The sequence below is a fragment of the Hemitrygon akajei genome, unplaced genomic scaffold (assembly GCF_048418815.1).
Source record: "Hemitrygon akajei unplaced genomic scaffold, sHemAka1.3 Scf000090, whole genome shotgun sequence".
Lineage (NCBI taxonomy): Eukaryota > Metazoa > Chordata > Chondrichthyes > Myliobatiformes > Dasyatidae > Hemitrygon > Hemitrygon akajei.
In genome coordinates, this window is record NW_027331976.1 from 2,249,441 (window position 1) to 2,321,529 (window position 72,089).

General features: G+C 43.8%; 1 long non-coding RNA gene across 1 annotated transcript; it reads left to right on the forward strand.

Moving 5' to 3' along the window:
• Nucleotides 1-10,730: 10,730 nt before the first annotated feature.
• LOC140722839 (uncharacterized) lies at nucleotides 10,731-38,063 on the forward strand. Its single transcript, XR_012097758.1, has 3 exons — nucleotides 10,731-11,282; nucleotides 13,373-13,814; nucleotides 35,574-38,063. It is a non-coding gene; the product is annotated as an uncharacterized lncRNA (long non-coding RNA).
• Nucleotides 38,064-72,089: the final 34,026 nt, after the last annotated feature.

Here is a 72,089-nt window from a genome sequence, read left to right on the forward strand (position 1 = left end):
AGAATTAACCAGAGGGATGTTCCTATTGGAACTGTAATGGCCACAGAGGCAGAGTGAATCATTTGGAATGTTTTGCAGAGAAACTGAATATTCAGCCCCACAAACTGCATCGCATCTCTCTGACCCTCTCTCACACGACCCGTCCCACCCCACCTCTCCCTGTACCACCTCACCACCTCATTCAGGAACCCAGCTCACTTCTGTGGGTGAATTTGCATTTGTGGCTTTCAATACGTGATACCTGCGTGTGTGAAATGAACAGTCCATTGTTCTCAATCTGTGTGTTTTCTGTTGCTTTGATTTCCTGTTGTTTGCCTCCCACCCTTCAGAAAGAGTGGAGTGACATTAACAATTTTCCATTCCTCCAAAACCAGTCCAGAATCTAGTGATTGTTGAAAGATCACTATTAATACCCCCACAATCATTTCAGCCACCTCTTTCAGAACCCTGGGGTGCTGACTTATCGACTTTCAGACCTTTCACATATCCAATCACCTTCTCCTTAGTAATGGCCACTGAACTCATTTCTACCCCGACACTCGAATTTCTGGCAGACTGATGGTGTCTTTCACAGTGAAGACTAACAAAAACACTTATTAAGTTTGTCCACCTTTTTTATTCCGCATTACAACCTCTCCAGTGTCATTTTCCACTCTTGTCTCTACTGCACTCTTCGATTATCTGAAAAAGCTTTTGGTTTCTTCTTTTATATTATTTCATCAATTCTCCTTATTCCTTTTTTTATTGCCTTCACTTGGTTTTTAGAGTCCACTAATTATTGCTTTATTCTGTGCCCTCTCTTTTGATTTTATGCTGTCTTTGACTTCCCTTTTCAGCCACAGTTGCCTCATCCTCCATTTACAATATTTCTTTATCTTTGGTATTTATCTATCCTGCAACTTCCAAATTACTCCCAGAAACTCCAGCTATTGCTGCTCTGCCATCATCTCTGCTAATGTCTCCTTCCCATCAATTTTGGCCAACTCCTCTCTTGTGCCTCTGTAGTTCCCTTTACTCCACTGTAATACTGATACATCTGATTTTAGCTTCTCCCTCTCAGACTGCAGGGTGAACTCTATCATATCATGATCACCGCGTCATTACACAACACCAAATCCAGACCTGTCTTTTCCTTTGTGGGCTCAACCCAAACTGCTTTAAAAAGCCATCTTGTAGACATTCTACAAATTCTTTCTTTTGGGATCCAGCACCAACATGATTTTCCCAATCTACCTGTAAATTAAAACCCCCATGGCTATCATTACATTACCCTTTTTACATGCCCTTTCTATCTCCTGGTATAATTTGTAGCCCACACTCTTGTTGCTGCTCTGAGTCCTGTATATAATTCCCATCATGGTCTTGTTACCCTTGCAGTTTCTTACCTTTACCCCCAATGACTCTGCATCTTCCTAATCGTATGCCAACTCTCTCTCAGCATTCAATTTCCACGCCACTCCCTCTGCTTCTCCTCCTGTCCATTCGATACAACATGTATCCTTGCAAGATGAGCTCTCAACCGATCTCCGACTCAGCGATGTCCACCATGTCATACCTGCCAATGTCTGGGTTATGATATTGTTGAAATTGTTCATTCAGTGAGAGCATTCAAAGATAACATTTTCAGTACTGTATTCATTACCCTTTTCAATTTTACCTCTATGTTGCCGTAGGTTAAATTTATATCGTTTTCTAAGCTTTCTGTCTTTTTATTTGTTCTGGAGACTTTTGTAACCTCTCCTGCACTCCCCTTCCCTTTTACTTCATCCTCACTCTTCCAATGTTGAAATGTTGATCCTAATATTTAGTTTAAAGGCAAACTTAACCAAATCCCACTGACTACAATTTTCACTGGTCATCTGCCCAAGTTCCACCACCATGTTGGTTTTGGTACCAGAGGTGAGAATACACTAGACCTGGTTTACACTAACATACCAGGAGCATATAAAGCTGTTCCCCTGCCCCACACTGGGCTCTCAGATCACTTGTCTGTTATGCTAATTCCAGCATACAAACCACTGATCAAACTAGCCAAACCAGTTCTGAGGGAGCAATCTCAGCATTACAGGACTGCTTTGAAACACAAACTGGAGAATGTTCAGAAAGGCTGCTACCTATGTCAACCACGTAACATCGAGGAATGTGTGGATTCTGTGACCAGATACACAGAGGAGTGTACTGAGAATGTTACCATCACAAAACACATCCGTGTGGGGCAAGTCAGAATCCATGGCTCACTGCAGAGGGCCATGCACAGCTGAGGGATCGTGATGCTGTCTTTAGATCAGAGGGACCAGGATGCCTCACTCCCCGACAGGCTGAATGTCTTTTACGCCCGGTTTGATGCACAGAACAAAGTGCTGGTTAGAGAGACACCCAGGGGAAGAGACCCTCCATCTGGCTGAAGCTGAGGTGAGGAAGACCCTGGCCAGTATTAACCCACACAAAGCTGATAATATACCAGGTCGGGTTCTGAATGACTGTGCATCCCAGCTAACTGAGGTGCTGACGGATATATTCCACATCTCTCTGGAGCAGTCCATTGCCCCTCAGTTTTCAAGATGGCAACCACCATTCCAGGGCCAAAGAAGGTGACAGTAATCTGTCTAAATTACTATCATCTGGTGGCATTAACATCAACCATTATGAAATGCTTTGACCGGCTGGTCATGGAGCACATTAAAGCCTCTCTCCCGCCTACATTGCCCCCTTTCCGGTTCACTTTCTGGTTCGGATTGAATTGATCCAATGATGATGCATTAGCCTCTGCCATCCACTCTGTCCTGTCCCACCTGGAAAATGGGGTCTCACATTTATACACCAGTTTGGCATTTAACACCATCGTACCCTAGAAACCGCCCTCTCTGGGTGTCAACACGTCCCTCTGTAACTGGATCCTGGACTCTGAATGAAAGGCCACAGTCAGTCTGTGTGGACAGTAAAGTCTCCAGTCCCATTACACTGAGCACTGGCGCTCCCCAGGTCTGTATGCTCAGCCCGCTGCTGACACATGACTGTGTCACGGGATTCAGCTCAAACCCTGTCAACAGCGGTTGCGGCCTCAGCAACAACGATGATGAGTTGGAGTACAGAGAGGAAGTGGAGAGGGTGGTGGACTGGTGTGAGAACAACAACCCCAGTCTGAACGGGAGGTAAGGGGACTAGGAAGGGTTCCCCTGTGGCCATTCCCCTCAGTAATAAGTACACCTCTTTGGATCCTACTTGGGGGGTCATCCACTGGGGGTTGGGCAACACCAGTCTGGTTTGTGGATGATACCAAGACTGGTGAAATTGTGGATAGTGTGGAAGACGTGCAGAGAATACAGTGTGATATAGATCAGTTGCAGATATGGGCTGAGAAATGGCAGAAGGAGCTTAACCCAGATACATGTGAGGTGTTGCACCTTGACAGGGAAAATGCAAGGAGACAGTTCATTGTTAAGGGCAACATCATTAGCAGTGTTGCTGAGCAGAGAGATCTTTGGACTCAAGTTCATAGCTCCTGGAAAGTGGCTACACAGTTCAATAAGGTGGTTAAGAAGGCTTATGGAATGCTTGCTCTTATTAGTCGAGACATTGAGTTCCAAAGTCAAGAGGTTATTTTGCAACTTTATAAAACTCTGGTTGGGTCACATCTGGACTGTTGCAAACCGTTCTGGTCACATCACTACAGGACAGATGTTGAGGCTTTGGAGAGGGTACAGAAGAGGTTTGCCAGGATGCTCCCCGGTTCAGAGGGCATGAGAGGTTGGATAAACTTTGGTTGTCGTCTCTGGAGCGGAGGAGGCTGAGGGGACATCTGATAGAGGCTTATAATATTATGAGAGGCACAGATAAATTGGACAGAGAGTATCTGTTTCCCAGGGTTGAAATGTCTCATACAGGTATGCATTGAAGGTGAGAGGAGTTAGGTTCTAAGGGGATATGAGGGGTAAGTTTTTTACTCAGAGAGTGATGGATGCCTGGTGTGGTGGTAGAGTCAAATACACGAGAGGCTTTTAAGAGATGTTTAGATAGACACATGGATGTGTGGAAGATGTTGGGATATGGACATTCTGTAGGTTGGAGGGATTAGTCTGTCTGATTTGCTTTGTGGCTGGATCGGCACAACATTATGGGCTGAAGGAGCTGTTCCTGTGCTTTACTGTTCTGTTTTACGTCTGTGTCCTTGAGTGGCCAGTTCGAGTCCTGACCTTCACTCGATCAAACACCTCTGGCAAGATGACAATAAAGCTGTCTACTGCCACTCCCCAACTAATCTGGCACAGCTTGAGCAAATATGCAGGGGTTAATGGGCAAATCTCGCTCCATTACGTTGAGCAAAGCGAATAAAGACTAATCTAAAAAGATTATTGGCTGTAATAGCTGTGAGAGGTGGTTCAGTTAAGTACTGAGCAAACGCGATGAATATTTAGACTAATGATGTTTCAGTTTTTGAATTTTTAGTTTCACCATACTTCATATTTTCCTTTGTTTTTTTGGCTCCATTGTGAAAAAAGGAGCACGTGATTCACAAATAAAAATCTTCAGTTAAATTAATCAATATCCCTGGTTGCAATTCACATTAAGGTGAACAAGGTGTTGGGATCAGTTTAGTATTGAGGTGAGTGAAGTTATCCTCACTGGATCAGCAGCCTGATGATTGAAGGGTAATAACTGTGCTTGACCTGGTGGTGTGAGACCCAAGGCTCCTGTACCTCCTGCCCAATGGAAGCAGTGAGAGGCGAGCATGGTCTGGATGGGAGTCACTGGTGATGGATGCAGCTTTCTTGTGTCAATGACCTTCTAGATGTGCTCAATGGTGGGGAGGACTGTTTCTGTGTTGTCTGACTCTGTGACTCACACTCTTTCTCCCTCCCCCCCTCACCTCAACTGTCTTTCACTTCCTTCCTCTCCGCTTTCCCCACCCCCAACACCTCACATTGTGCTAATGCCTCTTGCTTCAACCTGTGACCTTTCACCAAATGTGACCTGTGTCTATGATGTGACAACCCCTCTGTTCTCAGTCTGTTTGCATCCAGTGGCAAACAGGAGAACAGAACAGGGCAGAATTAACCAGAGGGATGTTCCTGTTGGAACTGTAATGGCCACAGAAGCAGAGTGAATAATTTGTAATGTTTTGCAGGGAAACTGAATATTCAGTCCCACAAACTACATGGGCATCTCTCTGACCCTCTCTCACCTCACCTCACCCCCCCCCCCCCACCTTTCTGTCTCACTCTCCGTATCAGCTCAGCACCCTATTCCAGGAACTCTCAGTTCTGTTAGTGGGTGAATTTGCATCTGTGGCTTTCAACATGTGATACCTGTGTGAGTGAAATGAACAGTCCATTGTTCTCAATCTGTGTGTTTTTTGTTGCCTTTGATTTCCTGTTGTTTGCCTCCCACCCTTCAGAAAGAGTGGAGTGACATTTACAATTTTCCATTCCTCCCAAACCATCCCAGAATCTAGTGATTGTTGAAAGATCACTACTAATGCCTCCACAATCATTTCAGCCACCTCTTTCAGAACCCTGGGGTGTAGTCCGTCCGGTCCAGGTGACTTATCGACTTTCAGACCTTTCACCAACCCAAGCACCTTCTCCTTAGTAATAGCAACTACACTGACTTCTGCACCCTGACACTCGAATTTCTGGCAGACTGATGGTGTCTTTCACAATGAAGGCAAATACAAAATACTTATTAAGTTTTTCCACCTTTCTTAATACTGCATTATGACCTCTCCAGTGTCATTTTCTACTTATCTCTAATTTACTTTTTGCATACTTGAAAAACCTTTTGTTTTCTTCTTTTAAATTACTGGCTAATTAACCTTCACATTTCGTCTTTTCTCGTTATTGCTTTTTTTTATTGCCTTCATTTAGTTTTTAAAACCCTCCAGCTTCCCAGTAATTATTGATTTACTGAATGCCCTTGCTTTCGATCTTATGCTGTTAATGACTTCCCTTTTCAGCCACAGTTGCCTCATCTTCCCTTTGCAATATTTCTTCATCTTTGGTATTTATCTGTCCTGCATTTCCAATTTACTCCCAGAAACTCCAGCCATTGCTACTCTGCCATCATCCCTACTAATGTCCGCTTCCAATCAACTTTGGCCAACTCCTCTCTCATGCCTCTGTAGTTCCCTTTACTCCACTGTAATACTGATACATCTGATTTTAGCTTCTCCCTCTCAAACTGCAGGGTGAATTCCATCATATCATGATCTCTGTCTCATTACACAACACCAAATTAAGACGCCTTTTCCCTGGTGGGCTCAACCACGAGCTGCTTTAAAAAGTCATCTCATAGGCATTCTACAAATTCCTTCTTTTGGTATCCAGCACCAGCATGATTTTCCCAATCTACCTGCAAATTGAAATCCCCATGGTTAGATAGATAGATAGATAGATAGATAGATACTTTATTCATCCCCATGGGGAAATTCAACATTTTTTCCAATGTCCCATACACTTGTTGTAGCAAAAACTCCTTACATACAATACTTAACTCAGTAATATGATATGCATCTAAATCACTAACTCAAAAAGCATTAATAATAGCTTTAAAAAAAATTACATTGTCCTTTTTACATGCCCTTCCTATCTCCTGTTGCAATTTGTAGTCTGCATCCTAGTTACTGTTCTGAGGCCTGTGTAAATTGAATTGGAATTGACCTTACAACTTACAACCTTCATATACAGGAGTAAAAGTCTTATGTAGGGCTCTCAGTACCAGTAACTGTGGTGTTAACTGTTCAGGCTAACAAAATGGCTTCTTTGTATTGTTATAATGAAATGGCTTCTCTGTAATGTTACTTAATGCTGTAACGGGTTTCTGTATCTGGAATGTTTGGGTTATAACTGTAGCTAAGGGGGGAACTAGCCAATGGAGAATTGTTATACTATCTTGTATCTGTGAGCTGAGCAGGAGTTCACGGTCTTTTTTCGGGAGGCGAGCGAGGAGGATGACATGTGAGGAGCGGACAGCGGTTCCAGGACAGCGGATACTGGACGTCAGCGGTTCGGACGGTGGCCGAAGGCTCGGAAGGTCGTTGTGGATGGAACCGGAGGCGTGAGCTCCAACGTATTAAAAGATTATGTGCACAAACTGATAAACTTACTGATTTGGTGTTTTTAGGTTATCTGTTTCTACTAACCCATCACTAGGAAATAACTATAAAGTTGTAATTATTTACTCGCCTTTGGTGTATTGTCTGATATTTGTGTTGCGAGTGTGTATGGGGGGGGCATTACACTGAAGTATTTTACTATTGGTGGGGCGATTGCGGTTCACCCTCGGTGAATGGGGGTAAATTGGGGGCACAGATGCTACACTTGCAAGCAGAACTAGAGCCACAACTGTGCCTACACCTCCTCCCTCAGTACCTTTCAGGGCCCCAAACTGTCCTTCCAGGTGAGCTGAGTCTGTTGGGGCATCTACTGTATCCGGTGCTCCTGGTGTGGCCTCCTGTATATCAGAGAGCCCCAATGAAAATTGGGAGACCGCTTCGTCGAGCACCTACACTCTGTCGGAAAATAAAAGCAGGATTTCCCAGTGACCACCCATTTCAATTCTGCTTCCCATTCCCATTCCAACATGTCAGTCCATGGTCTCCTCTACTGTCGTGATGAGGCCACACTCAGGTTGGGGGAGCAACATCTGTCTGGGAGCATCAAATCATTTGGCATGAACATCGATTTCTTGAGCTTCTGGTAATTGCCCCCACCCCCCATCACCATTCCCTTTTCCCTCTTTCACCTCATCTCCTCACCTGCCCATCACCTGCCTCAGGTGCTCCTACCCCTTCCCTTTCTCCCATGGTCTTCTACCCTCTATCAGATTCCCCTTCTCCAGCCCTTTAATTCTTTCATGAAACTTCCACGTTCTTTACTTCACCTCCTCCCCCTCTCCCAGTTTCACCTATCACCTGCCACTTTGTACTTCCTCCTCCACTCCCCCCACCTTCTTAATCGGACTTCTCTTCTTTCTCTTCTGTCCTGATGAAGGGTCTCAGCCTGAAACGTCGACTGTTTACTCTTTCCCACAGACGCTGCCTGACCTGCTGAATTCCTCCAGCATTTTGTGTGTGTTGCTTTGGATTTCCAGCATCTGCAGATTGTCTCGTGTCTGTGAGTCTTCTCCTGCTCCTATTTCTATGTTCTGACATTATTCGTTGTACAAGATGTTGGTGAGGCCAGATTTGGAATACTATGCTCAGGTTTAGTCACACTGTGACAGGAACAATGTCATGAAGCTGGACGGAGTGCAGAGGAGATTTACCAGGATGTTGCCAGGACTCGTGGGACTGAGTTATGGACAGAGGGTGAGCAGGTTGGGACTTTTTGTTTTGTCCCCATTGGAGTGTAGAAGAATGAGTGATCATCTTATAGAGGTGCAGACAATCATGAGGGACATACACTCAGTGGTGGAGGGGTCTCGGGAGGTAATTCTAGAGCAGAAGGTCATGGTGGACAGTGTTGTAGAGATTAATTCAGGATAATAGGGGCAGGGATGGGACAGCAGTGATATCTCAGTGGGGAGTGAGACCAGAGGAAATGTTCACCCTCCCAGTCTCAGCTCCATCTCTCACCTCAGCCTGGTTTCCATCTGTTGTTCAATGTTCCCCTGTGGCTCCTCACCAGACGTTGCCTCTGTCTCTGACACGGAGAGTCCATCGCTCTCAGTCTGACACCTTCCTGTAACAGACCCGTCATCAGTGGACTCTGACCATTGGGACTCTGCCCACCTCAGACTCATCCCTCACCCTCGGGAGCTCCCTCTCAACACACCGTCCCTCACCCTCGGGAGCTCCCTCTCAACACACTATTCCTCACCCAGGGGAGCTCCCTCTCAACACAGCGTCCCTCACCCTCGGGAGCTCCCTCTCAACACACCGTCCCTCACCCTCAGGAGCCCATCACTCTGACTACCCCACTACCTCAGAAGCTCCCTCAAGTCAGTCCCTTAGACCCAGCCATCTCTCACCCTATGGAGATCCCTCAAGTCAGATGGTCCCTTGATCTCAGGAGCTCCCTCACCTCGATCCCTCCCACTACCTCAGATCTTTCAGCCCATCCCTGGAGCTGCTACAGCAGACCGTCCTCTTACCTCATGCGTTTCCTCAGTCCAACTCCTGTGAGTGTTCCCTCACCTCAGATCCATCTCTACCTCAGGAGCTACTCAGACCAACACTCAATGTAAGAAGTCCCATGGTCTGAGACCCTCTTCAGCTTCACCCTCACCAAGACCCTCCTCACCCTGAGACACTCCTCACTAACACCATCCTCACTGTGACCATCCCCACCCTCAGAACCTCCCTCACGACCCTCCACACCCCAAGAACCTCCCTCATCAAGACCCTCACCCCCAACTCTTCCCTCACCGAGACCCTCCTCACTCTCATACCCTCTCTAACGAAGAACATTCCTCACCCTCAGTCCCTCCTACAGAGACACTGCTTATTCTCATTCCCTCCCTGAAAACCTCATCACTACCAGACCCTCCCTTCACTGAATCATCGTCAGCTACTACCTTACCTCCCCCACAGACCCCCCCCCCTCGCCCTCAGTCACTCCAAACACACTCGGACACCCTCACTGAGACCCTCCTCACCGACCTTTCCTCACCGAGACCCTCCTCACTCTCATACCCTCTCTAACCAAGAACATTCCTCACCCTCAGTCCCTCCTAGAGACACTGCTTATCCTCATTCCCTCCCTGAAAACCTCATCACTACCAGACCCTCCCTCATTGAATCATCCTCAGCTACTACCTTCTCTCCCCCACAGACCCCCCTCGCCCTCAGTCACTCGAAACACACTCGGACACCCTCACCGAGACAATCCTCACCTTCTGACCCTCCTCGCCCTCAGTCACTCCAAACACACTCGGACACCCTCACCGAGACACTCCCTTACCCACAGACCCTCCTCACCATCAGTCACTCCAAACACACTCAGACACCCTCACCGAGACCCTCCTCGCCCTCAGTCACTCCAAACACACTCGGACACCCTCACCGAGACACTCCCTCACCCACAGACCCTCCTCGCCCTCAGTCACTCCAAACACACTCGGACACCCTCACCGAGACACTCCCTTACCCACAGACCCTCCTCACCGTCAGTCACTCCAAACACACTCAGACACCCTCACCGAGACCCTCCCTTACCCACAGAGCCTCCTCACCGTCAGTCACTCCAAACACACTCAGACACCCTCACCGAGACCCTCCCTCATCCTCAGACCCTCCTCGCCCTCAGTCACTCCAAACACACTCGGACACCCTCACCGAGACACTCCCTTACCCACAGACCCTCCTCACCGTCAGTCACTCCAAACACACTCAGACACCCTCACCGAGACACTCCCTTACCCACAGACCCTCCTCACCCTCAGTCACTCCAAACACACTCAGACACCCTCACCGAGACCCTCCCTCATCCTCAGACCCCCCCCCTCCCCCCATTCAGACACTCCGACACCTTCAGGCGGAGCTCGAGCCTCGGGCAGATTAATCGACCAATGACGGAGGGAGGGAGGTGGGGCTCTGAGGATTGGTGGACTGACCAACCAATAACGAATCGAGGAAGGTAGGGCTCGCGCTGCGGGAAATGAACCGACCAGAGGCGGAGGGAGGAGCTCGCGAGCAGACGGTTCACCTGCCCAATGACGTAACTCGGGGTGGGCGGGGTTACCTGGGCAGTGACGTAAGGGGAACTGCGCGCGATGGTGCACGGTCACCTGATTGGCTTTTTCGGAGCAAATTCCAGAAAATTGTCTTTTTTCAATTTGTTTGGCTTCGGAAAATTCATTTGGCTTTCCCCCGGCTTTTTCACTTGTTAACATTATCTGCACGGAAATTACCAGCCATCCTGTTTCTAAAACATTTTCCATTGAGAAAGATGTTTTTTGGTCAGTTTTCACTCCTGATGAAGGGTTTCGGCCCGAAACGTCATTATTTCCTCCTCCCATAGATGCTGTCTGGCCTGGTGAGTTCTGTCAGCATTTCGTGTTTTTATTTATTTCCAGCATCTGCAGATTCACTCGTGTTGCCTTCGGTCAGTTACATTCGGCAACATTTCTGCCGCCAAACCGGCAACACGGCCGGTCACGTGAGTCCGGCTCCAGTTTGTCTCGGATCTCCGAAGCGTCCGGATGTGATTTATAATCATACAAATCGACTTTCTATACGGAATAACGTTTTGTGGTGAAACTGTGACGCCTTCGGCTGTTTTTACAAATCATTTATCATCAACACATGTCGTCAAAGAAATGGAAAGCTTGTTACGAGAGCAACCGTAAGTACAACAGCAAATGGGAAGAAAAACTTGTCTGGGTACAAAAGGCTGCTGATGTTCCAGTAAAACTCTTAAATTTGTGCAAAAAGGTTCAATTTTAGAACAAGACCAAGTAGAATGTAAAAAAGTACCAATTTCTTGGTTACATCGGAAACACTGATCAGATAAATTTGGGTTTAATTTATTTATTTTTTGTGGTGTAATATATAATTGATGTAAAAAAATCATATTGCACTAATCTTAACCGGACATTTATTGTATTTGTCATACTGTCAAGATATAGTCTTGACCAATTTGTTTCTTCAATTTTAATATTCAAGTTTCCCATTTTTGTCTTGACTTATGGATTCCTTGTTTAATTGCCAGTTTTTGAATCAAACTATACATACAAGAAATAAATTTTTTAGCTTTTCCTTTTTGAATTAAAGTTTCTATTTCATTACATTTCGGCAATAACTTTGTTTGACCCAATTTTTCGCTTAAATAAGCCCTTCATTGGAAGTAACAAAAAACAGTGTTGTTTGATATTTTATATTTATTCTTTAATTGATCAAATGACATTAATATACCTCCTTCAAAACAGTCTCCTATATATCTAATCCCTTTTTGAAACCAATTGTATAAAAGTTGATTATCCATTGTAAAAGGAATAAGTCTATTTTGAATTAAAGATCTCTTTGCTAATAAAGAATTCCTTATTTCATCATCAACATTTATTTTATTCCATAAATCAATAAAATGTTTTCATATATGAGATTCTTTCTTTTCCCGTATCCATTTAGATTCCCATTTATATAGAAAATCTTCTGGTATTTTCTCCTATTTTATCTAGTTGTATTCTAATCCACGCCGGTTTATCTTTATCAAAAAAGATGTAATAAATCTAAGTTGATTTGCTTTATAATAATTCTTAAAATTTGGAAGTTGTAACCCTCCTAGATCAAATTTCCATGTCAATTTTTCCAATGATATTCTTGACATCTTACCATTCCAAAGGAACTTCCTCAAATATTTATTTAACTCTTGAAAAAACTTCTGAGGTAGTTTTATTGGTAGTGATTGAAATAAATATTGTAGTCTAGGGAATATATTCATTTATTCAGCATTTACTCTACCTACTAGTGTTATTGGTAATATCATCATTGGTAATAGAGTTAGCAACCTTTGAAATCATGAAAAATCGGAGAAACACCAGCGGAGAACTCCAGACGCAGCTTAATGTAACAAAGACTCCTAGGCAAGGTAATGATAAAGTTAAGGCAGTAGAGCTGCAAATTGCTGTCAGCATGACCTGCCATTGTGCGATATGTACAGTTGACCACCTCAGTGAAATCATGATAGCACATGGGCATGGGAGTACACTAGAGCACATAGAGTTACATAAAACTAAATGTGCATGCTGAATCAAAATCATCATTTCGCCTGCACTGACAACTGATCTTATTGATGACTTTCAGAACAAGAAATATGCCATTATCATAGATGAATCTACAGACATTTCAACACAAAAACACTTGTGTATTTTAGTTTGATTTTTAAGTGACAGGACAAAGGAAATTGTAACTGGGTTTCTAGGTTTAATTCCAGTGCAAGAGGCTACAGGGGAAAACATTCAATTTGATTGACATTGAAATCAAAAGATGTGGCCAGAGTCTTGCAAATTGCTTTGGTTCTGCATCCGATGGTGCATCAAACATGGTTGGGTGCAACAATTCTGTGTGGTCTAGACTAAACGATGTGTCCTTTCGGTGTAAACCCTTCATCTGCTCGGTGGCTTCTGCGTGGAAAAGTTCTGTTTAATATTTTGATGAGCTGGGAAGAGCTAAAGGCTAAAGTTGATTTTGGTTTCAAATTCTTAACAGCATGTAATAAGATCCTACAGCAGAACAACAGCACTGAGGCCCATCTAGAAATAAAAAATGTCTAAGAAAGATGTATGTCTATTCTAGAAGAAGCTCTCAGTCAAGTTACATGTAGACTTCCATCAGCGAGAGATACATTTGAAAGTTTATCAAAATTGAGCCCTGTGATAATTTTAAATCAAGACTCAAGGCCCATGTTTTCCGAGTTACTCTTTATACACCTTGCAGGAAACAACGTCAGCTATTGAAGAACAACACAGAAAAATGCCTTTTGTCGACTGGAAAGAAGAAGCTCCATTTAAGAAAGACGGACTCCCTACAGACACTGAACAGTTTTGGATTGGTGTACTTCACCATCAGGCATTTAAAGAGGTTGCCACCTTTGCCCTTACTTGCCTAACAACCCCTGTCAGCAATGCTGTAGTTGTGAGGATATTTTCTCTTGTATCCTCTGTTAAAATAAAGGCAAGAAACAGAATGCAGCTGAATCTTCTTGATGCTACGGTGAGAATCAGGGCAGAATTACTGCTTTCAGGCCAGTGTTGCAAAGACTTCACTGCATCTCCAGAAATGCTAAAAAACTTCACATCGGACAAGGTTTATGCTGCACGTTCCACTCATTCCTGTGAAGAGAATAGTAATGACCTGGATCTGGAGCTTTTCATGTGATGTGAGTATGAGAAACATTGAAATTTGGCATTTTTCTATTATTGTTTGGCCTTAAATTAATATTTCAGTCTGGCAACCCTGCGCAGGCGAATTGACCAATGACAAGGCAGGAGGGGCGGCTCGCCGGGCGGGGAGATTAACTGAACTGTGAACTAAGCCCAGTGTCCAACACTGACACATTGCTGGTGTGGGGGGATTTATCCTGTGAACTGTCCCTCTCTCACTCTCTCTGTCCATTATAACCATATAACGATATAACAATTATAGAACGGAAACAGGCCATCTCGGCCTTTCTAGTCTGTGCTGAAAGCTTCCTCTCACCTAGTCCCACGACCTGCACTCAGCCCATAACCCTCCATTCCTTTCTTATCCATATACCCATCCAATTTTTTTTAAATGAGAAAATCGAACCTGCCTGTATCACTTCTACTGGAAGGTCGTTCCACACAGTTACCACTCTCTGAGTAAAGAAGTTCCCTCTCGTGTTACCCCTGAACTTTTGCCCCTTAACTTGTAACTCATGTCCTCTTGTTTGAATCCTCCCTACTCTCGATGCTGAAAGCCTATCCACGTCAACTCTATCTATCCTCATAATTTTAAATACCTCTATAAAGACCCCCTCAATCTTTTATGCTCCAAAGAATAAAGACCTAACTTGTTCAACCTTTCTCTGTAACTTAGGTGCTGAAACCCAGGTAACATTCTAGTAAATCTCGTCTATACTCTCTCTATTTTTTTGACATCTTTCCTATAATTCGGTGACCAGAACTGTACACAATACTCCAACTTTGGCCTCACCAATGCCTTGTACAATTTTAACATTACATCCCAACTCCTAGACTCAATGCTCTGATTTATAAAGGCCAGCATACCAAAAGCTTTCTTCACCACCCTATCCACATGAGATTCCACCTTCAGGGAACTATGCACCATTATTCCTAGATCACTCTGTTCTACTGCATTCCTCAATGCCCTACCATTTACCATGTATGTCCTATATTGATTAGTCCTACCAAAATGTAGCATCTCACACTTATCAGCATTAAACTCCATCTGCAATCTTTTCGCCCACTCTTCTAACTGGCCTAAATCTCTCTGCAAGCTTTGAAAACCTACTTCATTATCCAGAATGCCACCTGTATTAGTATCATCTGCAAATTTACTAATCCAATTTACCACCCCATCATCCAGATCATTACTGAATATGACAAACAACATTAGAAACATAGAAAATAGGTGCAGGAGTAGGCCATTCGGCCCTTCGGTCCTGCACCGTCATTCAGTATGATCATGGCTGATCATCCAACTCAGAACCTTGTATCTGCTTTCTCTCCATACCCCCTGATCCCTTTAGCCACAAAGGCCATATCTTAACTCCCTATTAAATATAGCCAATGACTGTCCTCAACTGTTTCCTGTGGCAGAGAATTCCACAGATTCACCACTCTCTGTGTGAAGAAGTTTTCCCTCATCTCGGTCCTAAAAGGCTTCCCCTTTATCCTTAAACTGTGACCCCCCTCGTTCTGGACTTCCCCAACATTGGAAACAATCTTCCTGCATCTAGCCTGTCCAATCTCTTTAAAATTTTATATGTTTCAATAAGATCCCCCCTCAATCTTCTAAATTCCAGTGAGTATAAGCCTAGTCAATCCAGTCTTTCTTCATATGAAAGTCCTGCCATCCCAGGAATCAATCTGGTGAACCTTCTTTGTACTCCCTCTATGGCAAGAATGTCTTTCCTCAGATTAGGGAACCAAAACTGCACACAATACTCTAGGTGCGGTCTCACCAAGGCCTTGTACAACTGCAGTAGAACCTCCCTGCTCCTGTACTCAAATCCTTTTGCTGTGAATGCCAACATACCATTTGCCTTTTTCACCGCCTGCTGTACCTGCATGCCCACCTTCAATGACTGGTGTACAATGACACCCAGGTCTCATTGCTCTTCCCCTTTTCCTAATCGGCCACCATTCAGATAGATATCTGTTTTCCTGTTCTTACAACCAAAGTGGATAACCTCACATTTATCCACATTAAATTGCATCTACCATGAATTTGCCCACTCACCTAACCTATCCAAGTCATCCTGCATCCTCTTAGCATCCTCCTCACAGCTAACACCACCGCCCAGCTTTGTGTCATCCACAAACTTGGAGATGCTGCATTTAATTCCCTCGTCTAAATCATTAATATATATATTGTAAACAACTGGGGTCCCAGCACTGAGCCTTGCGGTACCCCACTAGTCACTGCCTGCCATTTTGAAAAGGTCCAGTTTATTCCCACTCTTTGCTTCCTGTTTGCCAACCAATTCTCTATCCACATCAATACCATACCCCCAGTACCGTGTGCTTTAAGTTTGCACACTAATCTCCTGCGTGGGACCTTGTCAAAAGCCTTTTGAAAATCCAAATATACCATATCCACTGGTTCTCCCCTATCCACTCTATTAGTTGCATCCTCAAAAAATTCTATAAGATTCGTCAGACATGATTTTCCTTTCACAACTCCATGCTGACTTTGTCCGATGATTTCACCTCTTTCCAAATGTGCTGTTATCACATCTTTGATAACCAACTCTAGCATTTTCCCCACCATCGATGTCAGGCTAACCAGTCTATAATTCCCTGGTTTCTCTCTCCCTCCTTTTTTAAAATATGGGGTTACATTAGCCACCCTCCAATCCTCAGAAACTAATCCAGAATCTAAGGAGTTTTGAAAAATTATCACTAATGCATCTACTATTTATTGGGCTACTTCCTTAAGCACTCTGGGATGCAGACCATCTGGCCCTGGGGATTTATCTGCCTTTAATCCCTTCAATTTACCTAACACCACTTCCCTACTAACATGTATTTCCCTCAGTTCCTCCATCTCACTAGACCCTCGGCCCCCTACTATTTCCGAAAGATTATTTATATCCTCCTCAGTGAAGACAGAACCAAAGTAGCTATTCAATTGTTCTGCCATGTCCTTGTTCCCCATGATCAATTCACCTGTTTCTGACTGTAAGGGACCTACATTTGTCTTAACAAATCTTCTTTTCACATATCTATAAAAGCTTTTCTGGTCAGTTTTTATGATCCCTGCCAGCTTTCTCTCATAATCTTTTTTCCCTTTCCTAATTAAGCCCTTTGTCCTCCTCTGCTGAACTCTGAATTTATCCCAGTCCTCAGGTGTGCTGCTTTTTCTGGCTAATTATATGTTTCTTCTTTGGAATTGATACTATCCCTAATTTCCCTTGTCAGCATGGGTGCACTACCTTCACAGGTTTATTCTTTTGCCAAACTGGGATGAACACTTGTTGTAGTTCATCCATGCAATCTTTAAATGCTTGCCATTGCATATCCACCGTCAACCCTTGAAGTATCATTTGCCACTCTATCTTAGCTAATTCACATCTCATTTTTCACATCTCATACCTTCAAAGTTACCCTTCTTTAAGTTCAGAACCTGTGTTTCTGAATTAACTATGTCACTCTCCATCTTAATAAAGAATTCCACCATATGATGGTCACTCTTACCCATGGGGCCTCGCATGACAAGATTGCTAACTAATCCTTCCTCATTGCTCAATACCCAGTCTAGAATGGCCTGCTCTCTAATTGGTTCTTCGACATGTTGGTTCAGCAAACCATCCCGCATACATTCCAAGAAATCCTCTTCCTCAGCACCCTTACCAATTTGGTTCACCCAATCTATATGTAGATTGAAGTCACCCATTGAACTGCTGTTCCTTTATTGCACGCATTTCTAATTTACTATTTAATGGCATCCCCAACCTCACTACTACTGTTAGGTGGCTTGTACACAACTCCCACCAGTATTTTCTGCCCCTTAGTGTTATGCAGCTCTACCCATATCGATTCCACATCCTCCCGGCTAATGTCCTTCCTTTGTACTGCGTTAATCTCCTCTGTATCCAGCAACGCTATCCCATTTCCTTTGCTTTCCTGTCAATCCCTCCTGAATATTGAATATCCCTGGATGTTGAGCTCCCATCCTTGGTCACCCTGGAGCAATGTCTCTGTGATCCCAACAATATCATATTCATTAATAAATATCTGCACATTCAATTCATCCACCTTGTTACGAATGCTCCTCGCATTGACACACAAAGCCTTCAGGTTTGTTTTTACAACACTCTTAGCCCTTATACAATTATGTTGAAAAGTGGCCCTTTTTGATTTTTGCCCTGGATTTGCCTGCCTGCCACTTTTACTTTTCACCTTACTACTTTTTGCTTCTACCCTCATTTTCCACCCCTCTGTCTCTCTGCACTTGTTCCCATCCCACTGCCACATTAGTTTAAATCCTCCTGAACAGCAGTAGCAAACGCTACCCCGAGGACATTGGTTCCAGTCCAGCCCAGGTGCAGATCGTCCTGTTTGTACCGGTCCACCTCCCTCAGAACTGGTTCCAGTGCCCCAGAAATTTGAATCCCTGCCCCTTGCACCATTTTTCAAGCCACGTATTCGTCTGAAATATCCTCCTATTTCTACTCTGACTAGCACGTGGCACTGGCAGTAATCCAGAGATTACCTTTGTTGTCCTACTTTTTAGTTTATCTCCTAACTCCCTAAATTCACCTTGTAGGACCTCATCCCGTTTGTTACCTATGTGCACCTCGACCACTGGTTGTTGACCCTCCCACTCCAGAATGTCCTGCAGCTGCTCAGAGACCTCCTTGACCCTTGCACCAGGGAGGCAACATACCATCCTGGAGTCTTGTTTGCGGCCACAGAAACGCCTATCTATCACCCTTACAATTGAATCCCCTATCACAATAGCTCTCCCACTCCTTTTCCTTTCCTCCTGTGCCGCAGAGCCACCCATGGTGCCATGAACTCGGCTGCTGCTGCCTTCCCCAATGAGACATCTCCCCCAACAGTATCCAAAACAGTATATCTGTTTATGAGAGAGATGACCTCAGGGGACTCCTGCACTACCAGCCTACTGCTACGCTGTCTAGTGGCCACCCCTTCCCTTTTGCCTGTGTAGCCTTTACCTGCAGTGTGGCCAACTCACTAAATGTGCTATTCACGACTTTCTCAGTATTGCGGATGCTGCAGAATGAATCCAATCGCAGCTCCAGACGCTCAATGCGGTCTGCCAGAAACTGCAGCTGGTCACACTTCCTGCACACATAGTCGTCAGAGACACTGGAAGTATCCCTGATTTCCCACATGCTGCAGGAAGAACAAACCATGGGCCCAATCTCAGCTGTCATGACCCACCCAATACGTTGCCTCAGCTTTTGAAACGTTCTCCTTTCAAAGGAACTTAACCGGCCTTGCGTCACTTGGAGTGAAGCTTGTCCTCAGCCTCTGCTCGTCAAAGCCTCTTGAGACAAAGCGACTCTGTCTCCCACTACTCCGTCGCCTGCTCCATCTAACTGCTCCCTTTAAATTCTCCCGCTACCTCATTGTCCGACTTACGCTTGCGCAGTCGTACCCTCGTTAAACTGCCGAAGAAAATTGGACCCAACACTCCGGTAAACTCAGCCCAGTGTCCAACACTGACACATTGAAGGTGTGGGGGGAATTTATACTGTGAACTGTCCCTCTCTCACTGTCTCTTTCCATTATATTCCTGTGAATTCAGCCCAGTGTCCAACACTGACACATTGCTGGTGTGGGGGGATTTACCCTGTGAACTGTCCCTCTCTCACCCTCTCTGTCCATTATATTCCTGTGAACTCAGCCCAGTGTCCAACACTGACACATTGCTGGTGTGGGGGGATTTATCCTGTGAACTGTCCCTCTCTCACCCTCTCTGTCCATTATATTCCTGTGAACTCAGCCCAGTGTCCAAGACTGACACATTGCTGGTGTGGGGGGATTTATCCTGTGAACTGTCCCTCTCTCACCCTCTCTGTCCATTATATTCCTGTGAACTCAGCCCAGTGTCCAACACTGACACATTGCTGGTGTGGGGGGATTTATCCTGTGAACTGTCCCTCTCTCACCCTCTCTGTACATTATAACCATATAACAATTACAGAACCAGAACAGGCCATCTCGGCCTTTCTAGTCCATGTTGAACGCTTACTCTCACCTAGTCCCACCTACCTGCACTCAGCCCATAACCCTCCATTCCGTTCCTGTCCATATACCCATCCAATTTTACTTTAAATGACAAAATCAAACCTCCAGCTACCACTTCTTCTAGAAGCTTGTTCCACACAGCTACCACTCTCTTAGTAAACAAGTTCCCCCTTGTGTTACCCCTAAACGTTTGCCCCTTAACTCTCACCTCATGTCCTCATTTGAATCTCCCCTACTCTCAATGCTGAAAGCCTATCCACGTCAACTCTATCTATCCCCCCTCATAATTTTAAATACCTCTATCAAGTCCCCCCTCAACCTTCTATGCTCCAAAGAATAAAGACCTAACTTGTTCAACCTTTCTCTGTAACTTAGGTGCTGAAACCCAGGTAACATTCTAGTAAATCTCTTCTGTACTCTCTCTGTTCTGTTGACATCTTTCCTATAATTCGGTGACCAGAACTGTACACAGTACCGCAAATTTGGCCTTTCCAATGCCTTGTAGAATTTTAACATTACATCCCAACTCCCATACTCAATGCTCTGATTTATAAAGGCCAGCATAAGAAAAGCTTTCTTCACCATCCTATCCACATGAGATTCCACCTTCAGGGAACTATGCTCCATTATTCCTCGATCACTCTGTTCTATTGCATTCTTCAATGCCCTACCATTTACCATGTATGTCCTATTTTGATTAGTCCTACCAAAATGTAGTACCTCACACTTATCAGCACTAAACTCCATCTGCCATCTTTCAGCCCACTCTTCTAACTGGCCTAAATCTCTCTGCAAGCTTTGAAGATCTATTTTAATATCCACAACACCACCTATATTAGTATCATCTGCAAACTTACTAATCTAATTTACCACCCCACCATCTGGGTCATTAATGTATATGACAAACAACATTGGACCCAATATTCCGAAAATCTTAGCTCAGTGTCTGACATTGACACGTTGCTGGTGTGGGGGGATTTATCCTGTGAACTGTCCCTCTCTCACCCTCTCTGTCCATTATATTCCTGTGAACTCAGCCCAGTGTCCAACACTGACACATTGCTGGTGTGGGGGGGGGATTTATCCTGTGAATTGTCCCTCTCTCACCCTCTCTGTCCATTATATTCCTGTAAACTCAGCCCAGTGTCCAACACTGACACATTGCTGGTGTGGGGGGATTTATCCTGTGAACTGTCCCTCTCTCACCCTCTCTGTCCATTATATTCCTGTGAACTCAGCCAGTGTCCAACACTGACACATTGCTGGTGTGGGGGGATTTATCCTGTGAACTGTCCCTCTCTCACCCTCTCTGTCCATTATATTCCTGTGAACTCAGCCCAGTGTCCAACACTGACACATTGCTGGTGTGGGGGGATTTACCCTGTGAACTGTCTCTCTCTCACCCTCTCTGTCCATTATATTCCTGTGAACTCAGCCCAGTGTCCAACACTGACACATTGCTGGTGTGGGGGGATTTATCCTGTGAACTGTCCCTCTCTCACCCTCTCTGTCCATTATATTCCTGTAAACTCAGCCCAGTGTCCAACACTGACACATTGCTGGTGTGGGGGGATTTACCCTGTGGACGGTCCCTCTCTCACCCTCTCTGTCCATTATAACCATATAACAATTACAGAACCAGAACAGGCCATCTCGGCCTTTCTAGTCCATGTTGAACGCTTACTCTCACCTAGTCCCACCTACCTGCACTCAGCCCATAACCCTCCATTCCGTTCCTGTCCATATACCCATCCAATTTTACTTTAAATGACAAAATCGAACCTCCAGCTACCACTTCTTCTAGAAGCTTGTTCCACACAGCTACCACTCTCTTAGTAAACAAGTTCCCCCTTGTGTTACCCCTAAACGTTTGCCCCTTAACTCTCACCTCATGTCCTCGTTTGAATCTCCCCTACTCTCAATGCTGAAAGCCTATCCACATCAACTCTATCTATCTCCCCTCATAATTTTAAATACCTCTATCAAGTCCCCCCTCAACCTTCTATGCTCCAAAGAATAAAGACCTAACTTGTTCAACCTTTCTCTGTAACTTAGGTGCTGAAACCCAGGTAACATTCTAGTAAATCTCTTCTGTACTCTCTCTGTTCTGTTGACATCTTTCCTATAATTTGGTGACCAGAACTGTACACAGTACCGCAAATTTGGCCTTTCCAATGCCTTGTAGAATTTTAACATTACATCCCAACTCCCATACTCAATGCTCTGATTTATAAAGGCCAGCATAACAAAAGCTTTCTTCACCATCCTATCCACATGAGATTCCACCTTCATGGAACTATGCTCCATTATTCCTCAATCACTCTGTTCTATTGCATTCTTCAATGCCCTACCATTTACCATGTATGTCCTATTTTGATTAGTCCTACCAAAATGTAGTACCTCACACTTATCAGCACTAAACTCCATCTGCCATCTTTCAGCCCACTCTTCTAACTGGCCTAAATCTCTCTGCAAGCTTTGAAGATCTATTTTAATATCCACAACACCACCTATATTAGTATAATCTGCAAACTTACTAATCTAATTTACCACCCCACCATCTGGGTCATTAATGTATATGACAAACAACATTGGACCCAATATTCCGAAAAACTTAGCTCAGTGTCTAACATTGACACGTTGCTGGTGTGGGGGGATTTATCCTGTGAACTGTCCCTCTCTCACCCTCTCCGTCCATTATATTCCTGTGAACTCAGCCCAGTGTCCAACACTGACACATTGCTGGTGTGGGGGATTTATCCTGTGAACTGTCCCTCTCTCACCCTCTCTGTCCATTATATTCCTGTGAACTCAGCCCACTGTCCGACACTGACACATTGCTGGTGTGGGGGATTTATCTGTGAACTGTCCCTCTCTCACCCTCTCTGTCCATTATATTCCTCTAAACTCAGCCCAGTGTCCAACACTGACACATTGCTGGTGTGGGGGGGATTTATCCTGTGAACTGTCCCTCTCTCACTCTCTCTGTCCATTATATTCCTGTGAACTCAGCCCACTGTCCGACACTGACACATTGCTGGTGTGGGGGATTTATCCTGTGAACTGTCCCTCTCTGTCATTAATAACCATATAAAAATAACAGAACGGAAACAGGCCATCTCGGCCTTTCTAGTCCGTGCTGAATGATTACTCTCACCTAGTCCCACCTACCTGCACTCAGCCCATAACCCTCCATTCCTTTCCTATCCATATACCCATCCAATTTTTTTTTTAAATGAGAAGATCTAACCTGCCTCTACCACTTCTACTGGAAGCTCGCTCCACACAGCCACCACTCTCTGAGTAAACAAGTTCCCCCACGTGTTACCCCTAAACTTTTGCCCCTTAACTCGTAACTCACGTCCTCTTGTTTGAATCCTCCCTACTCTCAATGCTGAAAGCCTATCCACGTTAACTCTATCTATCCCCCTTATAATATACCTCTATCTTCTACGCTCCAAAGAATAAAGACCTAACTTGTTCAACCTTTCTCTGTGTATGACTTACCAGCAAAGATAGAGAGGTCCGCTGAAGTCTGATGGAACTATTTTCAAACGTTTTTTATTTATAAAGGGGCACAAACATATGGTTAATACAAGACATTCAGATCATATACATCGTCAAAACTCAATCTAAAGCACAGGTATAGTAATAATCAATCAGAAATAAGCTCTATCGTTGTCTAGGGGAATACTGAGTCCAATGGAATATAAAAGTCACTCATAAATCTGCAGGCTTTTCCGTTTGGGAACCGCTGGCATTTCACGTGTTGGAGAGAGAGAGTGGTGAGAAAGAAGGAACACTTGCCCGTCGTCTTTACGAAGAAAATCCCGGTTGTTGGTTACCAACGGTTTTCCTTTGGTTTCAGCCACAGACTCCCGATCCGGAATCTAACGCACGTGGCTTCCTTCAAAATGGCTTCCCGCTCCGACGGGAAGCGCTATCGTGTCTTCTTCGTGTGTCTCCTTGGTGCATCTGAGGCCCCGCCTTGGCAGCCCACCTTTTATCTGGACTGGCAGGGTTGTAGATGTCCATCAGGGTAGGGGGGCGAGGCAATCCTTCCCCCATCACCCAGCCCACATTGCCCTGAGGGTTTGCACGCAGTCCAGTCCCTTATTCCACAAAGGTGTCTCCCAAGACAATGGCCGTGTCCGTGGCTTTTGTCTGGCTGAGAGGCCAGACCACATTCCAAACCGTAAGGCTGCTCTCTCTCTCTTGCGATTCTCACAAAGGAGGGGGCTGGGGTCATAACACCTCCCCTCTTAAAAGTTTTTTACCAGCGGTTAAAAACAAGTTGGTACAGTCTTATAGGATTTTTGAATCTAACACAATACACAAGCTTTTCGTTTTAACTACAGAGCCATACATTTTACATTTAATTCAGCACCTAGATAAACAATCCGCTAGCACATTATCACTCCCCTTAATGTGCTGTATCTTAATATCGAATTCCTGCAGCATCAGACTCCAGCTTAATAACCTCCTGTTTTTATTTTTCATATTGTCCAGGAATACCAGCGGGTTGTGATCGGTATAGACCACTAGGGGTCTTTGCGCCGGACAAATGTACACTTCGAAATGTTGTATCGCCAACACAAGCGCTAACAATTCGTTTTCCAAAATAGGACATACATGGTAAATGGTAGGGCATTGAAGAATGCAATAGAACAGAGTGATTGAGGAATAATGGAGAAATGTGCTACCGGGTGCTCCACTCCATCCCCCGCTTGCTGCAATAGGACTGCTCCTGCAGCCTCATCGTTGGCGTCTGTGGTCAAGGAGAAGGGGGTTAACAAATCGGGCGCTTTTAACACAGGGTCATGGCACAATATGGCTTTTAACTTTTCAAAGGCATTCTGACAAGAATGACCCCACTCAAATTTTTCCTCCTTTCACAGTAGTTTTGTAAGGGGGAGCGCAATGTCCGCGAAATTTTTACAGAATTTCCGATAGTATCCCATCATGCCCAGAAACCTCCTCAGGGCCCTTTTATTGTAGGGTACAGGGACCTCGGAAATAGCCCGGACCTTTGCCTGCACAGGGGCCAACTGCCCGTCTCCCACCACATACCCCAGATAGGTGATCGTGGCATGACCAAACTCACTCTTGGCGAGGTTTACTGTAAGGTGGGCTGCCGACATTCGGGTAAACAAACTTTCTACAGCCTCCAGGTGCTCCTCCCAGGTGTCATTCCAAACTACCACATCGTCAAGATAAGCCTTGGTGTGGGTTAACCCCTTTATCACAGCGTCTATCATCCGCTGAAATGTCCCTGGGGCAATTTTCATCCCAAACGGCATAACGTTGTACTCGTACAACCCGGACGGGGTGACAAAGGCTGAAATCTCTCGAGCCCTGTCCGTTAAAGGAACGCATCAGTACCCCTTTAACAAGTCAATTTTTGTGATGTACCTTGCCTTCCCCCACTTGATCAATGCAATCATCCACCTGGGGGATAGGGTAAGCATCGGTCTGGGTAACCGCGTTGACCTTCCGGTAATCGGTACAGAATCTTATGGTACCGTCCGGCTTTGGGACAACCACGCAAGGAGAAGCCCACGCGGAAGGGGATTCGCGGATTATCCCAGCAGCTAGCATATGTTCAATCTCCTTTTCTACTAGCTGGCTCTTTTCAGAATTCATCCGATAAGGGGCCTGTTTTATAGGTCGGGTTGAGGTAACTATTACATCATGTTTCATCCCACTACACCTTCGGGGAACATCGGGACATAAGTCTGCATGCCGGTTAATGAGCTGTATTACCTGTTCCCGCCGTTCAGGCTTTAAGTGGCCAACTTTATCCGCAAGGCTCGCCAATACGATAGAGTTCTCCAATCTGGTGGGGACTATACCTATCTTGTCAAACCGTTCTGGTCCCTCCTTACCATCCCACTCTACCTCATCGGCTTTCATGGCCGCCCCGACCACCGCGGGGGTGGGTTCATGGTACCCTTTCATCATGTTCACGTGAACTAACTTGGTTGGCTTTCTCCGGTCAAGGGTTTCGATCACGTAATTCAGCGAGTCTATTTTCTTACGCACTGTATATGGTCCTTGAAACCTCGCCCTAAGGGGGTGGGTAACTACCGGGAATAGACCAAGACCCGGTCGCCCAAGTGAAACTCTCGTTCTCCGGTTATACCACTGACCCATTTTTTCCTGAGAGGCTTTAAGGTTTTCTTTTGCCAAGGCGCATACTTTATGCAGCCTTTCCCGGAATTTCAGCACATAGTCGATCACACTGACTTGGACGGTCGGGCTAGACCACTTTTCTTTCAGTAGTGTTAGGGGTCCCCTGGGCCTGTGACCGAAAACGAGCTCGAACGGACTGAACCCCAGGGAGCACTGGACTGTATCTCTTACGGCAAATAACAAAAGGGGTAAAGCCTCATCCCAGTCTCGAACGTTCTCCTGACAATAAGCTTTAAGCATGGTCTTTAGGGTAGCGTGGAACCTTTCCAACACTCCTTGTGACTCCGGGTGATACGCAGAGGCCATAATCTGCTTCACCCCGAGCTGGGTCATCATCTGCTGAAATGTGCTAGACGTGAATGTACTTCCCTGGTCTGATTGTATCTCCTTGGGTAGCCCCACGGTGGTAAAGAATTTGATAAGGGCCTTCACCACCGCAGAGGTCCTAATACTACCCAGAGGCACGGCCTCGGGAAATCGTGTAGCGGCACACATCAGGGACATGATATACTGCCGCCCACTCACACTTTTAGGTAAGGGTCCCACAAAATCCACAATGACTCGGGAGAAAGGCTCCTCACATGCGGGGATAGGTTGGAGGGGGGCCTTAGGGATAACTTGGTTCGGCTTACCCACCACTTGGCATGTATGACATCTTTTACAATACTCAGTAATATCTTTTCTCAGGTTTGGCCAATAGAACTCTCTCTGAACCCGCTCCACTGTCTTCTTTATTCCTAAATGCCCACCTAAAGGTCCCTTATGAGCTAAGTCAAGAATTTCGTCCCGATATACTTTCGGGACTACTATCTGATGTATCACCGCCCAGTCCTCATCGGCTGGCACCGCGGGGGGTCTCCACTTCTTCATCAACACCCCCTCCTTGAGATAATAACCCTCTGGCTCTGCCTCCAGTTCAGTCTCAGAGAGAACCGACTCTCTCAAGGCTACCAGCTCCTCGTCACCTTTCTGTTTCCGTACAAACTCTCTTCTTGCTAAGGACAGGTCTACCTCTTCCTGATTACTCTCTCTTTCCTCCCTACTCTCCAGTTTACCTTCCTCTGACTCTCGCTGGTACAGAGTCGGTAAAAACGTCTCGGCCAAATCAAAACTGGCCAGATTCAAACAGCTCTCGGTCTCAGCTGCCCTTTTCGACATGCTGCGAGTGACCGCGCATGCGGGATAGATTTTTTTATCTGAGGGAGGGTTCTCAACTCTCACGGGCTGGGTTGTCAGCTTCACGGCTGCACCCATCTTCCCACCCGCTAGGTCGTTACCCAGAAGGACGTCCACGCCTTCCCCCGGCAACTCCGGCAGGACCCCCAGTTCCACTGGTCCCGACACCAACTCACAATCTAGAAGGACCCTATGCAAAGGCACTACATCGGTCCGGTTTCCTATGCCTCTTAGGGCTACCTCCCCCGTCCGAGGTCTGAATTTTAACACATTACGGCTAATCAAGGATAGCACCGCCCCCGTGTCTCTCCAAATCCGTACGGGGATTGGGGGGTCCCCTTCCCTCAAAGACACGGTTCCTTCGGAACTAAATGTCTCCCGCCCCTCCTCTCTCTCCCCTTGAGCTCTTCGCTCTTGCCTTCGCCTGTCCAGCTCCAATTCATGGCTCCTTTGTTTCTCTTTCTCTTCATACTCTCTTTGCTTCTCAGCTGCTTCCAGCTGCTTTAACTGGAGCTCATGACCCCGTTTCACCTCTAATTCCTTTAGTTTGAACGCCTGCTCCCTTTCCTTTTTCTTCTCGGCTCGTTCCTTTTCCTTCTCAGCTGCTTCTAGCTGCTTTACTTTAAATTCATGTTCCAACCGTACTTTCTCCAACTCTAACTGATCTGTCCCACTCGCTAATCTCTTTTCGGGGATATTTTCCAAATCCTCAGCTGCAAACACCTTCTTCCCAACGTAATACAGATTTATGACCCTTCGCACTTCCTGCTTTTTCATTGATGACCTCACCTCTGTGAGGTCTAACTCCTTTGCCAGATTTACCAAGTCTAATTTGGTAGCCGCCCCTAGCGCCTCTACAGTCGGGTTTCTCATAAATTCATCCACATCCATCTTTGCTGGTTTCCTGTCTGGCTCCCTGCGTAACCAGATTTAAGTTTGGACTTACAGCCCGATTCACTGACCCTCCCCTTTGGTTTCAAATCCCGGGACGAGGCCCCACTTGTTACGTTCCCAGTAACGGGGTGACTTACCAGCAAAGATAGAGAGGTCCGCTGAAGTCTGATGATACTATTTTCAAACGTTTTTTATTTATAAAGGGGCACAAACATATGGTTAATACAAAACATTCAGATCATATACATCGTCACAACTCAATCTAAAGCACAGGTATAGTAATAATCAATCAGAAATAAGCTCTATCGTTGTCTAGGGGAATACTGAGTCCAATGGAATATAAAAGTCACTCATAAATCGCCAGGCTTTTCCGTTTGGGAACCGCTGGCATTTCACGTGTTGGAGAGAGAGAGTGGTGAGAAAGAAGGAACACTTGCCCGTCGTCTTTACGAAGAAAATCCCGGTTGTTGGTTACCAACGGTTTTCCTTTGGTTTCAGCCACAGACTCCCGATCCGGAATCTAACGCACGTGGCTTCCTTCAAAATGGCTTCCCGCTCCGACGGGAAGCGCTATCGTGTCTTCTTCGTGTGTCTCCTTGGTGCGTCTGAGGCCCCGCCTCGGCAGCCCACCTTTTATCTGGACTGGCAGGGTTGTAGATGTCAATAAGGGTGGGGGTGAGGCAATCCTTCCCCCATCACCCAGCCCACATTGCCCTGAGGGTTTGCACATGGTCCAGTCCCTTATTCCACAAAGGTGTCTCCCAAGACAATGGCCGTGTCCGTGGCTTTTGTCTGGCTGAGAGGCCAGCCCACATTCCAAACCGTAAGGCTGCTCTCTCTCTCTTGCGATTCTCACAAAGGAGGGGGCTGGGGTCATAACAAACCTTTGTACACAGAGAATGTACAGTGTATGTTAATCAAAATGGCTTCTTTGTTTTGTTAAGAGTAGGAATGCTTCTTTGTACGATAAGTGTTTTATCTCGCAGTTGTTAAGCTTTGGACTTGCTGATATGGGGATTGTATTCAATTTTTAACCAATGGGGAATGTTATTTTGTCTTGTGGGTCTGGGAGTGGGGGTTTTGCGGTCTTTTCAGGGGAGTCGGGAAGAAGACGCCTAACCTCACACTTATCAGCATTAAACTCCATCTGCCATCTTTCAGCCCGCTCTTCTAACTGGCCGAAATCTCTCTGCAAAGTTTGAAAACCTACTTCGTTATCCACAATGCCATCTATATTAGTTTCACCTGCAAACTTACTAATCCAATTTACCACCCCATCATCCAGATCATTACTGTATATGACAAACAACATTGGACCCAATATTCTGGAAAACGCAGCTCAGTGTCCAATATTGACACGTTGCTGGTGTAGGGGATTTAACCTGTGAACTGTCCCTCTCTCACCCTCTCTGTCTATTATATTCCTGTAAACTCAGCCCAGTGTCCAACACTGACACATTGCTGATGTGGAGGGATTTATCCTGTGAACTGTCCCTCTCTCACCCTCTCTGTCCATTATATTGCTGTAAACTCAGCCCAGTGTCCAACACTGACACATTGCTGGTGTGGGGGGACTTATCCTGTGAACTGTCCCTCTCTCACCTTCTGTCCATTATAACCATATAACGATATAACAGTTACAGCACGGGAACAGACCATCTCGACCGTTATAGTCCTTGCTGAATGCTTACTGATAGATAGATAGATAGATAGATAGATAGATACTTTATTCATCCCCATGGGGAAATTCAACTTTTTTTCCAATGTCCCATACACTTGTTGTAGCAAAACTAATAACATACAATACTTAACTCAGTAAAAAAATATGATATGCATCTAAATCACTATCTCAAAAAGCATTAATAATAGCTTTTAAAAAGTTCTTAAGTCCTGGCGGTTGAATTGTACAGCCTAATGGCATTGGGGAGTATTGACCTCTTCATCCTGTCTGAGGAGCATTGCATCGATAGTAACCTGTCGCTGAAACTGCTTCTCTGTCTCTGGATGGTGCTATGTAGAGGATGTTCAGAGTTTTCCATAATTGACCGTAGCCTACTCAGCGCCCTTCGCTCAGCTACCGATGTTAAAATCTCCAGTACTTTGCCCACGACAGAGCCCGCCTTCCTTACCAGCTTATTAAGACGTGAGGCGTCCCTCTTCTTAATGCTTCCTCCCCAACACGCCACCACAAAGAAGAGGGCACTCTCCACAACTGACCTATAGAACATCTTCAGCATCTCACTACAGACATTGAATGACGCCAACCTTCTAAGGAAGTACAGTCGACTCTGTGCCTTCCTGCACAAGGCATCTGTGTTGGCAGTCCAGTCTAGCTTCTCGGCTAACTGTACTCCCAGATACTTGTAGGTCTTAACCTGCTCCACACATTCTCCATTAATGATCACTGGCTCCATATGAGGCCTAGATCTCCTAAAGTCCACCACCATCTCCTTGGTCTTGGTGATATTGAGACGCAGGTAGTTTGAGTTGCACCATATCACAAAGTCCTGTATCAGTTTCCTATACTCCTCCTCCTGTCCATTCCTGACACACCCCACTATGGCTGTGTCATCAGCGAACTTCTGCACATGGCAGGACTCCGAGTTATATTGGAAGTCTGATGTGTACAGGGTGAACAGGACCGGAGAGAGTACGGTTCCCTGCGGCGCTCCTGTGCTGCTGACCACCGTGTCAGACCTACAGTCTCCCAACCGCACATACTGAGGTCTATCTGTCAAGTAGTCCACTATCCAATCCACCATGTGAGAGTCTACTCCCATCTCCGTTAGTTTGTGCCTTAAGATCTTGGGCTGGATGGTGTTAAAGGCACTAGAGAAGTCAAGGAATGTAATCCTCACAGCACAACTGACCCCATCTAGGTGAGAGAGTGATTTGTGCAGCAAATACATGATAGCATCCTCCACTCCCACCTTCTCCTTATACGCAAACTGAAGAGGATCCTGGGCGTGCCTGGTTTGTGGCCTCAGATTCTGTATTATCAGCCGCTCCATGGTCTTCATCACGTGCGATGTCACCTAGTCCCTCCTACCTGCACTCAGTCCATAACCCTCAATTCCTTTCCTGTCCAGATACCCATCCATTTTTTTTAAAATGATAAAATCGAACCTGCCTCTACCACTACTACTGATAGTTGTTCCACACAGCTACCACTCTCTGAGTAAACAAGTTTCCCCTCGTGTTACCCCTAACATTTTGCCCCTTAACTTTCAATTCATGTCCTCTTGTTTGAATCTCCCCTACTCTCAATGGAAAAAGCCTATCCACATCAACCCTATCTATTCTCCTCATAATTTTAAATTCCTCTATCAAGTCCCCCCTCAACCTTCTACACTCCAAAGAATAAAGACCTAACTTGTTCAACCTTTCTCTGTAACTTAGGCTCTGAAACCCAGGTAACATTCTAGTAAATCTCCTCTGTACTCTCTATTTTGTTGACCTCATTCCTCTAATTCGGTGACGAGAACTGTACATAATACTCCAAATTTGGCCTCTCCAATGCCTTGTACAATATTAACATTTCATCCCAACTCCTATACTCAATGCTCTGATTTATAAAGGCCAGCATACCACAAGCTTTCTTCACCACCCTATCCTCATGAGATTCCAGCTTCAGGGAACTATGCACCATTATTCCTCGATCACTCTGTTCTACTGCATTCCTCAGTCCTACCATTTACCATGTATGTCCTATTTTGATTAGTCCTAACAAAATGTAGCAGCTCACACTTATCAGCATTAAACTCCATCTGCCTTCTTTCAGCCCACTCTTCTATCTGGCCTAAATCTTGCTACAAGCTTTGAAAACCTACTTCATTATGCACAACGCCACCTATCTTAGTATCATCTGCATAATTCCTAATCCAATTTACCACCCCATCCAGATCATTTATGCATATGACAAACAACATTGGACCCAGTACAGATCCCTGGGGCACACCACTAGTCACCGGCCTCCAACCTGACAAGCAGTTATCCACAACTACTCTCTGTCATCTCCCATCCAGCCATTGTTGAATCCATTTTACTACTACAATATTAATACCTAACGACTGAACCTTCCTAACTAACCTTCCGTGTGGAACCTTTTCAAAGGCCTTACTGAAGTCTATTTTGACAACATCCACTGCTTTACCCTTGTCAACTTACCTTGTAACCTCTGCCAAAAATTCAATAAGATTTGTCAAACATGACCTTCCACGCTCAAATCTATGTTGACTGTTCCTAATCAGACCGTGTCTATCCAGATAATTGTATATACCATCTTTAAGAATACTTTCCATTAATTTACCCTTCACTCACGTCAAACTTACAGGCTGATAATTGCTAGGTGTACTCTTAGAACCCTTTTTAAACAATGGAACCACATGAGCAATATGCCAATTCTCCGCCACCATTCCCATTTCTCATGACATTTAAAATAATCCTGTCAGAGCCCCTGATTCTCTAAGGGATCAATTTTATCCCTCACTATCCTTTTGCTATTAATATAACTGTAGAAACCCTTTGGATTTATTTTCACCTTACTTGCCAAAGCAACCTCGTATATCCTGTTAGCTTTTCTAATTTATTTCTTAAGATTCTTTTTACATCCTTTATATTCCTCGAGCACCTCATTTACTCTATGCTGCCTATATTTATTGCAGATCTCTCTCTTTTTCAGAACTAAGTTTCCAATATCCCTTGAAAACCATGGCTCTCTCAAACTTTTAACCTTTCCTTTCAACCTAATAGGAACATAAAGATTCTGTAGCCTCAAAATTTCACCTTTAAATTATCTCCTTTTCTCTATTACATCCTTCCCATAAAACAAATTGTCCCAATCCACTCCTTCTAAATCCATTCGCTTCTCCTCAAAGTTAGCCTTTCTCCAACCAAAAATCTCAACCCTGAGTCCAGTCCTATCCTTCTCCATAATTATATTGAAACTAATGGTATTGTGATCACTGGACCCGAAGTGCTCCCCAACACATACCTGTGTCACCTGACCTATCTCATTCCCTAACAGGAGATCCTGCACTGCTCCTTCTTTATTTGGTACCTCTATGTGTTGCTGTAAAAAAACTATCGTGCACACATTTTACAAACTCCAAACCATCCAGCCCTTTTACAGAATGGGCTTCCCAGTCTATGTGTGGAAAATTAAAATCTCCCACAATGACAACCTTGTGCTTACTACAAATATCTACTATATACTTGCAGATTTGCTCCTCCAATTCTCGTTCCCCATTAAGTGGTCTATAATACACCCCTATAAGTGTTACTACACCTTTCCCATTTCTCAATTCCACCCAAATAGTCTCCCTAGACGAGCCCTCTAATCTATCCTGCCAGAGCACCGCTGTAATATTTTCTGACAAGCAATGCACCACCTCCCCCTCTTGCCCCTCCAATTCTATCACACCTGAAGCATGAAATCCAGGAATATTTAGTTGCCAATCACACCCCTCCTGCAACCATGTTTCACTAATAGCTACAACATCATATTTCCAGGTATCAATCTATGCTCTAAGCTCATCCACCTTTCTTACAATGCTCCTAGCATTAAAAGAGATGCATTTAAGAGAATCTCCACCCCTTCCTCTCTGTTTATCCCTAATGGTGCAAACAACTTTATTTTCTTTTTCTTCCTTCTCCCTTATATCTTCGGTCTGAGTGCTCCCCTTATCTGTCACCTCCCTATCCTGCCTCACACACTATCTACTAGCTTTCTCTATTTGTGAACTAACCTCCTCTCTCCTAGTCTCTTCAATTTGATTCCCACCTCCCAACCATTCTAGTTTAATGTCTCCCCATTAGCCTTTGCAAATCTCCCCGCCAGGATATTGGTCCCCATAGGATTCAAGTGCAACCCATCCTTTTTGTACAGGTCACACCTGCCCCAAAAGAGGTCCCAATGATCCAGAAATTTGAATCCCTACCCTCTGCTCCAATCCCTCAGCCACTCATTTATCCTCCACCTCATTCCATTCCTACACTCACTGTCACGTGACACAGGCAGTAATCCCGAGATTGCTACCTTTGCAGTCCTTCTAAACTCCCTTCCTAACTCCCTATAGTCTCCTTTGACGAACTCTTCCCTTTTCCTACCTATGTCATTGGTACCTATACCTCCTCACCCTCCCACTTCAGGATATCTTGGACGTGATCAGAAACATCCCGGACCCCGGCACCAGGGAGGAAAACTACCATCCGGGTCTCCTGATTACATCCACAGAATCGCCCATCTGACCCCTTAACTATCGAGTCCACTATTACTACTGGTTTCCTCTTCCTTTCCCTACCCTTCTGAGCTACAGGGCCAGACTCTGTGCCGGAGGCACGGCCACTGTTGCTTCCCCCAGGAAGGCTGTCCCCCACCGTACTCAAACAGAAGTACTTATTGTCAAGGGGTACAGCTACAGGGGTACTCTCTAGCACCCAACTCTTCCCTCTCCTAACCGTGACCCACCTGTCTGCCTCCCGTGGCCCCGGTGTGACCACCTGCCTGTAACTCCTCTCTATCAACTCCTCACTCTCCCTGACCAGTCGAAGGTCATCGAGCTGCAGCTCCAGTTCCCGAACACGGTCCCTCAGGAGCTGCAGCTCAGCGCACCTGGCACAGATGTGGACATCCAGGATGCTAGGAGACTCCAGGACCTCCCACATCTGACACCAAGAACAAAAAGTTGCCCTCACACTCATACTTCCCCCTTTCCTCAAATAACAGGAAAAACTGAAAACTAAACCTACCTTGCCTCACCCGCTTCCAACTAAACCAGTTGAGCCAAAGCCCTGAAGCCTTCCCTCTGCTCCCGGCTCACTCCGCTGCCCGCAAAACAACGCTGCCCGCTGTATAAGGCAGTGTCTCTTTTAAATCTTCCCAGCTTCACTACCCAACGTCACACGCCTGCACAGTCCTGCCTCTCTTAACTCCAGTGAGAAGAAGAAAAGATCAAAATAGCTCCCCCCGCACTCCCGCTCCGATTCCCAGACTTGCTTCTCCAAATGATTGTGCTATCGACCTTCTCCCCGGAGCCTGGTTACCCACCAGTATAACCGGAGAGAAAGGCCATGGAGAAGAACATTAGCGAGTCCCTCGTGGCGGGTATTATTAGACCTTCATCCTCCCCGGTGGCGCTGGTTTCTTCTTTGTCGAAAAGAAAGATGGGGCCCTGCATCCTTGTATTGATTCCCGAGGCATAAACAGTATAACTGTTAAGAATAAGTACCCACCTTCCCTTCTTACTATCCCACGCCCACCCCCTCTGGTCTTCTCCTATCATTTTGCATTTCCCTCTCCCCCCACTACTTTCAAATCTCTTACTATCTTTCCTTTCGGTTAGTCCTGATGAAGGGTCTCGGCCCGAAACGTCGACAGCGCTTCTCCCTATAGATGCTGCCTGGCCTGCTGTGTTCCACCAGCATTTTGTTTGTGTTGTTTGAATTTCCAGCATCTGCAGATTTCCTCGTGACAGTACTCACTGTGGTAGACCAGTTCTCCAAAATGGTGCACGTTGTAGCCCTCCCTAAACTCCCTACTGCTCAGGAGACTGCAGAACTTCTCGTCCGTTATGTCTTCCCCTCCGCGGAATTCCTGCGGATACCATCTCCGACCGGGGTCCTCAATTCGTCTCGCAGGTACGGAAGGCCTTCTGTCAATCCCTGGGTGCCTCTGTTAGCCCGTCATCCGGCTTCCACCCACAGACGAACGGGCAGATGGAACGGGTCAGCCAGGATTTGGAGGCGGAGCTACGTTGCATAACAGCCAACAACCCGTCTACCTGGAGAGACCACCTCGCGTGGGTTGGGTACACCCACCACTCTCTGGTTAATACTGCCGCCGGAAGATCTCCTTTTGAATGTTCCCTTGGGTACCAACCCCCACTGTTTCCCATTCAGGAAGAGGAGACTGCGGTGACGTCTGTTCAGGCCCATATCGATCGGTGCCCCAAGGTTTAGGAGGGCACACTCACGGCTCTGATCCGATCAGCCGATTGCAACCGGAGGATTGCCAATTGCCATCGGACTCCGGCACCTGAGTATCGACCTGGGCAGAAGGTGTGACTATCATCCAAAGATATTCCTCTCAAAAATGAGCCTAAGAAACTCGCCCCTCGCTTCCTGGGACCTTTCGAAATTGGAAGTGTCATCAACCCCACAGTAGTATGACTTAAGCTACCTAAGTCTATGCAGGTCCACCCTACTTTTCACATTTCCAATTAAAACCAGTTTCCGTCAGACCCTTGTGTCCTCCGTCCGAAACCCCTCCACCCGCCCGAATCACCGACAACCATCCACACACACCGTCCGGCGGCTACTGGATGTGCGCCGTCAGGGCAGGGGTCTCCAATACCTGGTGGACTGGGAAGGATATGGCCCAGAGGAGCATTCCTGGGTTTCCCGTTCCTTCATCCTGGACCCTTACCTCATCCAGGACTTCCGTTGGGACCATCCGGACAAGCCTGGAGGCTCCCATTTGGGGGGGGGGGGGGATCCGTACTATCAGGGCCTCGTCTGGCAATCCCCCATCTTGCTATTATCCCCTTGTTTGGGCCTTAATCCCCTCGTCTGAATTCCAATTGTTCCCAGTCCATTAATTACAGCACAGCTGGTTTCCATCAGTGAACACAGGATGAGAACCCTGGCCTCACAGCAATGAGCTGCCAGATCGTTGGTCAATTCTGGTGAGTGTAAACCTCATTTCCTGATCCCGTAGGACTGTCAGTTCCTAGCTCTGCATCATTCCCTGGATATTCTACGTGAACCTTGTCTCCGATTAAAGACTCTCCTGGGCATCTGCTCCACGTTCGCCACTGTGCCAGCGCCTCTCGAGCCTGTCCCCGTGCCTGTGTCCTGCAGTTGGGTTCGTCCTCAGTCACGTCCTTGCAACACAGATAGGCACCTGGATGACAGAAAATCCAATGGGAAATGATGGATGGGAGGGTCAGGTTGATCTTAGTGTAGATTGAAATTTCACACAACATCTTGGACCTAAGGGCGTGTAATGTGTCGTAGTGTTTGATATTCCATATTCTAAATGTTCATATGTCCATCTAGTTTGGCGTGGAACAGTGTCAGCTGTATTTAAACCCTGCGTTGTTTGAGGAGCGTTTTCACTGACCAGTCCACCTTTACACCAGGGAAGATGTCATTTATAACAGGAGATCAGTTCGAATGTGAGATCATCGGGCTTTATCCTTTTCCGATATCGGGGAGCTGTCGAGTTTATGCCGGGGAATGAACTCCAATCTGCAGTACAAGAGCTCACTTCATTTTCCCAGGTCTGCCCCAAGTAAAGAGAAAATCCACTACCCTCTGTGCCCTCAGAGGCTGGTAGCAAGGAGGTAAATATTTCACAGGGAAAGGGATGGGCATGTCCACCTCCCTTTGGACAATTACCTCACCTCTGAGACAAAAGCTTCATTACAACACCAAAGAGTTTAATCTGTTCTGTCGGTACTCTGGGGATTTCCAATTACACACTATTTATATGACAGCTGATAATGCACCCTGCTGACACAGTCACTGTATTACATCTTCTTAAAGCTGTTACTTACTTTCATGAGAGTTCTGAATCTTTGGTGTTGCGTGGAGATTGGCAAGTGTATAAATTGGAGGTTGTGAGAGACTTCTTCCCCTGATTCTGCTGAAATTGTTTGATTAAATCACTCAGAAAATGTTGGAAACTTTTTACCACATCAAGGTTACCTACTATTTGGTCATTTTGGCTATCGCTGTGCCGGGTAAGCAATATTAAATGGTGTGCTATGTTTTACCGAATGTCTAGAAAGCTGTGCTCAGCACTATAGTTGATGATACTGAAAAGCTATTTAATGAAACACCTAAGTTGTTTGAGTGAAATTTCCTGCAGATGGCATAAAAAAGTAAGAGAAAAAAAACATGTATGATTTGTGTTGGGTGAAATTCTGTCTGATATTAAACAACAGTGCAATGAAAAGATCAGTGGAAGGTTTATATTCTTTAGAATATTCCAGTCTGTGAATGGATGTTCACTGTGATGGGAAATACATGGCAGAACATTTCCAAATGAAATTCTGAAACCGATTCAGCTATTACAGAGCCTTGTAAATGTACCCAGTGCTCAACACCTGGTTCACTTAATTCAGTATTACAACCAGCGATTGTGATCAATTTAACTGGGAATGTTTATTTGTGAATCACATGCTCCTGTTTCTCAGCAGAGGCCAGAAAACAAAAAATATAGTAAAATACGAAAGCCGTTCAGGATTATTCATGTCCTTTTGCTCAGTACTTCGTTGAACCACCTCTCCCAGCAGTTACAGCCAGTAGTCTTTTTGGACACGACTCTGCTAGTTTTGCACAGCGTGATGGAGGAAGATGTCCCACACCTCCTTGCAAAAGTGCTCAGTCTGTGTCAGGTCAGATGCGCAGCCGCGGTGGACAGCATCTAGAGGTCCTGCCGGAGATTTTCCATCGGGTTCTGTTCAGGACTCTGAGTGGATGACTCAAACACATCAATGTTCTTCATTTGAAGCCCCTCCACGGTTGCTCTGGCAGAGTGATTTGGGTTGTTGATCTGCTCAAAGAAATCTCTCTCCCCAGCTTAAGCTTTCTGACTGAGGTAAGCAGGTTCTCATCCAGGATCTCTCTATGTTTAGCACATTCATCTTCTCATCAATCCTGATCTGATTTCCAGTCCCTGCTGTTAAAATGCATCCCTATAGGATGATGGCAACGTAACACGCATTAGTAAGAACATATTTTTGCCCATCGAGACTTTGCGAAGCGTCACTTACAACATACTGCATGGGTGTGGAAGTAGGTCTTATGCTAGGATCAGACTGAAGTAGAAATCTTTGGCCTCAGCAATAAGCAGTTTCTGTGGCGTAGATCTAATACTGTACATTAGACAGACAATACCATCCCTACTGTAAAGTGAGGTGAAGGGAGCGACTTGCTGTGGAGATGCTTTTCAGCAGCAGAGATTGGAAATCTGGTCAGGACTGTTGAGAAGATGAATGCTGGTGAGTACAGAGAGTTCATCCGTAAAATCCTCTGGCAGGAAGTTTAAACTGGGTAGGAAGCTCGTCTTTCAGCAGAACAACATCCCAAATCACGTTGCCTGAGCAACTGTGGAGTGGCTTCGTATTTTTTGCTTGTATTCTATATTACAGATGCGGTCATTTACTACTTCGCAATATTTTATGTTCCCAGTGTTCATTAGCGAGGTGACATGCGGTAACTTCTCGACCTTTACTGAATGAAGTATGTTAATCAGAGCAAACCTTCCTGTGCAGTGGCAATCCAGTAACATTTAGAGTGAAGAAGCTGGAATGGCAAACACATTAACAATCAGCATGTTCAAATTTTGTCTCAAAGGCACTTCCATAATACAAATGTGCTCAGAATCACTTGCATAATAACTTGGTTGCTTCAATGATTAATTGCTGATTGTTAATTCGTATTACTTCTCAATAAGAGGGAATGCAGCTTAATAATGTTTCAACAAAATATGTGAACCGACATAGTGAAGACATACAACTCAGCTTTCCGTGAAACTGCCCCCCCCCCTTCTTTTGTTTCATTCTTTACCTTCTGGCATTGGGTCTCGATGTTGATCAATATCAGAATCAGAACCAGGTTTAATATCAGCGGCGTATGTCACGAGATTTATCAGCTTCATAGCAACAGTACAATGAAAGACATGATAAATAAGTACAGGGAAGAAAAATCCAAGCTACATTAAGTTTATATATTTCTATTAACCAGTTAAGTTAACATAAATAGTGCAGAAAAAAAAATTAGTGAGGTCATGTTCATCAGTTCAATATCTATTTAGCAATCGGTTGGCAGATGGGAAGAAAGCTGTTCCTAAATCGGTGAGTGTGTGCCTTCAGGCTTCTGTACCTCCTTCCCAACTGTAACAATGAGAAGAGGACACGTCCTGGGTGGTGAGGATCCACAATGATGGACACCATCTTCCTAAGGCACTGCTCCATGAAGATGTCTTGTACACTACGGAGGCTGGTACCCATGATGGTGCTGACTAATTTTACAAGTTTCTGCAACTTACTTCGATCTTGTTCAGTAGCCCCTCCCATATCAGACGGCGTTGCAGCCAGTCCGAATGCTCTATCTACGGTACACTTGCAGATATTTTCGAGTGTTTTAGTTGATAAACCAAATCTCCTCAAACTCCCAATGAAATATTGCCGCTATCTTGGCTTCTTTATAGCTGCACAAATACGTTCCGTTCAGGTTAGGCCCGCAGATATACTGACACCCTGAAACTTGAAGTTGCTCACTCTCTCCACTTCTGACCCCTCTGTGAGGATTGGTTTCTGTTCCCTCGTCTTGTCCTTTCTGAACTCCACTAACAGCACCGGCGAGCTTCCCTGTGTGGAATTCAGCGAGTTCTCAACGTCTGCACGGGACACGCTGAAACGAGAGTTAAAAGCTGGGAGCTGACGGTTCGTTTAAAGCGAACAATGGGTTGTTTTCCTTCTGTAAGAAGCAAGAGGCACGTTCTTAGATGCAAAATATTTTCGATGTTACTGTCAGGCGACTGCAGGGACGTGGAAAAGTAGTGTCAGTTTGCAGTACTCAGAGCAAAGTGTATAAATCATTTACTGGAAAATGTATAGTGATGCAAAAGAACGTGGAATTAGAAGTCCCGCAGTTGCAGGATTGTGAGCTGAACTAAATTTGACTTTCCCAGTTTGATGTTGGAGTCTCGGCCCGAAACGACGACTTTTTATTGGTTAAACAGACGCGCCCTCACCTGCCGCGTTCTACTGGAGTGTTTGTGTGTGTCGCTCGGGTACCTTGTAGAGCATTTCGAGAAATTAGAATAACAGTGCAGATCGTTCATCTGGCTTATACACTTTACAGTGGCTATCAATAATAATCCCGGTTGCTCAGCTGATAGAAAATAAAATTCCTTGGCTTGATACAAAATAGTATCATCTGTTGCAATGTATGCTGACTGCTTCAGTCCTTTTCACCTGGTGGAAGGAAGCCATGTGCCCAGAGAGAGTGTTTTTTCCCTTCACATACACACGGTGCATTTCAGCCTCCCTTCACTACCCTCTGTTTAATGCCTTCTGTATCACCAGGACTCTCAATTTTATTAATCAAACTGGAAGTTGGAGATAGTGCAGAGAGAAAAAAGAAAAATCAGAGAAAACCAGCTCGAATTCCCTCTACTGAACCATTGGACAGATGTTATTAATCTGAGGAAAGATTGGTTTCCTGAAACTTTAAATGTGATTGCCTCCTCAGAGACAACGACTGTCCCACTGAAAATCTCCAGCATTTCTTGTTTGTTCTTCAGGTTTCTAAAATGTAAAATTTTTGTTTTGCCTGCGCGTTTTATTTTGTCTTTTTTCTTAGCAAGGTCCAGAAATTCAGAGTGACAAGCGGGTAACCAATTCAGCACCCGCCTTCAATCCTTAGTAGTGGGGAAAAAATTGTATTGGCGTGTTATAATGATGACAGGTGAGCACGGGGTAAACTTTTAATTCGTAGTATCACTAAGGGCAGGTCAAACACCAAGAAATATTCTGTCACCTGACAAGTTAATTGGTGAAGTCGAGAGACAAACGACAGAAATCTCTAGCGATAATAAGATATACAGGTTGTAACTAATCCCATTGGAACATTGATAGGCCTAAATAGAGGAGACATGGAGAGGACATTTATGGAAGTGAGGGAATCTAGGACCAGAGGACACAGAGCAGGAGGATGCCTATTTACTGAAAAGTTGAGGAGGAATTTCTCAAGCGAAAGGTTGGTGACTATGTGGAATCCATTTGCCTCAGACGTTTATGAAAGCTAACCCATTGGGTATATTTAAAGGGGAGGTTGATGTGTCCTTCATTGGTCAGGGTGTCAAAGGTTACGGGGATAAGGAGGGAGAAGGGGTTGAGAGGGATAACGAATTAGCCACGATGGAATGGGGGAGCAAACTCGATCTGTCGAATGCCCCAATCTGCTCCCATGTCTCCTGGTCTTATGGCTTTATGGGAGCGATAAGGAAGCGGCCAGTCGATTCCGTAAGGGTCCGAAGGGTCAGAGGTCAGGGGAGAACTGCAGAGACCCGGAAGTGGAAAGCCGGCGGCGGACTGCGATCCTACTCTTCGCCGTTCGATACTTCATCAGAGATGATTAGTTTCAAAGCGGAATTGTAGATTGGATAATGTTATCAAGCCCGTTGTCATTGTGACAATGGGAAAAATGGAAAATCCGGGAGATGATCAGCAGGTTTGTCGGCATCCATGGGAAGAGTAAGAAAAGAAAGAGAGTTTCAGGCCGAGGAGCCTTTCTCAGAACTGGGAAGGAGACAACGTTCAATCCCTTGATGCCCATTTCTGGCCAGGTTTCCCGCCTCTGATGTTCCCTCAGCGTCTTTCATTCAATTTCATCATTGCCGGTTACATCTGAGAGTGAAGGAGAGCCCAGGGGATGTCCTGCTCTGTATGTTGCTCATCCTGTATCCATCCGTTTGTCCATTCCATTCATCCATTGACCAGTAACATTGCCGAGAGCCTCTCCCTCTGACTACCCCGTGTCCACTCGGAGAGCGGTCCCCCTTACACACTCACCCTGTAGCAGCAAGAGCCGACTAAAACTATCAACCAGTTCCGAACAACGGCTTCGAGGTAATACATTAACTAGACTTCTCTTCCATCAGCTAAGACCTCAGAGCCAAATTCTGGTAGAACATTTGTCCTGGGTCAAGAATTTCAGAAACCGTATTGTTTTGTAACTTTAGTCATTTCAGTCCTAATTTTTTACATCCTAATGTTCAAAGTTCAAAGTAAATTTGTGATCAAATATGAATATCTGTTATCTGCCAAGTACAATCCTGATTTGATGCAGACGGACGTGAGAAGCACCGAGGAACATCTGGTGAAACTTCTGAAATGCCTGTTACGCTGCCGCTGCTACTGTGCGATCAAAAAAATCTCTGGAGAGGAAGACCTCGAATCCTCGGCTTTGCCTGTTGCTTGGCGGCCGGGGCTGGGGTCGAAGCGCTCGACAGAGATGGTGCTCGGTGTCGGAGGCTCGAAGTTTTCGGATGGACTCAGAGTTGGCTGTGGTCGGGTGCTGCATCGGCAAGTTTGCGGCGCTAGTTCATGGCAGGAAGAGTTTCTCTTCCTTCTACCGTCTGCGTTAGATGATGGGTTATCAGGGACTTTGAGACTTTTTTTGTTACCGTGCCCATGGTCAGCTCTTTATCAAATTACGGTATTGCTTTGCACTGTTGTAACTATATGTTATAATTATGTGGTTTTTGTCAGTTAGTCTTGGTCTGTCTTGTGTTTCTGTGATATCATACTGGAGGAACATTGTATCATTTCTTAATGCATGCTTTTCTAAATGTCAATAAACGAGGACTGAGTGTCCTCATAATCTGATCTAATCTAATATCACCATATACCACCCTGGGGTTCGTTTTCGTGCAGGCATTTTCAGAAATATGAAGAAATACTATATAATTCATCATTATCACAGCAGAGTAAAGCAAAGTTCTGACTCCATATCTGTTTTCCCTTCTCTGCCGCCCAGTGAACATAGTTTCTTCAAGTATATCGCCGGAGGAACAGATCCCAATAATTACAGGGATTCTGAATTTATCTTAAAAGTCGCTTGGATATATGTTACAGTACTAAAGTTTGTGCTCGAACACATTTATATATGGAGTAACACAGTCTAAGTTCAGAGAACAGTTCATAGCCTTAGTTAAATGGCCAGTGATCACAATTGTACGCTTAATCAGGAGACAAAACAACTGACGGCAGCCAATGGCCCCGGACTGTGATGTGATACTGAACTCCAGATATTGTGACAATAATAACTCGCTGAAAATAATACCGATAGCGACCAGAATGTTAATTCAACAGAGGCCATAATGTGAGATCGACAATTTCACTGTTTATGCTTTGGAGCAGTCACATTTCAAGATTCATGATTCAGGTTTAACGATTGAATAATGTCATTCTCTGTAGAGAAGTGTCAGGAGAACAAAGTGTTTGTTACTCCAGATCTGATGTAGCACAAAAAAACATAAAATATAAAATACACTTCAGGATATCAGGATTTAACTCTCGGGAATTACTTTCACCAAAGAAACCAGGAATCAGCAACCCATGCAAACAGACAAAATTCTGATAAGGATTATACACCAGTAAATTTAAATGAGGAAACGACGCAGAAAAACGGAGACATCATCACTATTGAGGAAAACGTTAACCAATGAAAGAGTCTGACTCTCCATGGAAGACATCCCCACAGTCTGAGCAGACTAGATGTCGACAAGGAGGCGTCGAACGCCTCGCTCAGGGATGGAGATCTCTTCCCAGAAACAGAAGTGTTCCTTGTAGCAATACAGAACCAGGTGGTTAACACAAAAAATACCAAAAATACATAATAAAAGACCAACAAGTTCAGAGATGATAAATGAAGAAAACGTCAAGAAACAATCCAACAGATTGCAGGATACTGTAGAAGATTGACATTATCTGCACTTTTACGGCACCTTTCTCTGTCTCTGTCATTGATGGGTGTAGCCTGGTTGACTACACGCTGGGGAGTTCTGACTCCCCGTTACAGACCCCTCTTCTCCGCTGTCGGACAGTTTCCAGATCAAGCAGTGATACAGCTTGTTCGGATTCTCTCTACTGCGCAGCTGCAGAATGACGTCAGCATGGATGTGCGAAGCCCAGCTCGCTTCATCCTCCTCAGAAGGTGGGGGTGTCGGTGAGATTCCCTGACTGTGTCGGATGTGTTCCGGGACCATAAGAGCAGACAGGCTTTCTCCAGACTGTTTCTGTAATGAGTTTTATACTTCCTTTACTGCTGCTCAGTGATGGACTGGGAGGGGCTTACAGCGATAATCCGTACAAAAAACCCCAATTAGTCTCGCTCAAAGCTCCTCTTAATGTTTGCACAAGTTGCAGACTTTTACAATATCTGAAGACTTAATTACTCCTCTGTCATATGTTAATTGATTCTTTTCGAATATATCTAATTTTTGACATATCACAATAGAGAGAAGTTACGGACGGTAGCAAACTGTTCCTCTCTGCGGAAAATGCATCAGTTCGTTATAATTTGTGTAAATTCTAAACCCCCGAGTGCCATCATAATAATTTGATTATCCTTTTTATTATAACTGATAGTTAGTTACACTGATAAACCGACTGGATCATCCATGAAGGAGACTGTATTATCCTGTACACATCAGTTTGTCATATTTTCCCCAGATTAAGTGTGGGATGGATGAAGTGAAGTAGAGTTTGAAGTATTACATTCGCATTACAGAAGGCGAGAGAAAGACAACAACGGATATGATTATGCGAAAGGAGGATCAGTAACTGGTCACGTGGACTTCTAGTTCACTCCACGACCCCGTTAGATCACGACTGCACAGGTTTGACTCCAGGTTTCCACTACTCTGACCGTTATCCGAATCGATGACACGGTCTTCTGCTCACTAGTAATCATGTAACGGACTAGCAATTGTCCGATGTTGCTGGAGTGGGAACCTACAAGAGAGGGCACGTCCATGTAAAGGGTTCCGGTAGATTGCGTGTAACAATGCATGTATTCCCTGTTTGTTTTTATGGAGGCTGAATGTCTTTATGTTTATTGGAGTGTATATTTGTGCACGTCTGCATGAGTCCATTTGTGTGCTCTTCTGTGCCTCTATTTCCTTGTGCATGAATGTCTGGGTGCGTGGCCATGTGTAAATGTAAACGCCTCCATGTATTTGTGTCCGTGTATCTTTTGGAAATCTGCACAGGTTTTGTTTGCATTTGATTATGACCTTTCGTTAATATAATTCTGGGTGGCATTATGCGTGTTTGTCCTTGTGTTTCTGGGCCTGTCTTTTTGTGTGTCTGTCTGCGCATCTGTCCGCGGTTCTGCATGTGTAACTTTGTGTTTTTTCATTGTTATATCCCTGTACGTAGCTTTGTGCCTGATTGTGCGTGAGGGCGTATATGTGCTTGCGCATGCACAACGTAAATAACACCCAGAATGGTAAATCTAGGGTCAGGGAATCAACTTTTTTTTTGTCCGTGAGTGCGACCATGGTGTGAGTTAAGAGAAAAGTTGGTGGCCTCCCGAAGTCTATTTTGATGGCTGTACAGACGAAGAGTGATGTATTCAATTACGGAAACACTCCAGAAATGTTCTGGGGAAAATATGACAAGTATAAGTTATGGATTTCCATTCTGAAGTTCATTTAAGTTTCCAAGTGGTCCTGCTCTTGTTTCTTAATTTCAACTACAAAGACCAGCGTCTCTGCAGGAGCTCGTGTTGATAATCCTGAATCAGAAGTCATTTGAAAGCTAATGTAATCCACCGTCTCGCCATTCTCCCAATTTACTGGAGAATTCAGCGCAGGGATTGGAGAAAGTCTGCAGAAATGAAACTGAGATTGGTCAGTACCTGGAAATCTGGAATGTGCAGGCTGAGGGAATGGTGTAAGCTGAGTCGTGACGCTATTTAAACAAACTCTCAGGTGAGGAACTGAATACCTTAAGCATAGAGGCTATGGACAATTGCGTTAAAACAGAGTGATTACTTTTCAACAGCATTCACAAATGAAATGGAATTTGGAGTTGGAGAATTCACTGAGAGGGCTGGGGCATGCCTTGGTCTCGTCATTGCTAAGCATGACTGACCGATTTGTAATGGTTTGTAAATGTGTGACGAATTGGCTGATTATATGTACACGCTGAAAGACTGTCCGCTTTACCTGGTGGGAGTTTATGATATTCTGATCGGCATCGATAGAGTCGGCAGCTGATCATCGTTTTTCCAGAGACGGCATGTTCAGTACTGGGGGGCTTGCATTTCAAGACTGAAGATTCATGTTCATTCATTACCTGTACATCGACACATGCAGCGAAATGCGTCGTTTGGTAAACAGCCAACACACCCGAGGGTTTTTCTGGGGCAGCCCGCAAGTTCTGCCATCAATCCCGTCCCAACAGATCAAACCCACAACGTTGAACAGAACGATAGAGAACACTGCAAAACAGAACACAAATAACAACAAAACAAAGGCAGCAACACAAGCCCCGTCCCACCCTCCCACCCTCACAACAGAGAGTCCTCCAGCCTACATCGGACTTGGACACGCAGGCACTGGGCGTTCAACTGCCTCAGCGGGCTCACAGAAATTCCCGGATTTCTGGAGATCCGGCCAACGGGAATTGACTTCAAGGACAAAAGTAAATTTATTATCAAAGTATATGTATGTTACCATATTGGACACGGGGATTCGATTTCTTGACGGCATACCCAATAAATTCAATAACCATAACAGAATCAATGACAGACCACCCACAACAGGGCCGACAACCAGTGTCCAAAAGATACGAAATAATTGTAATAAATGAATGAATACGGAATAATATCGAGAAAATGAAATGACGAGTCTTTGAAACTGAGTCTATAGGTTCTGGGAACAGTTCAGTGGTGGGACAGTGATGTTGGGTGAAGCAACATTATCCCCTCTGGTTCAATAACCTGATGGTTGAGGACTAGTGACTGTTCATGAACCTGGTGGTGTGAGTCCTGAGACTCTTGTACCTTATTCCCGATGACAGCAGCGCGAAGGGAGCACGATGTGGTCCCTGATGATGGATGCTGCTTTACCGGGACAATGCGCCGTGTCTGTGTGCTCAATGGTGAGGAGGGTTTTACCCACGATGGACTGGGTTGTATTCATTTCATTCTGTAGGATTTCCGTTCAAGGATATTGGCGTTTCCACACCGGGCTTCTAGCCAATATAGTCTCCACCACCCCTCCATAGACCTTTGTCGAAGTTTTTGATGCGATGCCGAATCTTCGCACACTTCTGGTGCCCAGGACAGGTCCTCTGAAATGATTCATGGAGGAATTGAAGGCTGCTGACCCTCTCTACCTCTGATCCCCCGATGAGGGCTGCCTCATGGATCCGGTTTCCTCCTGAGGTCAATAATCATCCCCTTGTTCTCGCTGATATTGGGCCAGAGGTTGTTGTTGTGGCTCCGCCCACCCGGATTTTCAGCCTCGCTCCTGTTTGCTGATTCGTCACCGCCTCTGATCCGGACAATGGTAGTGGTGACGTCAGCAAACTCTAACATGCCATTGGAGCTGTGCTTAGCCTCACAGTCATCAGTATCAAACGAGTAGAGCGGGGGACTGAGCACACAGTCTTGTGGTACACGTGTGCTGATGGAGATTGTGGAGAGCATGGATTTGCCAATCCGAACTGAATGGGGTCTCCAAAGAAATCGAGGATCCAATTGCACAAGACGATACTGAGCCCATGAGCTTCCGATTCGATCCTGGACATTGGGCACATGACTCGCCGATCAGGCCTCGAACTCCGCAGTCGCCGATGACAGAGACCCGAATGTTAGTCGTCGGTCTACAATCTTATCGATTAGTGAATCCGGGGGGTCATCGGAACGACCCGCAGGGAACTCGGCCTCGACATAACTGTCTCCCACATTGTCCCAGAACTGGCACTAGAGTGATATTTTGTCTATTGTTCAGTTCATTATTATTTGGATTTCATTGGCACCGTTTCCCTGACCTGGTGTAAAATTTATCTTCAAGAACGAGCGTCTGCCTCCACAGCCTCGGCGGGTCCTGGATCCCTGACCCTTCTTGTCTCCGGTCTGGTTGACCATCACTCTCCCCATTGATCGCTTTGCTGTTATTTGTTGCCAGAAATTGAAAACAAAATATTGTACCCAGTTATCCACGGCGCTGATTTGGGCGACCACTGACATTTTCATGTGTTTACAAAACTCTCCTTTCTGCTTTATATATCCGCCGTCAAAGGTGATCAATAACATACGATGGCGTTGTAAACTCAGACAAGGTGAGTACACTGAAACCCGGCGTGTGCGCTCTCATTAAGAGTTACACTCCGTTCATACCATTCGCTTTAGTTTTATATCTGGAAGCTGTGACAGTCTGGAGCATATTAGTGGAGAGTCACGTGTGTAATGTAGTTGTGGGGAGAACAAGGTCGGAAACTCGAGTGACCCGGAGAGGGGAAGCAGACGGAAGTCTGTGATTTTATTGTTCAGTCATTTCTGTCAGTTTTACCGCATTCTGCGCGGCGTCCGGCATGAACCCTGTGTTTATTATATCGCAGGAGAGGATCCAGACAGAGTTAAAGATTATACCCTTGAATATTTCTCATATATGGTCCATAACATAAGCCCGTGCACAAGGATTCTTCATCCATGTCGGACACATTCCGTGTTCAGGGATCAGTTCCGGGACTTTACTCCGGGTTTTCCAACCTGGGGCCCACGGTCCCCTTGCTCACTGGTTTCAGTTCATGACATAAAATGGTCGGGAACACTGAAGGCGCAGGGCGTGGTTGGAGATCTTTCTTGGCCTGGAGATACAGAGGATCTCCCGGAAGATTGTGTGTGAAATGACGACAGCTTGGCAAGGTCGCTCTCTGTCATTCCCCAGCACTCTGACCTATACAAGAGTGTGGACAGATCACAGCTCTGCAAAGTTTCACTTTGGGGTGGACGCTGTAGTTGGTTGATCTGCATATGTTGTGTCATTGTTCTGAAGACATTTCTCGCTGAGTCTGCACTGGATTTTGTCCCTGGTCCCCCCATCCTGCTGAATGATGCTGCGCAGGTCGGTGAATCTGCCGGTGCTGGGTAAGTCGATGCCACGGGCCTTGACGAGAGGAGGAGACTCTGCACTGAGGGTCATGGTCTCAGTCTTTCTCTGGCTGACTGTGAGTCCAACCAGTGTACAGTGTGTGTATCTGTGACAGTAATGTGAGGTCATCCGCAAAGTCAAGCTCTTCCAAGCAGAGAATGGAGTCCACCTAATGTCTCTCTGTTTATCTTTCGTTGTTTCCCTCATAACACAGTCAATCACCGAGTTAAACAATATCGCCGGCGTTACACAGCCTTGTCTGACTCCTGTCCTGACTTGAAAGCTCAGGGTGCTGGCCCCAAATGTGCATAGACTCTCAGATTGAGTTGGACAATTTTGGAAAGGATCCTGCATGATCTGAGAATTCACCAGATGCTCACCCTGTGGTTGCTATCAAAAGTCTTTTCAAACTCCATGAAGTTTACATACAGTTGTCTCCGCCGCTCTGCGCTCTGCTCTGTGAAGTTCTGCAGCGTGAAGATCTGCTCGTCAGAGCCTCTGTTCTTCCTGAAGCGAGCTTGATCCTCCCTCAAGCACACATCGGTAGCAAATGTCATCTACTGGACAATGACTTTGGCCAGAATCATGCTGGACACTGACAGAAGTGTGAGGACTGGACAGTTTTTACAATCTCATAGCCTCCTGTCCTGGGGACGGTAACAATGACTCCCCTTGTCCAGTCACTGGGTACCCGTCCCCATTCCCATCAAATAGCAAACAGTGGTTGCAGGGCGGCTGCTGCGAACTCAATTTCACCTTTGAACGGTTCGGGGTCAGAGTGGAATATCCTGGAGTCTTCGTGATTTAATCGCAGCAACAATCTCCAAACTTTTACAGGATTTCCCGTTAAGGAAATTGGTGTTTCTATCCCAGGCAATACTGATGTCAGTCAATCTACTCTCCACCGCACGTCCTCAAAAGTTGGTAATTTTTTCTGATGCCATGTCGAATCTCCGTAAACCCCTACGGCAGTATAGGCACTGCCGTGGTTTCTTTGTAAATGCCCTTCCATACTGAGCCCAGAACAAATCCTCCGAAATGAGCACACCGAGGAATTTAAAGTTGAAGTCCCTCTCCATCTCTGTTTATCTCGATCAGGACTGGATCACTGGCCTCAGGACCTCCTCCTGATATCAACAATCAGCTCCTTGGTCCGCAGCTGATGACGTCAAACACACGTAGATTAGAACACAGAGCAGGCCGGGAGCATGTTATCGCTGGGTACATCAATTCCCCCTCCCACGCATCCATTCTGCCCACCCCTCCGGCAATTCCTTCAATCGTAAACAAATCAATCTGGAAGAAAAATCTTCTCCAGAATTGCACATTGTTGAATTAATGAGCAGACAGGGATTAAATATTTATCGAAAATTGTCTATTTTATTGTATGCTTCCAACACGTAAGTCAGATGCCAGTGATAATTCCAAATACATGAGATTTGCAATTCTATCAACTTTACACAGCCACCCGGCCACCAGTCTTTTCCCCTTTCTGATATTCCTTCTAGTAATCATTTATTCACGTTCACCCTGATCATCACAGGCACCCGCTTCTACTACTAACCATTGGATGATGCCCAACACTGAAAAATCCTCAAGGATTCACTGATCGGTCGCAATCATTGTCAGTAATTGCTGATGGATAAAGTGTGTGGAGCGAGAAACAGACAGGGAGCGTGTGGAAATCCTCAAATTCTCCTCAGCGAAGGAAAGGGACAACATAAAGCGGAATTGGGACGTCCCCGGGACCAAATCAGTGAGGTGAAAGAATAGATCTGGGAATCCATCTCATTTATTAAAGAAAGTGACAACGCTTTCCCAGTTCACCCGGCTGCGGACCCGGGGTTTACGTTGCGATGCAATGGGTCACAACGATTGGATTAGTGTCAGTCTGAGCACATCTCCAGTCTCAGGTTCGTGCTGAGGATCAGAGCAAAACTGGGCAGTGGGGATCGATATGAGCATTTCACTATATCATGTATTTGCACAGGGTGTGGGAGTTCGAGTCGTGGCCATCGAGGCATCGGGCTCCATACAGCCGCCCCTTTGGTCAATTATTTCCATCATTTCTATCTGTACCAACCCCATTTTCCAGACCATTGTCCGTAGCCTTCTCTGCCTTGGCTTTCCAATTCCCGTTCTGAACAGTTCGGACATGTTGGGGAAGACTCCACATCCATCCTCCTTGGGCAGAGCATTCCAGGCTCCAACAGTCGGATGACAGCAACTCACACCGACACAGGGGCTGTGAACTAGAAGGGCCAGAGTCGCCTCTGCTTCCTGAGGAGACTGAGGCCCTTTTGTGTGTGCAGGCTTCTCCTTCACATGTTCTCCCAGTCTGTAGTCGCCAGCACAACCTGCCGTACGGTAGTGTGCTGGGGCAATGGTGTCAACGTGGGTGATGTCAACAGGCGCAATAAACTGATCAGAAAGGCTGGCTCCGTTGTAGCAGTCAAACTGAACACAATGGAGGCTTTGGTAGGACAAAGGACCCGACTTAAAATCCTGGCAATTCTAGGTAAATATTTCTCACCCTCTGCATGCCACCTTGGCTGAACAGAGGAACACTTTTAGTGATAGACTGAGACAACTATGCTGCTCCAAAGAGCACAGTATGCGGTCAGTCTTACCCTCGATCATTAGGCTCTATAATGAGTCAATCTATACAGAGGGAAGTGATGACCCCTTCTGTTAGACTGTTTAAGGTAACTTAATTTTTTTATTCTTACTTCTCTGCTAATATTTGTATGACTGTGCACTTGTAATGCTACTGTGACACTGTCATTTCCTTTGGGATCAATAAAGTACATATCTTCTATCTGTCTAATTTCAGACTGCTCTGACATAGAGGTAAATTTCTGTCTATCTACGTTGCCTGTACATTTCATACACCTGCTCGGTCTGTATTTAGAAGGGAATGTTCCCAGGCGAACAAGCCCCGCCTTTGTCATCGCTCCCTATCAAGAATCACACCATCCCAAACAATGTCCTGGTGAATCTCACCGAAATTCTGTCGGAAGCAAAAATCTTCCTGGGTATCAGCGACAAGGTGAGATACTAAACCACTACAAAATGGTTAATCGACCTGCGGTTAGTACAGCAGCCAGCAACCACTGCCGGCTTCTGCAAACTGGATTCGATCCGCACCCCTGACAGGGGCAGTATGACCTGGCGTTCCTCTACCGTTTCCATTTCCATCAAGATCCCAAACGTGAGCAGGTTGGCAGCTCATTGGACCTAAAATAATCTCCTGTAGTGTGTAGAACAGTTGTCTTCTCCGCGGGTTCTACAAAGGGGAGTTAAACTGCCCAACACATCATCGGCACCGGTCTACAGCCATCAATTACACACATACAAAAAGGTCAGCAATATCATAAAGGATCACACCCGCCCTTTCCATTGACTGCTTGTCCCACTCCCATCAGGGAAGAGGTTACACAGCATGCACCCCAAAGGCCACTAGACTCAAAACAGTTGTTTTCCCCAAACCGTCAGACGGATCAACACTCCACCCATTAACCCACCACATCACCCTCGACACCGCTGCACACACATCACCGATTGTCACTTTATGTACATAGTATCCGTCTCTGTGTATGACAGTCACATATAATTGTGTTAAAACAGTCATTAGGAATGTTTTTATTTGTTGTGTTTTTCTTCGGTTTATTCTCTTCTCAATGATTATTGTGTTTATTTTTCATGCTGCACTGAATGCAGAGTAACATTCATTTCGTTCCCCTTTACACTCAGGAACTGACGAATAACAATCAACCGTCATGAATCTGGAATATTTGGATAAAATTCTGCAAAATAAAACCTGCGATTTACCATGAGAACTATTGTCACTTTTAGACCAAACTCCCGCCTGTTGTTGCCGTTGTTTGCATCCATGTGTAACTTATCAGATATTAAATAGTGCATTCATGGTCGGGAGATATTGAAAGCGGCCGTGACCAGGGTCAGTTCTTTAGTTTATTAATGAATCGCAGCAGTGACGTCACGGGGTATTTCACTGCGTTGATGAATTGTTCTCTGAACTTGGCCTGAGTCACCCCATAAATAAATGTGTTTGTGCAACTGCTTAAATTCTGCAACATGTACGCGGCCTGATCCAGGATATATTCAGAATCGCTGAAATTGTTGGGATCTGTTTGAGAAATGTTATAATTTAAGAAATTAATAACAGTGGATAACCACAGTAAAATGAAGCTGCCGGATATGGAGAAGAGTAAGATCACCGACCTCCTCCTGCTCTCCATCTCCGGGTCACTCCGATTGTCTCCCTTGCTCTGACCCCTTAATGCCTTGCGCACTCGACTGGCCAAGAGGATGTGTCTGACTGTCAGAAAGTGGAGAAACAGGATTAAAGCAAAGGGGATCAACGGAGTTAAAATCCTGTCCAAACTATCAAAAGCCACATGGCCATCCTTGATCGGTGTAATAACTTGCCCGTAATTTGCAGAGCCAAAATACATTATTAATCAGCGTCCCTGGCTTATGTATAAAATAGTAAGGAACCGCAGTTTTCCCGGTGCAATATTTTGTTTTCAGCTTCTGGCAACAAATGGCGACAAACCGATCGAAGGTGAAGGTAACGGTGAGCCAGACGGAACAGTCTCTGGATGCACACTGCAGTACAAAGATAATGCTACACACTGGGTAGATATCCAAGAAGGATCCTGGGAAATAAAAACTGATCCGCCTCAGTATGACTGCAGTGGTAACAGCCATGAGGTCCGCCGTTGCCATGGCCACCAGGTAGCGACTGGAGCAGATGGAGAGGCCACATTTTCCCCGGGACAGGATCGCAATCGCCACTAAATTCACTGCGAAAAAAAGAGAAGAGAAATAAAACCGAGAAAACCCAGAGCAATAGATTTCTGTGCTCGGAGTATATCGCCCTCTACTGGAGGATGTCGGAAATTTGAACAAGTGATACTGTCCATCATTCTCCCTTCCAAACATCCAGCTCCCCGTGTGCAACCGAGACAAAGTGCTGGCATCAGCTTCATATTTTGTTGCTGATGTAACGCTGGAAATGGAAGGAAATAGGCTGCAGGGAGAGCGAACGTCTCTCAGGGTTAGACCTGCCCTTACTCGACGATGGGACAAACTCAAAATCTACAAATACCATACACCATCCCACGAATGACTAAGGGCTTTAGAGTTCTGATCCCTTCAGAGTCAATCCTGTCTGATTGGAATCCAAGCATCTTCATTCAGCTTACTATTGATAACGAAACTAGCACATTTTTACATAAATTCTGTGTGCACTGCCTTTACAATCCGATGCGTAGTCCCGGTTCTACATAAACACATCCCGCCAACATGCAGACCCTTCCTTCTGGGTAAAATCGATGCAGTGAATTCTCCAGAAATGTGATAATTAAAGCGGAAATGATCAAATTGATCATCAGATCGATCAGGTTTCAGAGGCGGGTACAGAGGAGGATGCTGCCCGGAGTAGATGGCAAGTCCTATAAGGACAGTTTGAGCGACCTAGAGGTTTTGAACAGAAGCAGACTCAGCACTGGCCCTATAGATAGATAGATAGATACTTTATTCATCCCCATGGGGAAATTCAACATTTTTTCCACTGTCCCATACACTTGTTGTAGCAAAACTAATTACTTAACTCAGTAAAAATATGATATGCATCTAACTCACTCTCTCAAAAAGCATTAATAATAGCTTTTAAAAAGTTCTTAAGTAGTTTACTTAAATACATTAAATACAATCAACCCCGGCACTTTAACATATCTTACTCCTGGCGGTTGAATTGTAAAGCCTAATGGCATTGGGGAGTATTGACCTCTTCATCCTGTCTGAGGAGCATTGCATCGATAGTAACCTGTCGCTGAAACTGCTTCTCTGTCTCTGGATGGTGCTATGTAGAGGATGTTCAGAGTTATCCATAATTGACCGTAACCTACTCAGCGCCCTTCGCTCAGCTACCGATGTTATACTCTCCAGTACTTTGCCCACGACAGAGCCCGCCTTCCTTACCAGCTTATTAAGACGTGAGGCGTCCCTCTTCTTAATGCTTCCTCCCCAACACGCCACCACAAAGAAGAGGGCGCTCTCCACAACTGACCTATAGAACATCTTCAGCATCTCACTGCAGACATTGAATGACGCCAACCTTCTAAGGAAGTACAGTCGACTCTGTGCCTTCCTGCACAAGGCATCTGTGTTGGCAGTCCAGTCTAGCTTCTCGTCTAACTGTACTCCTAGATACTTGTAGGTCTTAACCTGCTCCACACATTCTCCATTAATGATCACTGGCTCCATATGAGGCCTATAGAGGTGTAGAATATGATAAGTGGCGTGTGTATAGCGGATAGCTGGAGAAATTGTCTCAGGGCGGAGGTAGCTATTACAAGAAGGAATAATTTTGAGATGACTGGAAGAAAATATGAGGGATGTCATAGATGTTTCGGTGCAGGTAGATGGGACCAGGTTTAAAATTCTGTCGGCATAGACTGAATGGAAAGAAAGTTTGCTTCTGTGCCGAAATACTCTACGAATCTGAGAGCGAGAAACAGTATTTCCTAGTTCAGTCCCGCCTTTTGTTATTTTAAGGATATTTCTGGAAGATACCGCAATAGCAGAGATGGAAATATGAATTTCTGCTCCAACTATAAACACACAAAACTGTGAGGGAGACCGAGAAAACTGTTAAAACGCCATGTGAACTTACTCACTAAATTGCCAAACCCATGGAAGTTATGAGCAAACTTTGGCGCAGATTGTCCTACGTGTGCCTGGCAGCACCGCCAGAGAATCAGATTGAACCCTGTCCTCGGTGACTGTCTGTGTGGAGTTTGCGTGTTCTAACTCAGACCGCACGGGTTCCTCCTGGGTGCCCCGGTTTGCTCACATATCAGAAAGTCACTCGTGGTGCTGGGTCAACTAGACGTTGCAAATTGCTTCTCGTGTACATGTGAATGGTGGAGTCTGAACCGAACTGAACACAATGTGGAGAGAATGAGAGATTGATATTGTATTGGTATAAATGGGTGTCTGATAGTCTGTGGGGACTCGATGGTCTGAGGTGCCTCTTTTCATGCCGCAAATCTCAATGATTCAGTGGCTCCACGAGCCAGGAAGTCATGACGAAACGATTTGACTAATAGATCTGCAATGTCCTATGCATCTCATGTCAGGTTTCAGGCTGCGCTCTCTAACAAAACCGTGAATATCTCAGAATCGTGCGAAATAAATCTATTGGGATGATCCCCGAGAAGAGGATGAGTTGCGTGGACAGTCTAGAGTCAGTCTGAGGGGGTCTGATAACCAAACAAAATATACACAGAGGAAATTTACCAACGTCGCGAACCGGGACCCAGAATACGAACATGACCAGCAAAGCAAAGACTGAAGTGACAAGAGCGAAATAGATTATTCTGGTCTGGATGGGATGCCCGGGCCAGTAGGGAATCTCCATTCCATTCATACAATCGGAATATCGAAGTGCACAAAACATGAGCTTTATAAGCCCACTTCGGTTATGTAAATGCAGCTGTCTATCTTCACAAATCCCCTTGGCCTGAATTGGTACGGTAAAATTCAAATACATGGGTTCATGATAATCTGTTCACTCACGGTCACGCCACTGAGTTGTGTGCACGCGTCAGTGCAGTGGTGGGACCCCAATAATAGTTAGAGAATAGCTTCGGAAACGTGAATTAATTTTAACCATCAATGGAATATTAACAACCCATAAACATACAGCAATATTTCACGGAATGTACAGTGACGTCAAAGACCAGTAAGTATTGGTAAAAGTTGCTGAGACAATTGAATTAACCTTTGACACAAAAAAAACAATAGCCCTGTTGTAAACATGAGCAGCCGATCACTCTCAGTAACTCCAGTGCAATCGATGCTGTGGATTTCAAACAGAAGAAGGTAATAACTTTCGCTGAGTTTCACCATTTAAAAAGCTTATTTAACCAACAGCAGCGGAGGAAGAAAAACAGTAAAAGCCAAATAAAATAGGAATTACTTGGATCATTCTTATAACGCAACTATTTTAAAACATTTGTATCTACTCTTCAATACAATTACCAAAAATTCAACAACACAGATTTTACCTGCGAATTGTGCCATTTATTATCAGGTAATAACCGGGCTACTTGTCAAATTCTTCACCGGATGTCTCTCTGTAGTTGTACAATCTGACATTTCAATAAACTTCAAACGCGCGGATACATACTTTTTTTCTACACTTGTAATCATTTAAAAATGCAATTAAATAAAATTTTTAAAAAAAGTTGTTCACAAGGAATAATAGATGACCACAAAGATTCAATTTTTACTTTTTTAAAAAATAAAGGAATAGACAAATTATTGCTGCTTTGATACGAAAATAGCACGATTTCCTGTTCAGAGTCCTGTACTAAGCTGAAAGCAATTGTCACTATAGTGAAAATTAAGCTTTGCTCTTTTTTTAGTAACCACCAAACAAGATCTGCAACTTAGTGGATTTTTCATTTGTTATTGCATAAATGTAATTTCTTTGTAAATATCACAAAACTAAAATGCACTTATAAATACTAATAACAGCTGAAGAAACACAGCAAAAGAATTCTCTTCTGATGATGACTAGTAGCCTGATGGATTATTTGATGGCTATCAGTAAAAAAGATTAAGACAGTATCATTGGTCCACATAAAAACACAAGAAAATAGAAAGAGTAAGCTCCTCAGCCTATGCCCTGCCATTCAATAGGATCACAACTGTTGTGTGTTGGCCTCAACTCTTCATGTGTCACTTCCCTATAACCATTGATAAATATTTAAAAGTTGGAAGAATTAATGTCCATCTTAAATCTGCATATTTAGCTAGCTTCCATCAACATCTGGCACAGACAATTACAGATATTCACTGCACTCCGAGAAAAGTTTCTTTGCATCTCATTCTTAAATGACTAGCCCCTTTTTTGTAGCTATATCCCTCATTTCTCCACAAGTGACATCTACCCTGTCAAGTAGCCTTAGGATCTGATATGTTGGATTAAGGTCATCCCACATACTTCTAAATTTCAAGGAATTCAAACCACAACTGGCTCGCCTCTCTTGAAAAGATAGCCCTCTCATCCCAGGAATTAGCCTAATGAATATCATTTGATTAACCTCCACTGCTACTGTATTGTGGCGACCCAATCACTAGCACACTCGAACCGGCTGACAATTAGCCAGAGCCAGAGACAAAGGTAGATAGCCTCAAGGAGTTTCAGTTACGTGCCTCTCGAAGTATCGAGTGGGGGAGACAGGCTTTAAAGCAAGACTGTGTTTTTGAAATAAACTTATTCTGTGTTTGCAAAAAAAAACTTCAAACGCGCGGAAAGACAACAGTCGTTCTATTATTATTATTATTATTATTATTATTATTATTATTATGTCCTGTTATTGTTATTATTTATTACTATTACCATTAGAACTAGTATAATTATCATTACTAGTGCCATACATTGAGGATGTTGGATTGTGGAAACGACACCACTGTCCCACTCTTGGTTCAAGCAGAACCATTGCCTCAGCAGGCAAACTGTAGATTAAACCGGGAGACAATCTGGACCGTAACGTTTCATAAATAGAAAAAATAAAAGTATATTTGCGTACCAGGGACACCAACAATTGCAATTATGATATAATATATTTTCCTGATACTGTAGAACGTCTCCAGCATTTTCTGTGTGAAGGATCCGATCCGTTGATTTACAAGCAACCACACGGAGATATTTGTTCCTGCTGTCTTTAGTATAAACCTCTCCACAGCTCCACAGGGACTGCAAGGTTACAACATCATTCAGAGACATAATTGTTTTAATTAACTCCGACATCAGTAAAGTTTGAAACTGTTTGGATGTATTTAGCTATGAAAGCCCCAGAGTACCAACAGTTCCAAACAAGTTAATCAATGAAAAGGCGAATTTCTTTCAATCAAAGATGAGGCTCTTCATTAAAACAGGCTGGTTTTAATCACAAGATCCCGTATTATTTCACTGTGGGCCTTTGCTAATTTGTGGACGATAATCAATACTATTTGCTACAATCACCTCTCATTCTATTAATAGCGAATGTGGCAATTGACCCTCTTTAACTGAGAGATTTCCAATTAAAAACGTAATTTGATCTCAAACATGAAACATCTATATTGGCCAGAGCTTGAAAGAATAATAGATGTAGTTAATTTTACCGAAATTACACGGTTGTTTCAATTGTTAAAATATTATAAATAATTATTCCAGCATCAAAATTTCGATATAATCCTCAAATAATATTGATCTTAAAGCCACACAATAATACAAATCTTCAACTTAGTTCCGAAAGACATTTAGTTAAAATAATAAAACACTTCCATTAATCCTGAGCCATAAATCATAGCACCCATTTTAATACATGGTGATATAGATATTTGAGACGGTACTGTCCTCAGTTACTACATTACGTTAAGTAATACTGCTCATCAAACTAATGACGGACTTTATGCAGAACATGCTCCGCACTCAAATAAAATGCTCTCCACTCGAACATCTCTACCACACATTTACACACTACTGGCAACTTTATAGTGGCTAGTTTATTCATCAACACAGAGCTTTTTGGAAAGTGGAAGGATACCTGGTTTCCCATCGGGCAACAAGTACCAGAAATGTCCCCTACCCGCTAGTTCCCTCTGAAATAGCCCTGAAGCTGCACAATCTGCACTATCCATGGAGTTGAAGCTGTACATTCTGAACTATCCATGGTGCTGAAGCTGCTCACTCTGCACGACCAGTCCTCTCCAACTATAAGGTCGGCCGCTATGGCATGTATCGCTGTCCACAACACTGTGAATCTTTATCATGCGAACCACTTTTCAGTCTTCAAGTTCTAACTCTGAATTCTAATGAAGCTACAAGAATCTCCCTCTGCCCTATATGATGGTTTTTTTTCTGCGTTGTGAGAGAATACTATAACAGTGCATGTGTTGACAGACCAACATTCGTATTCAGTGTAGTTAAGATATCTGCAATGACTGTGACCTGTCGATTTAATTTCTATCTGTGCCCAATCTGTTCATAGCTGGAGAACTGATTGCTCAATTCCAATGTTGCATAATTCATCAGCCCGATTTCCATGTTGAATTTAGCAACTTCGTTCAGTCATCTTCAGTCCTTGAATGAAAAAAAGACCTATTCTTCCTTATTATTAACTGCTCTGCATTTCACAAATTCCGCATAGGACTTCGTTTATACTTCGTTGCCTCTCTCTCTCTCTCTCTCTCTCTCTCTCTCTCTCTCTCTCTCTCTCTCTCTCTCTCTCTCTCTCTCTCTCTCTCTCTCTCTCTCTCTCTCTCTCTCTCTCTCTCTCTCTCTCTCTCTCTCTCTCTCTCTCCCTCTCCCTCTCCCTCCCTCCCTCCCTCCCTCTCCCTCTCTCTCCATGATGTCCACATTTACCCGACAATCGGATGGTTGAAGCAATAACGCAGCAATCCTGGCTTTACAGCGCGGGAGACATCTCATTGTGTTACCGATTCTTCCGCCCTCCCTGCTGATTAATTTTTACGTTTACTGATACACGAGGAACACTGGCCCGTCAGCCAAACCAGTCCATCAAACATATTAGAACCACAGAACCATAGAACATTACAGCACAGAAACAGGCCTTTTGGCCCTTCTTGGCTGTGCCGAAGCATTTTCTGCCTAGTCCCACTGACCTGTACCCGGGGTTTATCTCTCCAAACCCCTCTCATCCATATACCTGTCCAAGATTTTCTTAAATGTCAAAAGTGAACCCGCATTCACCACTTCTTCTGGCAGCTCATTCCATACTCCTAACAATCTCGGCGTGAAGAAGCACCCCCTAATGTTCCCTTTAAACTTCTCCCCCTTCACCCTTAACCATGACCTCTGTTTTATTTTCTCCCCTAGCATCAGTGGAAAAAGCCTGCTTGCATTCATCTATCTATACCCAACATAATTTTATATGCCTCCATCAAATTACCCCTCATTCTCCTACGCTCCAGGGAATAAAGTCCTGACCTATTCAACCTTTCTCGGTAACTCAGTTTCTCAAGTCCCGGCAACATCCTTGGAAACCTTCTCTGCACTCTTTCAACCTTATTAATATCCTTCCTGTAATTAGGTGACAAAAACTGCACACAATACTCCAAATTAGGTCTCACCAATGTCTTATACAACCTCACCATAGCATTCCAACTCTTATGCTCAGTACTTTGATTTATAAGGGCCAATGTACCAAAAGCTCTCTTTACGACCCTACCCACCTGTGACACCACTTTTAGGGAATTATATATCTGTACTCCCAGATCCCTCTGTTCTACTGCAGTCCTCAGTGTCCTACCATTTACCTTGCATATTCTACTTTGGTTTGACCTTCCAAAGTGCTATACCTCACATTTGTCCGCATTAAGCTCCATCTGCCATTTTTCAGCCCATTTCTCCAACTGCTCCAAATCCTTTGATTTGCAAGCTTTGAAAACCTTCCTCACTGTCCACTACACCTCCAATCTTTGTATCATCAGCAAATTTGCTGATCCAATTTGCCACATTATCATCCATATCATTGATATAGTTGACAAATAACAACTGATCCCTGTGGCACACCATATTAGTCACATATTCTGAGACTAATCAAACACAGATCACGTTCTTACATTTCCACTCATTCCCCTTGCATTTTCCAGAAGTAAAGACGAAACATTTCAAGCAGAAATTGCCGAACGTCGTTTTGCCAACAGTCAGTGTTGTGTTTTGTTTATTTTTTAAAAAAATCCCTTTTCTTCAACCTGTGAGCCGAGAACAGGTGTTTTTAACCTGCTCCCGGGGTCAGTGGATAGATGAACGTAGATGGGATAAAATCATATATTTTTTTTATTTTCACAAAGCTCCAATTGATATTTAGGATTTCCTTCAAATATGAATTTAGGGAACAAACCTCTGTCAGGCAGTACTTGTGACTTTGTCATCAACAAAAATCACAGATACTTTCATATCACCTTATAGTTGTTACAAATATCTCAAAATATCGTTTACAACACAGTGATCACTTTCGAAATTACGACGGTTTTTAGACCAATCATTAGATCAAAAGTGATCGCAGTCGTCGGGTCCGCAGATACTCATGTGAAGAAGCTGGACAACTATTGGACAACCCCGCGCCTAGTCGTCGTTCAGTCACCAAAATGGGGCGTCATGTATTCTCACTTTTGTGACTCAGACCTCTACGTTGTTCTCCATTAGTCCCAGGGTCAATAAGACCAATGAATCGGTTGTAGATGGAAACTAGAGGTCCACGAACCAGTAATCATCGGAAGATCTGAAGTGGAAGGGTCAGTAACTTAAATCCCTGGGTGTAAGTATCTCAGGGGACCAGCCCTGGTCCTATCAAAGAACTATTATTGCGAGGAAATGACGTCAGCGTCTCTACTTCCTCAGGATGTCATTGCAAACTTTGGCGATCTTCTATAGATGTGCGGTGGCACTGTGCTGACTGGCCTGGTATGGGAACACCAATGCCTTTGAGCGGAAGATCCAAGAAAAGGTCATGGGTAGAATACTCGCAACCATTGAGCGCATCTACATGAAACGTTGCCGCAGAGAAGCAGAATCCACCATCAGAGATCCTCACCACCCAGCCCATGCCCTTTTCTTGCTGCTGCCATCAGGTAGAAGGTACAAGTGCCTCAGGACTCGCACCACCAGGTTCAAGAGCAGTTACTGCCCCTAAACTATCCGGCATTTGAACAAAAGGTGATAGTTATACTCATTCAGGAAATCTGTTATCTTGTTACTTCATGTTAGTTATTTATTGTTATTTATTTACATCTGCATTTGGACAGCTCGTTTACGGTCAACAGTTCCTCATGTTTACAGTTTACAGTTGTTGACCTATAGATTTTCTCAGTGTGCCCACAGGAACGAGAATCTCAGATTTGCATGTGATGACGTGTATGTACTCTGATAACACATTTTACATTGAACTTATCTGCAATTGCCGCTTGTTCAATACGGAGAAGGAGGTTGTTCATTTTTATTCTGTGCTAAAGAGCCTACTGGCTGTTGTTGGAGTAGCAGTGTTTTTATAATTGCTCCTACTCTACTTAATTTACTGTTTCCAAATTGATTTGAAAACTTACTTTTAAATGCAATATTGATTTACGACGAGTCGTACCAAAGCTACCAAAAAAAGAGGACCCTTCTGTAACTTCGAAATCTATTTCAGAGACATTTCGGAAGCATAAATTTCCAGCAGGAACTCTGGCAACTTAGAGCTGAATTTAAACGAATGGATGCAAAATTGGATTCTATTCAAAAAACACTAAGTGAACACGATAAACGGATAAAAGAGAATGAAGACACTTTGACAATCTTGAATGCGAAGACTCATGACCTGGAAAAGATCTGTGATAAGCAGTCAAAAGTTGATGACACATTAAGACAGAAGATTAACAACTTAGAAAATATAACCAGAAGAAGTAATATAATTATTCTGCGTCTTAAAGAGTTAATGGAAGGCAATCAGCCTTCGGAATTTTTTGCACACCATTTGGCTAATTTATTTCCGAATATTTTAAACTCTGCACTTAAAATAGATCGATCATAAATCATAGATCGCCAGTATCAAGATCCCCTTCAGGAGATCAACCCCGTTCAGTGATAATCTGTCTTCACGACTTTCAAACAAAAGAACTTTTAATTCGTGAATCTCGTCGGAAAGGTATGATTGATTATGAAATCCCGAAGATCCGAATTGTGGAGTATTTTTCTTTGGGCGCCAGCTGGGTTTTTTTTTTCGTTTCTAACAGCTGTTTTGTTCTCTTGGCTTCATTTGTTGCTTGGTTACTTTATCGTAAAGTTTATTATTTGGATTTAATATGCATCCCAGCAGTTTTTTTTTCTAATCTCTCTCTTAAGCAATATTTAAAATAGACCATCCTATTAATTTATTTAGGTTTAATGTGAAAGGATTAAATCATCTTGTGAAACGTAATAAGATTTAATATATTAAGAAATTAAATGTCTCAATTACTTTTTTTTTACAAGAAACGCATGTCCGTAAATGTGATCATTTGCCTCTTTTCAGCCGTTAGAAGGTTTTTTTGTTTCATTCTTTATTTCAGGCTAAGGCAAGAGGAGTTTCGGTTGTTAGAGGCAATTCAGTTACTTTCGTTCAACATAATGTAGTGTCTGATACCAATGAGCGTTTTGTTACAGTGTTAGGGAAATTAGTTAATAAATTACTGGTTTTGCTAATTTGTTTGCCCCGACTATAGATGATCCAGGTTTTGTAACGCTTTTTTTTCTCTTTTACAAGATATAAGTATGTATTCTCTGGTTTCAGGAGGAGAGTTTAACTGTTGTTTAGACCCTGTTTTAGACCGCTCATCTTTTAAACGATGGACTTTTAGTAGATCTGCCTCCTTTATCCAATCTTTTTTAATGAAATGTGATATTGTTGATACTTGGCGCTTTTTGCATCCAACAGATAGAGAGTACTCATTTTTCTCTAATCATCATTATATGTATTCTAGGACTGATTATTTCTTTGTTGATAGTCGATTGATTTCATTGGTTCGCTCCTGTGAATATAAAGAAATTGCATTTTCAGATCATGCTCCTGTGTCTTTATCTTTAAATCTTCCTGGTATCTCCCAAATAAACAGATTCTGATGTTTTAATCCAACTCTGTTATCCGATAAAGAATTTTAAAAAATTTTTGGAGTGACAAATTAGTCTTTTTTTGAAGAGAATACGCTGGAAGAGACTTCTATCATTTTACGGGATGTTTTAGGCTTATATTAGAGGATAAATTATTAATTTTACCGCAAGTGTTAAGGAAAAAAGCCAACAAGGAGAGAATTGAATTAGCCAATCAGTTGAAACAATTAGACCAAAAATATGCTTTGGCTCCAGATCCAGCTTTATATAAAAGACGTATTGAAATTAAAACTAAATACGATCTGCTTTTAACTTATCCAACTGAAATTCAACTTTTTAAAGGTAAAATTCAGTTTTATGTTCATTGAGATAAAACAGGTAAACTATTGGCTAGCAAATCAAAGACCTTCATAGATAAACGCCAAATTAAAGAAATTGATAAGGCTAATGGTGCTAAAACATCTGATCATTCAGAAATAAACAATACTTTTAGAGAATTATATTCTAAACCGTATAGTTCTGATCCTCCCAAAGATAATTTTGTAATGAATAATTTCTTAGATCGATTCTTACACTTTCTGAGGATAATCGGAAATTGTTGGATCAACCCATTTTTTATGAGGAAATTTCCGAGCTTGTTCACTCTTTGCACTTGGAGAAGGCTCCAGGGTCTAATGGATTTTCCGGAGAGTTTTATATGGCTTTTTCCTCTTTGCTTATACCTCACTTATATTCAGTCCTTTCCGACTCTTTTACATTAGGTAGGTTGCCACAATCTTTTTACGAAGCCTCTATTTCGCTAATTCTAAAAAAGAACAAGGATCCAACTGAATGTTCTTCTTAGAGACCAATTTCCATACACAATGTTGATACTAAACTTTTATCTAAACTTCTGGCTCGTAGTATTGAAAATATTTTGCCACCTATTATTTCTCATGATCAGACTGGATTTATTCAAACTAGATACTCCCACTTTAATATTCGTCGTTTATTGAATGTTATTTATTCTGCTTCTAAAGAGATATCTGAATGTGTGATATTCTTAGATGCTGAAAAAGCTTCTGATCGGGTTGAAATGAGTTCTTTATTTAAAACTTAGGAAAAATTTAACTTTGGGCCCGATTTTATTCAGTGGATTAAATTACTTTATTTATCTCCCTCCGCTCATGTTCTTACTAACTCTTAGAATTTTAAACCGTTTAAACTTCAACGTGGAACAAGACAAGGCTGTCTTTTGCAAACACGAGGAAATCTGCACGAGGAAATTCAAGCAACACACACAAATGCTGGTGGAACGCAGTAGGCCGGGCAGCATCTAGAGGAAGAGATACAGTGGACGTTTCGGGTCGACACAAAGTGTCTCTTTATGCTGATGACCTTTTGCTCTACACTTCCAATGTGGAGTCTTCTTTACCATCCGTACCTTACTCTCCTGCTTTAGTCAGTTTTCAGAATATAAACTTAACATTCATAAGGGTGAACTCTTTCCTGTGAATAATTTGATATTAGTTAATACTAACCCATTTAAAATTGTAAGAAATTAATTTACTTATTTGGACGTAACAATTACTGCGAATTATAAATTCCTTTTAAAAGAAATATTTCTAAATTTCTGATTTATGTTAAGAAGGCATTATCAAATTGGTCACCCCTTTCTTTATCGTTGATTGGCCGAATTAATTCTTACGTTTTGGTTACATTATGTTAATCGAGAGGTCTGTCCGGTTTGGGTTTCTTTAGAGGCTAATTCTGTTAATAAATTTTCTATCATTTCACTTCTCTCATCGTCAGTTCCTGTATCTTTAAGCAATCTAACTGATAAATTTGTAGTTAAACACACCTTGAGTATTTGGGTACAATTTAGAAAATATTTTGGTTTATTGAGTTTTTCACTTTGAGATTCCATTTTTCTAACTATTTTTTAAACCTTCTATGACTGATGTAGTTTTTAAAGAGTGGAATAGATTGTGTATTAAAAGTTTTCAGGATTTGTTTGTTGGAGATAGTCTCTCTTCATTTGAACAATTGGATGCTAAGTATAGCCTACCCAAAACTCACTTTTTTCGATGTTTACAAATTAGAGACTTTTTGCGTTCTCAAGTACATACATTTCCTAAAAGTCCAGATAAGAATTTGCTTGATATATTTTTTAATTTGAAACCCTTCCATAATGGACCTGTATCTAATATTTATGGTATGTTGTTGGGAATGAGAAATATACCTTTAGACAATATTAAAAATCTCTGGGAACACGATTTACAGATTCCAGCTTCTGAGATCACTTGGAATAAAAATTTTAAATTGTTTAATACCTCATCATTATGTGCCCGTCATTCCCTTCTGCAATTTAAAATGGTTCATAGGGCCCATATGACTAAAGATAAGCTCTCTCAACTTTATTGGAATATTAGAATCTCTCAATATTGGAAGGAAGTATTCCAATGTTTTTCGGTGCTTTTTAAAGTAAATTTTAAACCAAATCCTTTGACTCCCTCATTTGGTATTGTTGGAGGAAATGATTTGCATATTTTGGTCTTCATTTCTCTTATAGCCAGGAGGGCATTGTTGCTGAAGTGGAAGGATGCCACTCCGCCTCCTCGTACTCATTGGTTAAACGATGTTATGTCATGTTTAAATTTAGAGAAGATTCGCTGTTTAATTACTGAACCTAGACAAGATTTTTTAACATTGTGGGGACCTTTTTCGAATTATTTTCAAAATCTTTTATTTGCTATTGAGCACAGATGTTGGCTAACAATATGTTTTATTATATGAAAAGGACTTTTCCCTACTCTCCTTTTTAACCAAACAGCTGTTTTTTTCTCTTTTTCTGGTAGTGGGTTTAGATTTTTTTTTATATAATAAAATTATCTCTTTTCTATATTATGTTTAAATTTATTGTGTACAGATACGGGGTAATGAGACTATATTTGTGATTTCCATATATTGTTATCGATATATATTATATATCCTACTGTACTCTGCATTCCTTTACGTAAGAAATCAACAAAAATATTGAAAAAGAAAAAAAGGTTTGCAAAACTGGACAGTTCAAATATAAATTCTTAACATTCCGTAACGCTGCTTTTGGTCATACAGAGAGAAGTACTGGCTACGAGTGTTGACCAGGCAGCTTCAGACACGGGCTGACGGTTGGGATAACTGTTGAAGTGTGTTACTTAAAGTAACATCATATTTTTGCTCACAGATTGTGAGGTGTTGCAAAACCTATGAGTAGCAGAGGCTCTCTCTGTCTTTTTTTATTTCCCTGACCGTACTTCCCTATTGTACGCTGTTTGCATTATGATGTAAAGTCTTCCAACATGACATGTGTGTTACTTTATCAAAGATCACCTCACAGTTTCATGTTCTTATTCAAGCTGAGCATTCACAACTTTCACACTGATAGGTCTTTAAAATTGAAATTTAATTTTAACCTGCCTACATTTTAAATGCATCGCCTGGTCATTTAATGTGCTCATAAATAGGCACACGTATACTACTATATCATTAATTCATTTTAAAAACTACTTTGATAACTGCATTTCAATATAATTGGTTAATTCTTTAATTATGTGTATTTTAATTTATATATTTAAATACATTATTCCGGGAAGGGTCCACAGGCTTCGTCGATCTGCCAATGGGGTCCAAGGCATTAATAAAGGTGAACAACCCAAGGACTAGGGAGATATATTGCAATGTGATGCGGTTCCATGAAGGAGGTCGGCTTATTCCACTGCTCCGTGGTGGGTGGGCTTCAGGATGTTAGGTTGCAACCCCACTGTGACCGTTTTCTTTTAAAATGATGTTCTGCATTCTGACAGTCAGGTATATTTTATTTACCAGTCCTGTGCCTATGTCGCTGAGATAGAAGCCCTGCGTCTGCGAGTCGGTGAGTCTGGAGAAGTCGGAGGACGGGTGACTGTGAATTCGCGAGTCTAAGTTAGTCTAGAGGCACGAGTTAGAATTTAAGGAAGGGGCTTATTTGGTGTTTCGGATATTTTTGTGATTCTCTGTTGCTGTCGCTTGTGTTGTTCTGTGGAACGATGTGGACGCGCTATGTTGACGTCAGAATGTGTGGTGACACTTACGGGATGCCGCCAGCACATCCTTGGTCCGTGTTGTTATTGAGGCAAAGGACGCATTTCACTGTATGTTTGGATGTACATCTGATAAAAATAAATCTGAATGTGACCCTGAGGGTTGAGGGTGAGGGAAAGAATCAGACTGACCCAGAGGCTGAGAACAAAGGGAGCTCTGTGATTTTGTTCTTCACCATATCCGTCAGCTTCATTCTCCCGTGTCCAACCTCCGTTATGGATTGCTTATATCATAATACTGCAGGAACAAATCCCAGTAATTGTAACCGATCTTGGTATATCTTAGGCAACCTCGGATACAAGATACAGTATCAAGTATGTGTTCGAATCCGCTTACTTCTGAGTGTCTCAGTGAAGTTCAGAGAGTAATTTTTAAACGCTGTGAAATAACCCGTGACCATAATTCCTCGAATTGTTAACAAGGGGTACGTTTGCTGTGAGCCAGTATTCCGCTCCAGACGAAACTATACAATGATTGAGTGTTTTCTGTAAATGATGCGGAAGTGAGGGGATGCGGCAATTGCTTTGGCTGACAAATCGGACAATCTCTGCGGCCAAGTCGGCCAGGGATGAATTGTATCAAACCTCACAAATCTGTTCTAGTGCCAACTCATCCACCAGCCAGCACAATTCAAAGTCCAAAGTAAATTTCTTATTTCAAAGTACATGCATGTCACCATATACTACCCTGAATTTCAATATCTTGCGGGCATTCACAGTAGAACGAAGAAAATACATTAGAATTAATGAAAACTGCAGACAAATGCTGACAAGCAACTAACGAGCGAAGGAGGACAACTTACGCAAATACGAAGTAAGTAAGTAATACTGAGTTGAAGAGTTCTCCAACGTGAGTCCATAAGGTTGTGTTCATTGGTCAGTTCAACGTTGAGAAGAGTGAAGTTATCCTCACTGGTTTAGGGGCCTGATAGTTAACAGTCAGAGTTGAAAGTTCACCACACCCACCCAATACTTGAGAAATTCCTGCAATATCTGATGAAGCAGTGACCTACTCGGTTCACCCTATATTTTAACAACCAAAAACAGAGCAACCCCCGTTACCAAAATAAACCGAGGCATTTTACAAGGCGACTCTTCACTACGGTTCTGTCTGGCTTCAAACCCGCCCTCTAATTTACTGAATCTGATGCAAATTGGGTATCAAATCAGAAATAATGAAATGAGCTATACCTTAACACGGCTTCTCCACATGGGTGATTTGAAATTATATGCTGCTTCATCAGTTAAGCTATGAATTAATTCAAATAGTAGAACTAATTTCGAAAGAAATAAACATGAACTTTGGGCTGGAGAAATGCAGAACATTAAAAATAAGAAGGGTATAAGCAGAGCGAATAGAATACAAAACAGAGAAACAGGATAAGAGCAGCAAACATACAAGGTGGATATTCAGTGTTACACCAGCCGCATACCCTCGCAGCGTTCTTCACAGGAAAATTTTCAATGCGATATAGGTTTTAACTTTTTCTTCAGATCGAGTAAAATAAATATCATCGACCTGACGAGATGGTGAAATCTGGCCACAACATCTCATATAACCATATAACCATATAACAATGACAGCATGGAAACAGGCCATCTCGGCTCTTCTAGTCCGTGCCGAACGCTTACTCTCACCTAGTCCCACTGACCCGCACTCAGCCCATAACCCTCCATTCCTTTCCTGTCCATATACCTATCCAATTTTGCTTTAAATGACAATACCGTACCTGCCTCTGTCACTTCTACTGGAAGCTCATTCCAAACAGCTACCACTCTCTGAGTAAGGCAATTCCCCCTCATGTTACACTTAAACTATTGCCCCCAGAGTCTCAACTCATGTCCTCTTGTTTGAATCTCCCCTACTCTCAATGGAAAAAACCTATCCATGTCAACTCTATCTATCCCCCTCATAAATTTAAATACCTATAAAGTTCCCCCTCAACATTGCACGCTTCAAAGAATAAAGACCTAACTTGTTCAATCTTTCCCTGTAACTTAGGTGTTGAAACCCAGGTAACATTCTGGTAAATATTCTAGTAAACATGAAAATATTTTTTCACGTTTACAACACGCAAGTCGATTCCTTTGTTAGTTACCAATAATATTTCAACGTCCATGAGTGTGCAGTTATATCAATTAAAACTGAGATCGAGGGTGCTTAAGATATTGCTCAGTACGGTAGTTATTTTCTGTATTTCGCTTTAGTGCTGCCCACAAAAAAAAATTCATGACAGTAATAGAATCAATGAAGGGTCGCACCAACTTCGGGCGTTCATCCAATGTGCAAACGACAACAAATTGTGCAAATTCAGAAATAAACAAATAATAACAACTACCTCATAAGCCAAACATATCTACAACATTTGATGAAGAGTTTTGGGGAGTGAGACCATAGGCAGTAGGGACATTTCAGTGATGGGGCAAGTGAGGTTCAGTGAAGTTAGGCCCTTTGGCTCAGGGTCCTGGTGCCTGAGGGGTTGGAACTGTTCATGAACCTGGTGGTGTG